This window comes from Zea mays, chromosome 8, assembly GCF_902167145.1.
Source record: "Zea mays cultivar B73 chromosome 8, Zm-B73-REFERENCE-NAM-5.0, whole genome shotgun sequence".
In the NCBI taxonomy this organism is placed as follows: Eukaryota; Viridiplantae; Streptophyta; class Magnoliopsida; order Poales; family Poaceae; genus Zea; species Zea mays.
In genome coordinates, this window is record NC_050103.1 from 146,355,345 (window position 1) to 146,425,485 (window position 70,141).

General features: G+C 51.8%; 2 protein-coding genes across 5 annotated transcripts; both read right to left on the bottom strand.

Annotated features, from left to right (window-relative positions):
- Window positions 1-26,030: 26,030 nt before the first annotated feature.
- Window positions 26,031-31,259, bottom strand: LOC103637360 (GTP-binding nuclear protein Ran1B). The gene is made up of 8 exons (XM_008659573.2): window positions 31,071-31,259; window positions 30,709-30,808; window positions 29,885-29,941; window positions 29,622-29,739; window positions 26,712-26,801; window positions 26,447-26,626; window positions 26,286-26,363; window positions 26,031-26,213 (listed from the first exon to the last, which is right to left on the bottom strand). Exons 1-8 carry the CDS (start codon window positions 31,257-31,259, stop codon window positions 26,144-26,146), a joined length of 882 nt encoding a protein of 293 aa, XP_008657795.1. The 3' UTR covers window positions 26,031-26,143.
- Window positions 31,260-33,303: 2,044 nt separating this feature from the next.
- Window positions 33,304-38,289, bottom strand: LOC542067 (DNA methyl transferase 4). Of its 4 annotated transcripts, none has more exons than XM_008657200.4 (12): window positions 38,051-38,289; window positions 37,844-37,954; window positions 35,785-35,878; window positions 35,589-35,707; window positions 35,383-35,505; window positions 34,898-35,060; window positions 34,689-34,781; window positions 34,445-34,539; window positions 34,281-34,358; window positions 34,148-34,212; window positions 33,807-33,978; window positions 33,304-33,693 (listed from the first exon to the last, which is right to left on the bottom strand). In XM_008657200.4, the coding sequence occupies exons 1-11, from the start codon at window positions 38,105-38,107 to the stop codon at window positions 33,903-33,905; spliced, it is 1,074 nt and encodes a 357-aa protein (XP_008655422.1). In that variant the 5' UTR covers window positions 38,108-38,289; the 3' UTR covers window positions 33,304-33,693; window positions 33,807-33,902. The 4 variants fall into 4 exon arrangements, with proteins under 4 accessions (XP_008655422.1, XP_020397916.1, XP_035817464.1 ...); XM_020542327.3 differs by having other exon boundaries at window positions 34,045-34,212; XM_035961571.1 differs by having other exon boundaries at window positions 33,790-33,978; window positions 34,045-34,212.
- Window positions 38,290-70,141: the final 31,852 nt, after the last annotated feature.

A 70,141-nucleotide genomic window follows, 5' to 3' on the forward strand; every position in this document is an offset into this window, starting at 1 on the left:
CTGCCCACTTTGCAATCATACCCGAGGCCTCTCGGCACTGGATGATCTCCCCCAGGGGGAAGGATGATACCACAGTCACCGGATGAGACTCGAAGTAGTGTCGCAACTTCCGCCGCGTCAGGATCACCGCGTACAGTAGCTTCTGAATTTGTGGGTAGCGGATCTTGGTCTCGGACAGTACTTCACTGACGAAGTAGACTGGCCTCTGGACGGGCAATGCATGCCCCTCTTCTCGTCTCTCAACCACGATCGCGGCGCTGACCACCTGAGTGGTAGCGGCGATGTAGATCATGAGGGCTTCTCCGGCAGCGGGGGGCACCAAGATGGGCGCGTTCATGAGGAGCGCCTTCAGGTTCCCGAGGGCTTCCTCGGCCTCAGGGGTCCAAGTGAAGCACTCGGCCTTTCTTAAGAGGCGGTACAGAGGCAGGCCTCTTTCGCCGAGGCGCGAGATGAAACGGCTCAGAGCCGCAAGGCATCCCGTGACCCTCTATACGCCTTTCAAGTCCTTGATGGGCCCCATGTTGGTGATGGCCGCGATTTTCTCTGGGTTGGCCTCGATGCCCCGCTCGGAGACGATGAACCCCAAGAGCATGCCTTGGGGGACTCCGAAGACGCACTTCTCAGGATTGAGTTTTACGCCTTTCGCCTTGAGACACCGGAATGTCGCTTCAAGGTCGGAAAGGAGGTCGGAGGCTTTCCTCGTCTTGACTACGATGTCATCGATGTAAGCCTCGACCGTTCGACCAATGTGTTCGCCGAACACGTGGTTCATGCACCTTTGGTATGTTGCACCCGCATTCCTCAAACCAAACGGCATGGTAACATAGCAGTACATGCCGAAATGTGTGATGAAAGAAGTCGCGAGCTGGTCGGACTCTTTCATCCTGATTTGGTGATACCCTGAGTAGGCATCGAGGAAAGACAGGGTTTCGCACCCAGCAGTGGAATCCACGATTTGATCGATGCGAGGCAGAGGGTAGGGAACTTTTGGACATGCTTTGTTTAGACCAGTGTAGTCTACACACATCTGCCATTTCCCTCCTTTCTTTCTCACAAGCACAGGGTTGGCAAGCCATTCGGGATGGAATACCTCTTTGATGAACCCTGCCGCCATTAGCTTGTGGATTTCCTCGCCTATGGCTCTGCACTTTTCTTCGTCGAATCGGCGCAGAGGCTGCTTCACGGGTCGGGCTCCAGCTCGGATATCCAGCGAGTGCTCGGCGACATCCCTCGGTATGCCGGGCATGTCCGAGGGACTCCACGCGAAAACGTCGGCGTTTGCGCGGAGAAAGTCGACGAGCACTGCTTCCTATTTGGGATCGAGCTCGGAGCCGATCCGGATCTGCTTGGAGGCGTCGTTGCTGGGGTCGAGAGGGACGGACCTAACCGTCTCCGCTGGCTCAAAGTTGCCGGCATGGCGCTTCCCATCTGGCGCCTCCTTGGAGAGGCTCTCTAGGTCGGCGATGAGGGCCTCGGATTCGGTGAGGGCCTCGGCGTACTCCACGCACTCCACGTCGCATTCGTACGCGTGTCGGTACGTGGGGCCGATGGTGATGACCCCGTTGGGGCCCGGCATCTTGAGCTTGAGGTAGGTGTAGTTGGGGATGGCCATGAACTTGGTGTAGCATGGCCTCCCCAACACTGCGTGGTAGGTTCCTCGAAACCCGACCACCTCGAACGTGAGGGTTTCCCTTCGGAAGTTGGAGGGAGTCCCGAAGCAGATGGGTAGATCGAGTTGTCCGAGGGGCTAGACGCGTTTCCCGGGGATGATCCCGTGGAAAAGCGACGCGCCTGCCCGGACCGAGGACAGATCGATCCGCAGGAGCCCGAGGGTCTCGGCGTAGATGATGTTGAGGCTGCTGCCTCCGTCCATGAGGACCTTGGTGAGCCTGACGTTGCCGATGATGGGGTCGACAACGAGCGGGTATTTCCCCAGACTCGGCACGCGGTCGGGGTGGTCGCCCTGGTCGAAGGTGATGGGCTTGTCGGACTAGTCTAGGTAGACTGGTGCCGCCACCTTTACCGAGCAGACCTCCCGACGCTCTTGCTTGCGGTGCCGAGCCGAGGCATTCGCCACTTGCCCACCGTAGATCATGAAGCAGTCATAGACCTCGGGGAACTCTCCTGCCTTGCGATCCTCCTTCTTATCGTCGGTGTGGGCCCTGCCACCTTCCGCAGGTGGCCCGGCCTTGTGAAAGTGGCGCCAAAGCATGGCGCATTCCTCAAGGGTGTGCTTGACGGGCCCCTGATGATAGGGGCACGGCTCCTTGAGCATCTTGTCGAAGAGATTGGCGCCTCCGGGAGGTTTCCAAGGGTTCTTGTACTCAGCGGCGGCGACAAGGTCCGCGTCGGCGGCGTCGCGTTTCGCGTGCGACTTCTTCTTGCCTTTCTTCTTGGTGCCGCGCTGAGTGGACGCCTCGGGGACATCTTCCGGCTGGCGGCCCTGGGGCTGCTTATCCTTCCGAAAGATGGCCTCAACCGCCTCCTGGCCAGAGGCGAACTTGGTGGCGATGTCCATCAGCTCGCTCGCCCTGGTGGGGGTCTTGCGACCCAGCTTGCTCACCAGGTCGTGGTAGGTGGTGCCGGCGAGGAACGCGCCGATGACATCCGAGTCGGTGACGTTGGGCAGCTCGGTGCGCTGCTTCGAGAATCGCCAGATGTAGTCCTGGAGAGACTCTCCCGGCTGCTGGCGGCAGCTTCGGAGATCCCAGGAGTTCCCAGGGCGCACGTACGTGCCCTGGAAGTTGCCGGTGAAGGCTTGGACCAGGTCGGCCCAGTTGGAGATCTGCCCCGGAGGCAGATGCTCCAGCCAGGCTCGAGCGGTGTCGGAGAGGAACAGGGGGAGCTTGCGGATAATGAGGTTGTCATCATCCGTTCCACCCAGGTGGCAGGCCAGCCGATAGTCCGCGAGCCACAGTTCCAACCTCGTCTCCCCCGAGTACTTTGTGATAGTAGTCGGGGTTCAGAACCGGGTCGGGAACGACGCCCGTCGTATGGCCCGGCTGAAAGCCTGCGGACCGGGTGGTTCGGGCGAGGGACTCTGATCCTCCCCGTTGTCGTAGCGTCCCCCACGCTTGGGGTGGTAGCCTCGGTGCACCTTCTCGTCGAGGTGGGCTCGACGGTTGCGGTGATGGTGCTCGTTGCCGAGGCGACCCGGGGCCGCAGGCGCTGTGTTGCGCGTGCGCCCGGTGTGGACCGAGGCTTCCCGCATGAATCGGGAAGTCGTGGCGCAATGCTTCGAGGGGTAGCCCTGCCTTTGGGAGGCAGAGCTTTCGACCCGTTGGACCGCGGCATCCTCCAAGAGATTCTTGAGCTCTCCCTGGATACGCCGCCCCTCGGTGGTTGATGGTTCCGGCATCGCGCGGAGAAGTATTGCCACTGCAGCCAGGTTCTGGCTGACCCCACTAGAAGCCGGTGGTGGCCTTGCCCTGACATCGTCGGCGATGCGGTGCTGGATGCCCTGGGGTAGATGACGCGCTTCTCCGGCCGGAGGTTGGCCTACCCATTCCTGCCCGATGTCCCGGCGAAACGGCTCAAGTGTTCCTGCTCCCTCGTCGAGCCTGGCCTGCATCTCGCGGATTTGCTCGAGCTGTGAGTCCTGACCCCCCGCAGGGACTGGGACCACATCTAGCTCCCGAAGGATGTCAACGCGAGGCGCAGGCCTAGGGGATCACCGTTTTCCGATATACCAAGATGGTTGCCTTCGCCGGGACCCCCTAGATCGACGTGGAAACATTCACGACTTGGGCCACAGTCCTCGTCGCCGAAGCTGCGGCTACCGTCGGAACAATCGGAGAGGCAGTAGTCGCATGGGGTCATAAAGTCCCGCATGGCACTGGGGTTACCAAGTCCGGAGAAATCCCAACAAAAGTCGGGCTCGTCATCTTCCTCCGAACCCGAGGGCCCGTAGGTCGAGACGGCTGTCAGCCGGTCCCAGGGTGATCGCATACCATATCCCGGAGGGTTCGGACTCGTCTCTATGAAAGCGTCCACCGAAGCGAAGTCGCTTGGTGGGTCGAGGCTGAATCCAAAAGGCACGAGATGGGAATCGGTGGGTACCTCTTGGTCGACGGGCGGTGACGAAGTTACGTCAGGGGCAGACTGCACCGTCGTCTCAGGTACGAGGGTGACGCCCAGCAAGTCCTTTGCGAGCGTGCTGGCGTCGTTCGTCTGCTTGGAGTTGGCGTGTTGCGGGGAAACGGCGCTCGTCTTCATCTCAGACGCGAGGTCGATGCCCGACGTGTCCCCCGTTGGGGCGCCGGCGCCGTCGACTCGCTTGACAGCCGACGAGGTGCCGCCTCCTGCTTGGCCTTGGTTGCCCTGCCTCCTCCTCCGTCGGCGGGGGAGGCGACGGGACAAACCCGAATGTTGTTCTTCCGCCACATGGGGAAGACGTTGTCGATTCTGCCACCGACGGGGGAAGGAGTATCATGTCGTAGCTGCCGTCAAGGGACATGAACTCAAGACTCCCGAAACGGAGCACCGTCCCGGGCTGGAAAGGTTGCTGGAGACTACCCATCTGGAGCTTGACGGGAAGCTGTTTGTCAACACGCAGCAGGACCCTACCTGGCGCGCCAACTATCGGCGTTTCGACCCCGGGGGGGTCCCCGGACCGACGAGTAAATTGTCGCTGCGTGCCCCAGCCCAGATGGGTCGGCGCGAGACGGAGCGCGAAGGGGGGAAACCGGAGGGAGACATGCGTAAAAAGGGGAAACCCGCGGCCTTCGTGTTTGTCCCGCGCCCAGGTCGGGTGCGCTTGCAGTAGGGGGTTACAAGCGTCCGCGTGGGAGGGAGCGAGAGGCTTATGCGCGCGCCGTCCCGTCCTCCCCGCGCGGCCAACCCTCCGTAAGAGGGCCCTGGACCTTCCTTTAATAGGCATAAGGAGAGGGTCCAGGTGTACAATGGGAGATGTAGCAGTGTGCTAACGTGTCTAGCAGAGAGGAGCTAGTGCCCTAAGTACATGCCGTCGTGGCAGCCGGAGAGGTTTTGGCACCCTGTTCGTGTGATGTCGTGGTCGTCGGAGGAGCGCTGGAGCCTTGCGGAAGGACAGCTGTCGGGGCTGTCGAGTCCTTGCTGACGTCTCCTTGCTTCCGTAAGGGGGCTGAGAGTCGCCGTCGTCATGGAGCACGCGGGGCGCCATCATTATTTGTTTTACCGGGGCAAGCCAGATGGGACACCGGTCTTGTTCCCCGTAGCCAGAGCTAGCTAGGGGTAGGGTAATGATGGCCCCTCCTGTGACGTGGTCGGTCCGAGCCCTAGGTAGGGCGAGGCGGAGGCTCCTCCGAGGTCGAGGTCGAGGTCGAGTCTGTCTTCCGAGGTCGAGGTCGGGCCCGAGCCCTTGGGTCGGGCGAGGCGGAGACCGTCGGCTGAGGCCAGGGCCGAGTCCGAGCCCTGGGGTCGGGCGAGGCGGAGTTCGTCGTCTTCCGGGGCCGAGGCCGAGTCCGAGCCCTAGGGTCGGGCGAGGCGGAGTTCATCGTCTTCCGGGGCCGAGGTCGAGTCCGAGCCCTGGGGTCGGACGAGGCGAAGTTCGTCATCTTCCGGGGCCGAGGCCGAGTCCGAGCCCTGGGGTCGGGCGAGGCGGAGTTCGTCGTCTTTCGGGGCCGAGGCCGAGTCCGAGCCCTGGGGTCGGGCGAGGCGGAGCTTCCTATGGCGCCCGAGGCCGGACTTGGCTGCTGTCAGCCTCACTCTGTCGAGTGGCACAACAGTCGGAGCAGCGCAGGCGGCGCTGTCCTCTTGTCAGGCCGGTCAGTGGAGCGGCGAAGTGACTGCGGTCACTTCGGCTCTATCGACTGAAGGGCGCGCGTCAGGATAAGGTGTCAGGCCATCCTTGCATTAAATGCTCCTACGATACGGTCGGTCGTGAAGCTGGTTCTCCAAGACATCAATAGTGTTGTCTCGGATCTCCACCTGCTGCTCCAAGGTGGTGATGCGCTGGCTCAGCCTCTCCACCTGCAGATCCTTCTCTACCAACTCGGTGGATAGATCGACCACAAAATCTTCTCGACTGTCGAGAGTGAGATTGGCAGTTTGAGCGGTGTTAGCAAGGAGTGTCATGGCATCGCTCTGAAGGGCCTGAAGGCGGTATAGCGCACTCATGCACTGAACAGTGACCCTCCCAACCAAGTCAGGATACATCGCCCACACATCCTTCACATGGCTCACGCGGTTACACCACATGGGATCATCCTTCTTCTCAGCAGGGAAGAGTCCTAAGGGGTGCATCACCATCTCCAGGGGATGGTAGCCACAGAAAGTCGTCAGAGTCTTCATGGCTGCTGCTTCAACGGTGTCGTCCGTCCTGAGTCCAATCGTCTCAGAATCAAGAGAACGCCAACCCGGCTGAAGGGGATGAGCCTCCAAAGTCAGCCAGACCCGACAACGAGGTACCCGATGCTCCTCATACAACTGCACCGTGTACAAAGGGGGCGTAGGGTAACCGGCGGAGTTAAGCACTTCCCACAAGATGGAAGGAAAGCCATCGCGAGAAAGGAAGTCAGAACTGAAACGAGAGTCTCCTCCACTGGCGGGGGTGGGTGAATTCATCTGCGGAAGGGAATCAAGGGTAAAGATTATGGTGGAAGGAAAAAGAAAAAAAAGAGCCCGGATGGTTTTAAAGAAAGTGGGTTAGCTCAAAATTTTAATTCCTCTTTGTGTTTTATAACGCATGCATGCTGGAAGTAACGTTGCCTCTCAAAAGGAAATAGGGTGCTTTTTAGGGCATCCTTAAAAATATAAGTACTGGCCCACGGGGCCTAATTAAATAGCCACCTATTTCTCCCTCTATGCCTAAGGCCTTTCGTCCTAGGTCTAGCGGTCTAGTCCTGACGATCTATAGCAGTTTCTAGGCAAGTTTTAGATTTTGAAAATTGGTATTCATGGTTTATTGTCCTTCTCTGTGGTGGAATTTGCTCTGATACCAGCTGTGGCGGAACCACCCGAATTATTCCAGCTTAAGTGCCTAAGTCACGCCTCAGGGGCCGTAACACACTTAAATCGGAATAACCCGTCAGTCCCTCAGATCTAGTCTGATAGAGCCACTTAACCAGGATCAAATTCCACAATCTCACTCGAAGGCGAGTCACAGAAGAAATACAATAATACAGGAAACCTCAAATTAAGTACTGAGTTATTACATAAATCGGAGTTTTTGAGTAGCAAATAAGAGTTCACAAAATAAAATGCAGCGGATAATCGATGTCGTCGGTATCGAGGAAATGGGCAAGGCCTAGCCCACTACTCCTCGTGCTCCTCTCCTGCCGGAGCAACATCCCACTCGACCGTCCAACCCGGTGGCAGGGTGGTAGGCCAAGTCACACCATCAACCATTTCCGGAATGGTACCTGCAAAAATTATGCCACAAGCAAGGCTGAGTATACTAATACTCAGCTAGACTTAACCGGTGTGAGGAGTCTACTCCTCTACCTCTAGACTATGCAGCTGTTTGGCTGAGGGGTTTGGTTTGCCAAAAGCACTAGCTGTTGCTAAATTCAATTTTTAGCTTTTCAAATTCTATCATCATTAACTTAGCTAGATTTGCTCCTTCTAAACATACATGGTAACAAGCATTTAGTTCAATCAACAAGTTATCTCATGTAACCTCATTTCACTTCTTACTCGATGTAGTACAAGGGGTCAAGCAGTCTCATTAGCTGCGAGAAGCAGACGATTCGAATCGAGTTTTAACCTTGCAAGGTAAACCTAAACACACGGCATGTCAGGGTACTCCGACCCCACACATGACAACCGTCCCCATCGATTCCCCATTCGCGTCCAGGCCTCACCGCCTTGGCATACAATGCTCCACTGACCCCGGCTGCCGCCGAGCAGTGACCGCACTTGTACCCACCATAGCTAGCATGGGAGACCCAGTCTCAGGTCGCATGAGGGATAAAGTCCACGCCCGGCTTCACTTAGGTACTAGGTTTACCGGTTACCATTTTTCTCGGCATGTGCTTAGTACGTTCAAAAGCTTGACTCAGGTATCCACACATTAATCCTTAATTCCTTTTTCCTGTCTCATGGGCAAGGCATCCTCCCTGGATCCAAGTCCATAGACTAACATATATCCCATTATCAAGATGAATACAATCAATTCCTGACCTCGCGCGAGTGCTAGAAAAATCACTCGACTTCTACCGAGATCCTGATTAGCAAGCAGCTACTCGACCTAGCATACTAGTATTCATCTCAAAAAGGAATCCTAAGTTCATGCAACTAGAGGTTTCAAGCAACTCCTACACTTAAGTGCACATTACAATCCTACAAGCATTAAGTGTAGTAAAGTAGCATATAATAATACGGTTATGCATAAAACCGGGGCTTGCCTTCAATTGCTGGGGCTGCGGGGAGATCCTCAATAGCAGCCTCTGAAGCCTGCTCCTGGTCCTCCTCTTGGACAGGTCCTTGCTCAGGGATGAGCACGTACTCTCAGTCGGCAAGATTACAATCTAATGAATGCAATGCGTAAGATATATGCATGATATGATATGTGCTTTTAGAAATTACAACTTTGGAGGTGTATGATCTACTTGAGTTAAACAAGGTTAACTTTACTTATGTAAGACCCTTGGGTGGTATACTTGGTAAATTGGGTTAAACTTAGCTAAGGTAAGTGGTAGGTTTATTTTTGGGGTTTCACTGAATTCCTTTTAAGTCTTAGTGAGAGTTGATAAGTACTCAAGTTAGACTTATTGGGGTGGGGTTTATTTCTTCTTCCCTTTTCTTTTACTCTCTTAAATGTTTTGGAGTGGGTTTGAACTATAAGTTGCTTTTATAAAATTCTAAAAATTCTGCAAAAAATACAGTGGCTTGGTACTGGTGTATGTTTCTCTGTCTCAAAATTTGGGGATCAAAAAGTGAATGGTTTTCTCTGGACAAAATTATTAAATTCTAGGGCAGAAGGGGTGCTTTAAACTACAAATATTATTTAACAGTGTGTAATTCTCTAAAACTTATTTTTGCTGGCTTTTAGGTGTTATAACATGACTTGATACAAATTTCTAGTCATTAATACCTTTTAATTATTTTTCTATGGTTTTCTCAAGTTTCTAGCCAAATAGGTGCTTTCCACTACCACTATATTTGAAAAATATCAAACAACAGAGTTCTTATTTTTCTTAGTTACTGTTTTGCGCAAGAGCAATCATTCTGAAGTTTGGCATCTTTTTGCTTAAGGGAAAGGGGTGGTATGCATTATTTGAATTAAGTGGCCTTTCTCATAAAACATTAGCAATAGGTAAGAGTTTTCTCCTTTTTCATGGGTTTGTATTTTTCACTGGTGGTTCATCTCATTATGGACTTAGCAAATTTTTTGTTGCCCATTATTACATTATTAGGGGTTGTTCATGATTTATTTGGAAAATACCTCATTATCATATTATATTTATTTTCCCTACTTAAAATGTTGGGCTGAGGTGTTCTTTATTTTTGTAGTGGGGCTCTGGGGGTTGTAAGTCCACTGGATTTTTATTATTCATTTTGGATATAGTTTTGTAATTCCAATAATTGATTTTCAGTTTAAATAAGGCTAAATAAAGCATTCTAATTTAAAACTGATCTGGACTAATGGTTTCTTTATTTTTCCTAGGTTCTCTGTTACTTAAGCAAACTAGGAAAAATAATTCTAATCATTGTTCATCAATTTCTAATGCCTTTCTGATTTTTCCTAAGTTTTGGGCAAAATAGCTTTAATTGAATATCTACATCATATTTTCCAATGCTGGGGTTCCTACTATTTTTAAACAGTGTCTAAATGAGGTTTGAATACCCACAAATTTTCTTAAGTTCAGTACAGAAGAAAAACTAATTTTCCTTAATTAAACTAGGTTTGGTAAGTTTCTGTTATTAATTTTAAACTCTAAAATTTAGAACAGAAAGCATAGGGTTTATCATTCTTAAATGATAGTTCATAATATTTAGGATTTAGCAAAATTAGTTTGACAACTTTTTATTAAGAATTCATCAAGTTATGGGTTTTCTAAGTTCTCTGGTTATTTTAAAAAGATTAACAGAATTGATTTAATGGAAAACCACTTTGCACGGGGGTCCCTGGCGGGTATTTTAAGTTTTCTTCGCGAATCAGTCCCTAGGCTACTATTCACATGGGTCACTGACGTTACAGAAAACCCCTTGGGTTCTTCAAATCCTAACCTGAGGTCCTTCTCCTAACTTAAACAGTAACCGCGACGGAAGAAAGGGCGGAGGGGCTTACCGGCGGCGAGATGGCTCCGGTGAAGTGGTCGAGGACGTAGGGGAGGTCTCGGGGATCACAACGGTGTGCGGGTCGCCGTCGGGGATGGCCGGAGTCGGTCGGTCCACGTGCGCAGGCGGGGATGCTCGTCGGCGGCGAGGAGTCTGGCCTGCTCACGGCGAGATAGTTCAATTGGACGGGTCAGAGAGGTTCACGGGATGCCAGAGAAGATATGGGTGCAAGGAATTGGACGGAGACTCACCAGTTAGCTCTGTCCACGCGCGGCGGCGAAAGACCGAAGTCCAGTGAGGTCGATCTCGGGCCTCCGGTGAAGTCCGGCCTGGTCCGAGGGCTTGGAAAGCTTCACGGGGCACTGGTGGAGCTAGCCGAAGCACTGGCTTGACTTGGGGTGGCTGGAGTGGGCTGGCCACGGTGGCCGAAGCTCTGGCTGTAATGGCGGGCGGAATTGAGCTCGCCGGAGCTAAGGAGAAGGGGGCTGGCCGGTGAAGGTGAGCGCGGGGTGAAGTGGGGCGCGCCTGGGGAGGCTTTATAGGCACGGCGTGGTGCACGGGCGGCCGTGGACCGCGAGCGCGCGCGGACGTGCACTGGGAGGTGCGGTGCGCGAACGGGCGTGAACCGGAGGTGTCAGCCACGGTCGAACACGTGTGCCCGTTGCCTCTGCCCATGTTCAAGCGCTGGTTGGGTGCAAATCTTCGCGAATTTAGGCAAGATCGCTGTGAAGGATTTGTTCACCTGACCTTGCTTTGTCTTTTGTGTATGGACGTCGCGCGGTTTTAGGCTAGGGACAGGGAGCTGTAACGTCACCAAGGTGCCAGTGTCAGAATGTCTGGTCCCGAGGTCAAACTACGCCAAAACCGTGTCAAATGAATTGGTTTGAGTTCAAACTTTTCCAGGACGTGTTCAAGGGAATTTGGCACAACTTTGATATTTGGATCTTCTAGTTTTGAGTTTCGAAAAATAGAGACCGTAGTTGATCTTTGGAAAGAGGTCTGAATTTCAGAAATTCAGAAATCTGAATTTCTCCAAGGGTTCATGGTTCAAGGGCTGATTTGGGAATTTTAAAAAGATCAAAAGGCCAAACTCTCTTACTATGTTTTGTTAGTTACTTGGTGAACTAAAGTTTTGTAATTTGATCATATCTAAATTTTTGCATTTTCCCTCATGACTTCTCCCAATTCCCTTATATGCTTAACTTGGCTTACTTAGGGTTTATTAGGGTTGCAACATTATTACCTTTTGGAAAGACCCATTTGCTTTGATCATGATACTTTTAAGTATATGCTTGGTGAATTCTTTATTCTTAAGTTAATTTGATGCTCATGCTTACTTTGGTTCACATAAGATGATGGTTCTTGATTTGGCATTTTTAAGAGAAACCCTAGGTGACACTGGGGTGTCACAACCTTCCCCCCTTAAAGGAATCTCGTCCCGAGATTCGGGCCAGAGTCCTCCCAGGGTGAAGCGAAGGGTGAGACTTATAGGAATTGAGTGATTATTGTCATTATTAGGGTAAAACTGCTCTTCGAATGTCATTCTCTTTGCAACTTCAGAAGGAAGCCCTTTTAAGTTTTACTTCATAGTTACTTCATCTTGAATTCAGATCATATTTTTGAAAATTAGATTCGAAGGGCAGGAGGAGGGGTTGGGTGTGATTACGTACCAGCTTCCTTAGGTAGGCAATCGGGGAAGTTGGATCTCAAGAATTCCTTGGTTTCCCAAGTAGCTTCCTCCTCTGAGTGATTACTCCACTGGACCTTGTACATCTTGATCGATTTAGCCCGAGTTGATCTTTCTTTGCAATCCAGAATCTTGGAGGGGTACTCTTGGTACGATAGATCTGGCTCTATCTCCAATTCTGGCTCTGCTATGATCTCAGTCAGCAATCGAACACACTTCTTCAGCTGAGATACATGGAAAACACTGTGAATGGCAGACATCTTTGAAGGTAACTTCAGCTTGTATGCCACGGGTCCACATGCTTCTATGATCTCATAAGGTCCAATGTAACAAGGGGCTAGCTTGCCTTTGATCCCAAACCTCTGCACTCCCTTGGTGGGTGATACCTTGAGGTATACAAAACTTCCCACCTCGAACCGGAGAGGTTTCCTTCTTCTATCATGGTAACTCTTCTGTCTGGCCTGAGCAGCTTCTAGATTCTTCCTGATTAGTTTGACCTTCCTTTCAGCTTCAATCACTAAGTCAGGTCCAAAAACTTCTCTTTCTCCAGGTTGAGACCAATTGAGTGGTGTCCTACACCTTCTTCCATAGAGAGCTTCAAAGGGTGCCATCCTTAGGCTGGATTGATAACTATTGTTATAAGCAAACTCTGCCAAGGAGATGTGCTTATCCCAGTTCTTGCCACTATCGATTGCACAAGCTCTCAGCATATCCTCCAGGATTTGGTTTACCCTTTCCGTCTGACCATCAGTCTGTGGGTGGTAAGCTGAACTACTGATTAGCTTGGTTCCCAAAGACTCTTGCAATTGTTCCCAAAATCTGGCAACAAATTGGGCTCCTCGGTCAGAAACAATGGTCCGAGGTAATCCGTTCAAACACACGATCCGGTCAATATACAATTCTACATACTTCTGAGCCTTATCAGTGGTGTGCACAGGAAGAAAATGTGCCACTTTTGTCAGTCGGTCCACAATAACCCAAATCGAATCATGATGACGAGAGGTGTTGGGCAGACCCACAATGAAATCCATGCTGATGTCATCCCATTTCCACGAAGGTATGGACAGGGGTTGCAAGGCTCCAGCTGATTTCAAGTGGCTTGCCTTTATCCTCTGACAGGTGTCACATTCTGATACATACTGGGCTATCTCCCTCTTCATTCTGGTCCACCAGTACAAAGGCTTCAGGTCATGGTACATCTTGGTGCTTCTCGGATGCATAGAGAATTTGGAGAGATGAGCCTCATCCAAGATTTTCCTCTTGAGGTCCTGATCTTTAGGAATTACCAATCTGCTTTTGAACCATAACACACCCTTTTCATCCTGGCGGAAACAATTATACTTCTCAACCTTCTAATGGAGATTCTTCTTGATAATTTGCACTCCCTTGTCACTGAGTTGGGCCATGATAATCTGGTCTTGCAAGCTGGCTCAACAGAAATGTGAGACAAAGAACCAGAAGGAATCACTTCAATTTGCATCTTGCTCAACTCATCACACAAGGTGTTAATGCGAGAATCCATCAGAATACAATTGCATTGCATCTTCCGACTCAAGGCATCTGCTACCACATTAGCTTTTCCTGGGTGATAATGTACCTCCAGGTCATAATCCTTGATCAGCTCTAGCCATCTTCTCTGCCTCATGTTGAGATCAGACTGAGTAAAAATGTACTTAAGGCTCTTATGATCAGTGAAGATGTTGCAGTGGGTTCCCATTAAATAATGCCTCCACATCTTTAATGCATGAACCACTGCTGCCAACTCGTGGTCATGAGTGGGATAGTTTTGCTCATGAGGCCTGAGTGCTCTTGAGGCATAAGCAATGACTCGGTTGTCTTGCATCAAGACACAACCTAGCCCGGTGCCAGAGGCATCGCAATATACATCAAAAGGCTTGCTGTTGTCGGGTTGTGCCAATATTGGTGCTGTGGTCAGGTGCTGCCTTAATGCATGGAAGGCATCTTCGCACTTCTGACTCCAAACAAATTTGACTTCTTTCTTCAGCAACTCAGTTATAGGCTTCGCAATTCGAGAGAAGTCCGGAATAAATCTTCGGTAATAACCAGCTAATCCCAGAAAACTCCGAATCTGACGGACAGTTGTTGGTGGCTTCCAGTTCATCACCTCTTGCACTTTATCAGGATCAACAGCTATTCCAGCCTGAGAGATAGTGTGACCCAAGAATTTGATTTCCTTTAGCCAAAAATCACACTTGGATAACTTGGCATAAAGGTGGTGCTCTCGCAGACGTTGAAGCACTACATGCAAATGCCCGGCATTTTCTTCTTCGTTCTTTGAGTACACCAAAATATCATCAATGAAAACCACTACGAACTTGTCCAATTCCGGCATGAAAACAGAATTCATCAGATACATGAAATATGTTGCTGCATTTGTCAGCCCGAATGACATCACCAAGAATTCATATAGCCCATATCTGGTTGAGAATGTCGTCTTCGAAATATCACTTGCTCGTATCTTGATCTGATGGTAGCCAGAGCGAAGGTCTATCTTGGAAAATACCTTGGCCCCGACCAACTGGTCAAAAAGAACATCAATACGAGGCAAAGAATACTTGTTCTTGATAGTTACCGCATTAAGAGGGCGGTAATCTATACACAGCCTCAAGCTTTCATCCTTCTTCTTCACAAACAGTGCTGGACATCCCCAAGGCGAAGTGCTTGGGCGAATAAATCCCTTATCCAGTAGCTCTTGCAATTGCTTCTTCAATTCTGCCAACTCAGCGGGTGGCATTCCGTAGGGCCTCTTGGAAATTGGGGCCGTTCCCGGTTGCAATTTGATGGCGAATTCAATATCCCGGTCTGGTGGCATTCCTGGAAATTCATCAGGAAAGACATCTGCATACTCACAGACCACTGGGATCTTCTTCAGAGGTAACTCCGTCATAGAGAAAGCACATGACTGAGTAGAACCTTGACTATGCAGAATTAAGGTGAAGTTCCCGCAGAACAGAGAATTAACTTCCGCGGTACGGCTGGCTACATCAAGCACAACTTGGTGCAAGGTCATCCAATTAGCTCCCAGAATAATGTCCACATTTTCCAATCCCAACACAAGAAGAGTGGTTTTGACAATGTGGCTTCCCAGTTGAATAGGCACACTTTGGTTTAATTGATTAGTTGCAATTTTACCCCTAGGTGTGACTATCATAAATGACCCTTTTGAGTGAGAGAATGGCAGTTTACATTTAGCACTGAACTTTTGGCTAATGAAACTATGAGATGCACCAGAATCAAATAGAATTAAAGCAGGTTGATTATAAACTGAAAAGATATCGGTCATGATAGGAGCTCCTTCTAGTACTTTCTCCAGAGTAGTGAAGTTGAGCTTCCCTTGCCTGACTTGCACCTTCTGCTTTCTTCCCTTGTCTTGATTTGGTGCTGGCATCTGCCTCTGCTGGTTCCTGGGACAATTCTTGGCATAGTGGCCCACATTGCCACAAGTGAAACACTTGTTCCCATTGCCCTGGCGGAACTGCTGTTGCTGCGGAGGCTGATTGTTCCTTGGGGCGGGAGCTGGATAGCGGTTGGGTGCCGGCTGCTGCTGCTGAGGTGGCCTGATCACCCATCTGCCTGCCTGCTACTGAAAACCCCTGCTCTGATTGTGAGAAACAATCTGGAACCTCTGAGCCTGAGCGGATGGTGCTGCCATTGGTGCCTTTCTCTTCTTCTCTGCCCGGTGAGCAACAATGCAATCCTCCTGGGAGATGGCCATGTTGACCAACTCATTGAAGCTATCAGCCCGAACAGTGTTGAGTCGTTCCCGCGGCTTGGTATTGAGACCCCTGCGGAAGCGATCTCTCTTCTTTTCATCAGAATCAGCATGATACCCTGCATACTGGCATAAGTCGTTGAAGGCTTGCGCATACTGCAGTACCGTGCGGGTTCCTTGATTAAGGGCCAGAAATTCATTCAACTTCCGATCAAGAATGCCAGCTGGGATGTGGTGTCCTCTAAAGGCAGTCTTGAATTCCTCCCAAGATACTTCCCGATCAGCGGGGAGCATAGCACGAAAGTGGTCCCACCAAGTCCGAGCAGGGTCGTGAAGCTGCTGTGCGGCGAAGCGAGCCTTGGCCTCATCAGGGTAGTCTCCCGTGAGGAGGGGAAACTTGGACTCAACGACGCGAAGCCATACGTCGGCGTCCAACGGATCCTCTGCCTTGGTGAACAAGGGTGGCTGCGTGCTCAGAAACTCCTGGTAAGTTGCCATAGCCGGAGGTCGCTGATGCTTGCCTCCACCATGCTGCTGAGGGTGGGGTTGGCGCTGCAAGAGCTGTCGCAGAATCTCATTCTGCTAGGCCATCAGCTCATGCACTGTGGGAGTTGGAGGAGGTGTCGGGGGAACCTGCTCATTATGCCCGCGACGCTGCCTAGCTGCCATATGAAAACAGAGATTGTCGCCATTGTTATCCCAACTCATAGTTCGAACGACAAGATATCATCTCATTATGGAAGGGAAAATGCCATAATCATAATATTAGGTTCGAAATGAAGATAACATGGTGACAAATATCCCACAGATTTCAAAAGTTCACAGGGTTACATCAATCAGGGGAAAGTACCCATAAGCCTAGTCCAAAATCTGACATTAACTAAGCTCGCATAGGTTTCTATCCGCCTAAAAGTGTCGAAGCGACTGCTTAACCCTGAGCGGTGGAAGCGACACTGGATACGGGTGAAGGAGGCATCGCGGAGGTAGTCCCATTGGCACCAGGGGCTGGTCCTAGCTCCTCGGGAGCCTCTTCTCCCTCGCTTCCTGCTTCATTGGCCTCCATCTCCAGGTGGTGCATGTCCAAGTGGTCGTTTGCTTCTTTGAGTTCCCTCTGCACATCGTGAAGCTGGTTCTCCAAGACATCAATAGTGTTGTCTCGGATATCCACCTGCTGCTCCAAGGTGGTGATGCGCTGGCTCAGCCTCTCCACCTGCAGATCCTTCTCTACCAACTCGGTGGATAGATCGACCACAAAATCTTCTCGACTGTCGAGAGTGAGCTTGGCAGTTTGAGCGGTGTTAGCAAGGAGTGCCATGGCATCGCTCTGAAGGGCCTGAAGGCGGTATAGCGCACTCATGCACTGAACAGTGACCCTCCCAACCAAGTCAGGATACATCGCCCACACATCCTTCACATGGCTCACGCGGTTACACCACATGGGATCATCCTTCTTCTCAGCAGGGAAGAGTCCCAAGGGGTGCATCACCATCTCCAGGGGATGGTAGCCACAGAAAGTCGTCAGAGTCTTCATGGCTGCTGCTTCAACGGTGTCGTCCGTCCTGAGTCCAATCGTCTCAGAATCAAGAGAACGCCAACCCGGCTGAAGGGGATGAGCCTCCAAAGTCAGCCAGACCCGACAACGAGGTACCCGATGCTCCTCATACAACTGCACCGTGTACAAAGGGGGCGTAGGGTAACCGGCGGAGTTAAGCACTTCCCACAAGATGGAAGGAAAGCCATCGCGAGAAAGGAAGTCAGAACTGAAACGAGAGTCTCCTCCACTGGCGGGGGTGGGTGAATTCATCTGCGGAAGGGAATCAAGGGTAAAGATTATGGTGGAAGGAAAAAGAAAAAAAGAGCCCGGATGGTTTTAAAGAAAGTGGGTTAGCTCAAAATTTTAATTCCTCTTTGTGTTTTATAATGCATGCATGCTGGAAGTAACGTTGCCTCTCAAAAGGAAATAGGGTGCTTTTTAGGGCATCCTTAAAAATATAAGTACTGGCCCACGGGGCCTAATTAAATAGCCACCTATTTCTCCCTCTATGCCTAAGGCCTTTCGTCCTAGGTCTAGCGGTCTAGTCCTGACGATCTGTAGCGGTTTCTAGGCAAGTTTTAGATTTTGAAAATTGGTATTCATGGTTTATTGTCCTTCTCTGTGGTGGAATTTGCTCCGATACTAGCTGTGGCGGAACCACCCGAATTATTCCAGCTTAAGTGCCTAAGTCACGCCTCAGGGGCCATAACACACTTAAATCGGAATAACCCGTGAGTCCCTCAGATCTAGTCTGATAGAGCCACTTAACCAGGATCAAATTCCACAATCTCACTCGAAGGCGAGTCACAGAAGAAATACAATAATACAGGAAACCTCAAATTAAGTACTGAGTTATTACATAAATCAGAGTTTTTGAGTAGCAAATAAGAGTTCACAAAATAAAATGCAGCGGATAATCGATGTCGTCGGTATCGAGGAAATGGGCAAGGCCTAGCCCACTACTCCTCGTGCTCCTCTCCTGCCGGAGCAACATCCCACTCGACCGTCCAACCCGGTGGCAGGGTGGTAGGCCAAGTCACACCATCAACCATTTCCTGAATGGTACCTGCAAAAATTATGCCACAAGCAAGGCTGAGTATACTAATACTCAGCTAGACTTAACCGGTGTGAGGAGTCTACTCCTCTATCTCTAGACTATGTAGTTGTTTGGCTGAGGGGTTTGGTTTGCCAAAAGCACTAGCTGTTGCTAAATTCAATTTTTAGCTTTTCAAATTCTATCATCATTAACTTAGCTAGATTTGCTCCTTCTAAACATACATGGTAACAAGCATTTAGTTCAATCAACAAGTTATCTCATGTAACCTCATTTCACTTCTTACTCGATGTAGTACAAGGGGTCAAGCAGTCTCATTAGCTGCGAGAAGCAGACGATTCGAATCGAGTTTTAACCTTGCAAGGTAAACCTAAACACACGACATGTCAGGGTACTCCGACCCCACACATGACAACCGTCCCCATCGATTCCCTGTTCGCGTCCAGACCTCACCGCCTTGGCATACAATGCTCCACTGACCCCGGCTGCCGCCGTGCAGTGACCGCACTTGTACCCACCATAGCTAGCATGGGAGACCCAGTCTCAGGTCGCATGAGGGATAAAGTCCGCGCCCAGCTTCACTCAGGTACTAGGTTTACCGGTTACCATTTTTCCCGGCATGTGCTTAGTACGTTCAAAAGCTTGACTCAGGTATCCATACATTAATCCTTAATTCCTTTTTCCCGTCTCATGGGCAAGGCATCCTCCCTGGATCCAAGTCCATAGACTAACATATATCCCATTATCAAGATGAATACAATCAATTCCTGACCTCGCGCGAGTGCTAGAAAAATCACTCGACTTCTACCGAGATCCTGATTAGCAAGCAGCTACTCGACCTAGCATACTAGTATTCATCTCAAAAAGGAATCCTAAGTTCATGCAACTAGAGGTTTCAAGCAACTCCTACACTTAAGTGCACATTACAATCCTACAAGCATTAAGTGTAGTAAAGTAGCATATAATAATACGGTTATGCATAAAATCGGGGCTTGCCTTCAATTGCTGGGGCTGCGGGGAGATCCTCAATAGCAGCCTCTGAAGCCTGCTCCTGGTCCTCCTCTTGGACAGGTCCTTGCTCGGGGATGAGCACGTACTCTCCGTCGGCAAGATTACAATCTAATGAATGCAATGCGTAAGATATATGCATGATATGATATGTGCTTTTAGAAATTACAACTTTGGAGGTGTATGATCTACTTGAGTTAAACAAGGTTAACTTTACTTATGTAAGACCCTTGGGTGGTATACTTGGTAAATTGGATTAAACTTAGCTAAGGTAAGTGGTAGGTTTATTTTTGGGGTTCCACTGAATTCCTTTTAAGTCTTAGTAAGAGTTGATAAGTACTCAAGTTAGACTTATTGGGGTGGGGTTTATTTCTTCTTCCCTTTTCTTTTACTCTCTTAAATGTTTTGGAGTGGGTTTGAACTACAAGTTGCTTTTATAAAATTCTAAAAATTCTGCAAAAATTATAGTGGCTTGGTACTGGTGTATGTTTCTCTGTCTCAAAATTTGGGGATCAGAAAGTGAATGGTTTTCTCTGGACAAAATTATTAAATTCTAGGGCAGAAGAGGTGCTTTGAACTACAACTATTATTTAACTGTGGGTAATTCTCTAAAACTTATTTTTGCTGGCTTTTAGGTGTTATAACATGACTTGATACAAATTTCTAGTCATTAATACCTTTTAATTATTTTTCTATGGTTTTCTCAAGTTTCTAGCCAAATAGGTGCTTTCCACTACCACTATATTTGAAAAATATCAAACAACAGAGTTCTTAATTTTCTTAGTTATTGTTTTGCGCAAGAGCAATCATTCTGAAGTTTGGCATCTTTTTGCTTAAGGGAAAGGGGTGGTATGCATTATTTGAATTAAGTGGCCTTTCTCATAAAACATTAGCAATAGGTAAGAGTTTGCTCCTTTTTCATGGGTTTGTATTTTTCACTGGTGGTTCATCTCATTATGGACTTAGCAAATTTTTGGTTGCCCATTATTACATTATTAGGGGTTGTTCATGATTTATTGGAAAATGCCTCATTATCATATTATATTTATTTTTCCTACTTAAAATGTTGGGCTGAGGTGTTCTTTATTTTTGTAGTGGGGCTCTAAGGGTTGTAAGTCCACTGGATTTTTATTATTCATTTTGGGTATAGTTTTGTAATTCCAATAATTGATTTTCAGTTCAAATAAAGCTAAATAAAGCATTCTAATTTAAAACTGATCTGGACTAATGGTCTCCTTATTTTTCCTAGGTTCTCTGTTACTTAAGCAAACTAGGAAAAATAATTCTAATCATTGTTCATCAATTTCTAATGCCTTTCTGATTTTTCCTAAGTTTTGGGCAAAATAGCTTTAATTGAATATCTACATCATATTTTCCAATGCTGTTGTTCCTACTATTTTTAAACAGTGTCTAAATGAGGTTTGAATACCCACAAATTTTCTTAAGTTCAGTACGGAAGAAAAACTAATTTTCCTTAATTAAACTAGGTTTGGTAAGTTTCTGTTTTTAATTTTAAACTCTAAAATTTAGAACAGAAAGCATAGGGTTCATCATTTTTAAATAATAGTTCATAATATTTAGGATTTAGCAAAATTAGTTTGACAACTTTTTATTAAGAATTCATCAAGTTATGGGTTTTCTAAGTTCTCTGGTCATTTTAAAAAGATTAACAGAATTGATTTAATGGAAAACCACTTTGCACGGGGGTCCCTGGCGGGTATTTTAAGTTTTCTTCGCGGATCAGTCCCTAGGCTACTATTCACATGGGTCACTGACGTTACAGAAAACCCCTCGGGTTCTTTAAATCCTAACCCGAGGTCCTTCTCCTAACTTAAACAGTAACCGCGACGGAAGAAAGGGCGGAGGGGCTTACCGGCGGCGAGATGGCTCCGGTGAAGTGGTCGAGGACGTAGGGGAGGTCTCGGGGATCACAACGGTGTGCGGGTCGCCGTCGGGGATGGCCGGAGTCGGTCGGTCCACGTGCGCAAGCGGGGATGCTCATCGGCGGCGAGGAGTCCGGCCTGCTCACGGCGAGATAGTTCAATTGGACGGGTCAGAGGGGTTCACGGGATGCCAAAGAAGATATGGGTGCAAGGAATTGGACGGAGACTCACCGGTTAGCTCTGTCCACGCGCGGCGGCGAAAGACCGAAGTCTGGTGAGGTCGATCTCGGGCCTCCGGTGAAGTCCGGCCTGGTCCGAGGGCTTGGAAAGCTTCACGGGCCACTGGCGGAGCTAGCCGAAGCACTGGCTCGACTTGGGGTGGCTGGAGTGGGCTGGCCATGGTGGCCGAAGCTCTGGCGGCAATGGCGGGCGGAATTGAGATCGTCGGAGCTAAGGAGAAGGGGGCTGGCCGGTGAAGGTGAGCGCGGGGTGAAGTGGGGCGCGTCTGGGGAGGCTTTATAGGCACGACGCGGTGCACGGGCGGCCGTGGACCGGCGAGCGCGCGCGGGCGTGCACTGGGAGGCGCGGTGCGCGAACGGGCGTGAACCGGAGGTGTCAGCCACGGTCGAACACGTGTGCCCGTTGCCTCTACCCATGTTCAAGCGCTGGTTGGGTGCAAATCTTCGCGAATTTGGGCAAGATCGCTGTGAAGGATTTGTTCACCTGACCTTGCTTTGTCTTTTGTGTATGGACGTCGCGCGGTTTTAGGCTAGGGACAGGGAGTTGTAACGTCACCAAGGTGCCAGTGTCAGAATGTCTGGTCCCGAGGTCAAACTGCACCAAAACCGTGTCAAATGAATTTGGTTTGAGTTCAAACTTTTCCAGGACGTGTTCAAGGGAATTTGGCACAACTTTGATATTTGGATCTTCTAGTTTTGAGTTTCGAAAAACAGAGAACGCAGTTGATCTTTGGAAAGAGGTCTGAATTTCAGAAATTCAGAAATCTGAATTTCTCCAAGGGTTCATGGTTCAAGGGCTGATTTGGGAATTTTAAAAAGACCAAAAGGCCAAACTCTCTTACTATGTTTTGTTAGTTACTTGGTGAACTAAAGTTTTGTAATTTTATCATATCTAAATTTTTGCATTTTCCCTCATGACTTCTCCCAATTCCCTTATATGCTTAACTTGGCTTACTTAGGGTTTATTAGGGTTGCAACATTATTACCTTTCGGAAAGACCCATTTGCTTTGATCATGATACTTTTAAGTATATGCTTGGTGAATTCTTTATTCTTAAGTTAATTTGATGCTCATGCTTACTTTGGTTCACATAAGATGATGGTTCTTGATTTGGCATTTTTAAGAGAAACCCTACGTGACACTGGGGTGTCATATCTTTCAACCCTTTCTCTCTCTCAAACGGTCCCTCTGACCGAGTGAGCTTCTCTTCTCAATCAAACGGGAACAAAACTTCCCCGCAAGGACCACCACACAATTGGTGTCTCTTGCCTTGGTTACAATTGAGTTGTTCGCAAGAAAGAATGGAAGAAAGAAGCAATCTAAGCGCAAGAGCTCAAAAGAACACAACAAATCTCTCTCACTAATCACTAAAGCCTTGTGTGGAATTGGGAGAGGATTTGATCACTTTGGTGTGCCTTGTATTGAATGCTTAGCTCTTGTAAGTAGTTGGAAGGTGGAAAACTTGGATGTCTTGAATGTGGGGGTGGTTGGGGTATTTATAGCCCCAACCACCAAACTAGCCGTTTGGTGGAGGCTGCTGTCGCATGGCGCACCGGACAGTCCGGTGCGCCAGCCACGTCACCTGGCCGTTGGGTTCCGACCGTTGGAGCTCTGACTTGTGGGCCCGCCTGGCTGTCCGGTGGCGCACTGGACAAGTCCTGTAGACTGTCCGGTGTGTCACCCGCGCGTGCTCTGTCCTCTGCGCGCGCAGGCGCGCATTTAATGCGTTGCAGTCGACCGTTGCGCGCGAAGTAGTCGTTGCTCCGATGGCTCACCGGACAGTCCGGTGTGCACCGGACATGTCCGGTGAATTATAGCGGAGCAGATTCCCGAAGCTGGCGAGTTCAGAGCCGCTCACCCCTGGGGCACCGGACACTGTCCAGTGGTACACCGGACAGTCCGATGAATTATAGCGGAGCGCCTCTGAGAATTCCCGAAGGTGTTGAGTTTAGCTTGGAGTTCCCTGGTGCACCGGACATTGTCCGGTGGCACACCGGACAGTCCGGTGCGCCAGACCAGGGCACACTTCGGTTGCCCCTTGCTCTCTTGTTTGAACCCTTTTCTTGGTCTTTTTATTGGCTTATTGTGAACCTTTGGCACCTGTAGAACTTATAGACTAGAGCAAACTAGTTAGTCCAAATATTTGTGTTGGGCAATTCAACCACCAAACTCATTTAGGAAATAGGTGTAAGCCTAATTCCCTTTCAGCAAACCCTTAGGGACTATGGTTACAAATTAACCAAAGTTCCTCTTCTATGTGATAATGAGAGTGCAATCCGCATGGCGGATAATCCCGATGAGCATAGTCGCACTAAACACATAGCCATTCAGTATCATTTTCTAAGGGATCACCAACAAAAGGGGGATATCGAGATTGCATATATTAACACCAAGGAACAATTAGCCGATATCTTTACCAAGCCACTAGATGAACAAACCTTTAACAGACTTAGGCATGAGCTAAATATTCTTGATTCTAGGAATTTCTTTTGATATTTTTGCACATAGCTCATGAATATACCTTTGATCATATCTCTTTTATATACTATGACTAATGTGTTTTCAAGTATATTTCAAACCAAGTCATAGGTGTATTGAAAGGGAATTAGAGTCTTCGGCGAAGACAAAGGCTTCCACTTCACTCCATAACTCATCCTTCGCCGTCGCTTCGAGCCTCTCTCCAACTTTGGTATAATCTTCACTCATATTATGTTCGCCAAAGGGGGAGAAATTAGTTAAAAAGGGCTTATATTTCACACAAGTATCCATTTTTGGCGATTCATGCCAAAGGGGGAGAAAGTATTAGCCCAAAGCAAAAGGACCGCACCACCACCAATTTTCAAAATTTAAAAGGTCTTGAAATGATGAATTTTTCAATTGGTATCTTATTTTTGATAGAATTTCAAATTGGTTCACCCTCTTCAAAAACTAACATCTAAAACCCTCTTGAACACTAAGAGGAGGATTTTATTGAGGGGGAGTTTTGTTTTAGTCAAAGGAAAAGCATTTGAAACAGGGGGAGAAAATTTCAAATCTTGAAAATGCTTCTCAAAATTTTATTTATTTACCTTTGACTATTTGCAAAAGGACTTTGAAAAGAATTTACAAAAGAATTTGCAAAAACAAAACATGTGGTGCAAGCATGGTCCAAAATGTCAAAAATATAAAGAAACAATCCATGCATATCTTATGAGAATTTATATTGGTTCAATTCAAAGTAACCTTTGCACGTACAATTATGCAAACTAGTTCAATTATGCATTTCTATATTTGCTTTGGTTTGTGTTGGCATCAATCACCAAAAAGGGGGAGATTGAAAGGGAATTAGGCTTACACCTTTTTTCTAATTGATTTTGGTGGTTGAATTGCCCAACACAAATAATTGGACTAACTAGTTTGCTCTAGTCTATAAGTTTTACAGGTGCCAAAGGTTCACAAAAAGCCAATAAAAAGACCAAGAAAGGGTTCAAACAAAGAGAGCAAAAGACAACCCAAAGGCACCCTAGTCTGGCGCACCGGACAGTGTCCGGTGCACCAGGGCACTCAACGCTGAACTCGCTACCTTCGAGAAAATGGGAGGCCGCTCCGCTATAATTCACCGGACTGTCCGATGAAGCACCGGACAGTGTCCGGTGTCACACCGGACTGTCCGGTGTGCCAGCGGAGCAATGGCTACTTCGCGTGCAACGGTTGACTGCAACGCATTTAATGCGCGCCTGCGCGCGCAGAGGACAGAGCACGCGCAGTTGGTGCATCGGACAGTCTACAGGACATGTCCGGTGCACCACCGGACAGCCCAGAGGCCCCACCGGTCAGAGCTCCAACGGTTGAACCCCAACGACTTGCTGATGTGGCTGGCGCACCGGACTGCCCGGTGCGCCATGCGACAGCAGCCTTCCAACGGCCATATTTTGGTGGTTGGGGCTATAAATACCCCCAACCACCCCATATTCAATGGCATCCAAGCATTCCAACCTTCAACATTCAATACAAGAGCTAGCAATCCATTCCAAGACACAATCAAAGCCTCCAATCTCTCCAAGTTCCATAATTGAGACAAGTGATCATTAGTGATTAGTGACTTGAGAGAGAGAGTGTTCCGTGTGTTATTTGTCGCTCTTGTCGCTTGGCTTTTGCAATCGTGCTTTCTTCCTTCCCATTCTTATTCTCAAGGCACTTGTAATCAAAGCAAGAGACACTAAGTTTGTAGTGGTCCTTGTGGGGTCTAAGTGACCCATTTGATTAAGGAGAAAGCTCACTCGGTCTAAGTGACCGTTTGAGAGAGGGAAAGGGTTGAAAGAGACCCGGTCTTTGTGACCACCTCAACGGGGAGTAGGTTTGCAAGAACCGAACCTCTGTAAAACAAATCATCGTGTCACTCTCACTATTTGCTTGTGATTTGTTTTTCACCCTCTCTTTCGGACTCGATTATATTTCTATCGCTAACCCCAGCTTGTAGTTGTGCTTAAGTTTATAAATTTCAGATTCGCCCTATTCACCCCCCCCTCTAGGCGACTTTCACCAAGCGTGAATCGTGATTCTATGAAGTTTAGTTTGGTTGACTCACCCAGAAGGCAAACTAAATTCCAGAGCCAAAACAATGTACAAAAATGGGCGGGGAAGCAGGCATTTTATTTGGCAATCAGAGCAAATAAGCATGCATTGCAATGAAGCAAGTTCATCACTTCTCCTGGAACCCAAGTTACCCAACTAATCGAGATGGTTAGCTACAAAAAAACTTCATCACCCTAGAGTTTGGGACACGAGAACTCAAAACAAGGCTCATTGGGAGCATAATGCAGCATCTACTCTATCATGCCGTCATCATCATCTAGCAACGGTTGCGCTGCAGCAGCTGCCAGCTCGGCTTCATGCCTGAAAAGGCCAAGCAGTATGAAGATTCAGCAACAACAGGTGGGCGAGAAATTATGGTTTCCAAGCACTTACTGCTGCTGGGCAGCCATGTCAATTGTGACATCAGGAGGAGCGAGAGCAGGGGTTTCAACAAAGTGAAGATTGGAATCACTGACACAACAAAATACGATGGTTTGGACCTGGTCCAGAAAAATATATTGCAGAAAAACAAACAAGGCTAATAACTGACTCACCCAGCAAGCTTCCTGGCAAGGTACAAGAAAGGCTTCTCAAAGTTGTAGTTGCTCTTAGCTGAGACCTCATAGTACTGCAGGCTTTTTTTCCTGTAGAATGTCACCTGTTTTGCTTTCACCTGCATATTCTTCACGTCAACCTTGTTCCCACAAAGCACAATTGGGATGTTTTCACAGACCCTGCATCAAGAATGATTGTTTTTTAGTATGTAACCATTTGGTTATATGTCCAAACCATTTGTTTAGCTCGGTTCTTTATATATACCTGCATAGATCACGGTGCCAAGTTGGAACATTCTTGTATGTCAGTCGTGAAGTAACATCAAACATAATGATTCCACACTGGCCATGGATGCTGCACAAGATAAAATTACAGTAATTACAATCAAATTTCCAAGTTACCTAAAGCAAAACATAATACAACAATATATAACTACTAGTTATATACCCGTGCGTTGCAACGGGGACACTTGTGCACGCATAGGTCACTATTTACTGATGCTATCAATAATCAACTCAACAATCATAACAAACATCGAAATCTGCCATTTCGAACAACCAAAATTAGCTCAATGCCACTATTAATTGAAATAGACAAATCCTAAGTTGATAATACATGATGTGATGATATACCATGGCCTCCATATAACAAATTTGCATTGTAGGGTGAAAAATATAAAAAGGAGATCCTAAGCCTATTGAAAGAGGATGGTGAGTTGTGATTATCAAAATGATTTTAGCACACAAATATGGACCTCTTATCTTTTATGTTGTGGGAAAATGTGTTGTGGCATAATTTCTACATTACTACATAAAGACAAGTAATATAACAATATTCAACCCATCTAAAGATGAATTATCTAAAAGCAGTCACAACAACTGAAGTTGTACGCATTCAAATTCAAGGTTTCCTTACATAGACCATGAGGCAACCATGTAATTTTTATTGGAGAGCATCTCGCAACATTTAGATCAAACAATCAGTGACATCTTTTGCATAGATCAAACGAATGTGTTAGTTTGTTCAAGCAAACTGTTAACTAATATGAATCTACATGTGAGGTTCTCAACTACATAGTTTTCTGGACCGGGAACATGCTCAGTTGGGCGAACCATCGTGCTAACGTTGATGTCGATAGAATTCACCATAGCTCAGTTGACAGAAGAGACAAAGTACAGTCCCAACCGAGCACGCGAGTCAACTCGTTAGAGAACATTTTGCTGTCAGTGAGTCCATTTTGAGGAGCGACTGGTACACTAAGGCTACTGGCACCTTCGGTACGACGCTGCTGGTAAAACTTATTTCACCCTCCTATAGGAAAGGGAAGAGACAACATTTTTTCGTATAAGCAGACGTAGAGCCAACATTATTTCGTATAAAGTTCTGAACCGATGGCTATGAACTATTCTAAAAATTGACTTGCTAATTTGCATGCGGATATATATTTCATTAAGATGTGAAAACAATTTGCAAGTATGTGTGATATGTTGCTTTACTAAACGGCTTGACCAATCTATATTTTTCGGTCTAAAACGACTAAAAAATAGTTGCAATAGTTATATCTGATATTAAATGCAAAGAAAATTATACAGATCATCAAGGTAGCAAATTCACGTAAAAAGTATCATGGTTGGCCTGAGCATGACCCGGTTTTATTTTTCCCCCCTATTTTTCATAAAAGTCTCTATATTATATTTGAGTATAGAGTTTAAAATAAAAAATGTGTGTGTTCTCGTGGCTAGGTGGATGTGAACGTGAGTTTAAAGCAAATAACCATGGTTTGTATCCTATTTACATATATTTTATCTTATTTTTACCGTTTAGTTCCTTGGTGGATGTGAACGTGAGTTTAAAGCAAATAACCATGGTTCGAATCCTATTTACATATATTTTATCTTATTTTTATCGTTTAGTTCCTTGAAACTGTCCAAACACATGTGCTAATTAGCGCATTTATTTTTAACATATAATTCCTACCAGATATCAAACATGTGCTATGTCACTCGCATGCGCAGCTTTACATGTGCATGCACGGTTGTGCACATGCAGCTTTTGCATGTAGTGGTGGCATTTGCATGCACGGTTGCATGCGCAGCTTTAGTTGCATTCGTTGCATGCGCGGCTGGGAGAGCTTGCATGTATGCAGAGGCTTGCATGTACGCAGAGGGCGGGGGCACGAATCTGGTCTACATTAGCCTCTTAATAAATAGTATAGATATAGAAGTCAGACTAATGTTAACAAAAGGATATCAAGTAACAAGATATGTCAAAAATTACAGATGTGTATGGTGGTTGTTGGTAGAGTGAAGGATTTATGCAGAGAACATGTCAAAATCCACAAAAGCATTTCTACTCAGACCCATGATTTCAGAAACACAGGTATCAGGCACAGGTTCGAGTGTTGTGTACAACAATTCGGAAGTTATATGGCAATGCTCCAAATTAAATATCTCCAACCAATAAGTATCATATATCATTGAAACATAACCATGAGTAAAAGGAATTAGACAAAACAAAGACCTATAGTGGAAGTAACTAATAAAAGCACATAAAGCTGAATTGAACAAAAGTTTTAAAAAAAAGGTACCACAGCTTGTCAAAAGTAAACTAAAAAACATGACTACTAAATCACTCTCAATACAATGCCATGATTTGAGTATGAAATTTGGAGGCATCAATAAGCAATATATAATATAATTAAAATTTTAAAATCAAGCCTTGGTATATAAAAAAATCTATCAGGTTTTATATGTCATTTATTTAGCATGTAACCATGAGAACACACTTGATCCAGATTAGACATTTTTGCTGATATGTGACAGCACATAGAACTACAGGTAAGGCTATCTTCAGTAGTCTCCCTAGTCTCTATCCCACCTTCTATCTTACTCTATTTCAAACTACACTGTAAACAGTGTAAAAACAGTGTTTTGGAAGCCATTATACACAGTTTGCTAAAGATAGCCTAAGACTATCTTCAGCAGCTTACGTAACCTCATACCCATATTCAGACTCCATTCTGCGAAAAGTACATTTTACAGTGCAAAACAGTATTGAGTGACCATATGGGTAAACTGCTGAAGATGGTCTAATGTAAAGATAAATCAACAACAATCATTTAATATATTTGTGTCAATAAGTTCCGAATCGACAGTACTACTCTTAAATACTTACTAATATCCATCCCTGAGCCCACCAAACTTCTCCTGGCCTGCAGTGTCCCAGCAGTAGAAGCGGATCTTCCCACAGTTGGTGTGGAAATCCAAGGGATGAACCTCAACACCAATGGTGGCTGCAGAGACAATCGAATTAGTTACGGCACCACAACAACTACCGTAAAATCAAATAAGTAACTACATATATAATCCACTCTGCAAGAAGTAGAATCAAACAAATAACTACATATATAATCCACTCTAAAAAAAATAGATACTCACGTTCATACTTCTTCTCGAACTCTCCGGTCAGATGCCTCTTCACAAAGGTTGTCTTGCCTACAAGACACGAAGAGGGATGTTTTCAGAATGAAATCAACAAACGTGAAGGGAAAATATAACAAAAAATCTAACTAATTAAAGGCAATTTGAATCCAAGCAGATTATACGAATGTGATAAAAAATCTATCTATATTCATACAAACAGACCAGATACCAGAACAGATTTTAAAAATATCAAGACACAGATCTCTCTAGATAATAGAGGATACTGGATTCTCATATTCCCGATCAGATTCAAAGGTGGCCTAAATGTATTGGTCTGTCCTCACCACTAGGACTAAAATGGCTGTGCAAAACACTGTTTAGACAATGAAGTTCGAAATAGAGATGGTGGGATCTCTCTTGTGTGAGGAGGGTTCTCTAGTGAGGAGAGCTTTAGATCCAAACGTGGGCTAAATGTATTGGGCAAAACACAATAATCTCAATCATTTATGTTCATTGATTGCGCTGAGTCGCTGACTCCAAAGCTACAACGCAGAAACAGTCGGGTTGTCCCCGTGCATTGGCAGTAAAAAAAACCTCGATTGTAAGCTAGTAGACTCAAAATTACCAAAAACACACTAAGGACTTGTTCGGTTAGCTCTTAATCCATATAAATTGAGTGGAATTAGATGGATTTAAATTCCAAGCAAGTTAAAATTCTTCTAAATTTTTTTTAATCCCATTCAATTCATATATAATGGGAATAACCGAACAAAACCTAATCGGGAAGGAATCTCGCAATTAACAGAAAGCGAGATCGTGCAACTCTATCACCTAATTACTGGTGCCGCCGTCGCCTACGATGACGAGTTTGAAATTGGGGTAGATTGGGAGAAATTTAACATTATGAAACACACGGGGACGGCTTCGACGAAATGGAGGCTAAGGGGAGGGATTCGCCGTTATAAAAAGGCTGGTCAAAGCCAACACTCTAAAATGGACATGAATACTCCATTACAAGGTTTAGAGCAGTATTAATCTAGTTGACACCGGGTTCCGTCCCCAAGCGCCGTCGCCGTGAGTTCTCCATCGCGAGATCTCCTCCATCGCCGTCGCATTCTCCTTCGCGCGGAAGCCGGGCGCCGCTGCCTCAGACCAAGAGCCGCCGATTGAAGCTGGCCCCCTACGCGCAGGCCAACCTGACGTGGGCGCAGCACGCCTTCAACGAGAAGGTGGCGGAGGTCTGGCGCGTCGCCGTGGACGCCTTCGAACGCCTCAAGGGCCGGTGGGCGTGCCTGCAGAAGCGCACGGAGGTGAAGCTGCAGGACCTCCCGGTGGTGCTGGGCGCCTGCTGCGTGCTGCACAACATCTGCGAGTCGCGCGGGGAGGGCATGGACCCCGCGCTCCGATGCGACATCGACGACGACGAGACGGTGCCGGAGAACCCCGTGCGGTCGGACGGCGCCACCAAGGCTAGGGACGACATCGCGCACAACCTGCTCCACAGCGGACGAGCCGGCACCAAATTCTTCTGAATTCTCTCAGTCGGTTCGTTCGTTCCATCAGATTCTTCTACTATGCTGCTGCTGCTACTCTGTCTCCTCTCCTTTCATTGGATTGGAACCGTCCATGGAATTGATCATTCGTTGGGTTGTGGTTAGGGTTTGGTTGCGCGTGGAAGGCAGCAAGAGCGAGCAGCGGCCTCTCGAATATTCCTGGTAACGGAAAAATAACGGCGTGAGTATGAGTGAATATCTATCGTTATTACCTATTCATATCCATTTTAAAGTGTTGGCTTTGCAAAGCCTTTTTATAACGACAAATTTTTTTCGTTAACCTCCATCTTGTCGAAGCCACCCCGTGGTGTTTCATAATGACAAATTTCTCCTGATTGGGGAGAGCCTGAAAAAATACAACAGCGTATAATATGAGTGAGGAGATCGGAAATCGCAACAATCGAGAGGTGGAGCGTAAGATCACCATTCGCAGCGGCTTCCTTGCGTGGAATGCGGAGACGAACCTAGGTCGGTTTCGAATTCCGTGTATATTGAATGAAGGGAGAAAAGATTGGATGGAGGGTTTTATGGGCGGCAGTAAACCCTGCTTCCAGAGAGAGAGTTGGAGGTCGGGATCGGGTCAGGAATTCGGGATGCCACTATCCTGCTTCATGTCATGTACCCGTGTCGTGCGTTATTTTTTTACAATACGTTTATTCTAAATTAACTCAGCGTAAAATTATTAAAAAGTGATGCAAGAGCATAATAGAAGAAGGGTAGGAGATATAGACAAAGGTATCTAACCAGTATAACATCATGCTCATGTGTTTATAATATTGAATATAAATTGTACATATCTATATATGATTTTTTATAAAAAAAATAATCGTGTCGAACTAGAACAACACTACGGTCGTAGCCCAACCTGCTGCCCCCGCCTACGATCGTAACCGCGAGCCGACCGACACGGGTACGGCGCGAGTCGGTCATGCTCCTGACCTTTCTCCGTGCGTGCCGTAGTGACGCCTGCCACACTTAGGTTATTTTGGTGATGACGATTCAATAGCACAATTTCGGACGATTTTGAATATCCGTCGGATATAATTGAGGCTATCATTTTCTAACAATTCAATAGCACAATTAATCAAATTTCTTCTCAGTCCACTATCATACACAGTTAAAAACTTAATAAAAATTATACAAATACACGTCTTTTAATAAGTAATATTCTCAACATATCAACATGAAAAAATGTGTCGAAGGGGAGGGGAGTCAGGGACCATTAGGAAAGCGGCAGCACATGCTCACCAGCGCCAGGATAGAAGCATGAAGGGGCAACAACAATGTGGATTGAGGAGCTAGGAGCGGCTGACAGATGCAGAAAGAGGTGACCATGCACGCAGAAAGGGGCAGCCTATAAGGCTATAATGCATGGGCTGCGGCCAATCGCACTAGAGCCTAGAAGGGGTAGCTATCGACCTCACCAGCGATGGTGCGGCTTATGAGACTTAGAAAAGGACACGAGGTACAGCATAGAAAGCCAACAAAGGTGAAAAGGGTGGCTAGCGATAGGGAATTTGGAGCGTTAAGACATGGGGCTTAAGGAGTTAGAATTTGCTCTTTGCTATATAATAGACAAAAAAATTATTGGCAATTTTCAGATATCCAATTGGTAACCCGCCAATAGGTGACAATATTTGAATCCATGCGCTCCCAACTTCGGGTTGGATACGGGTCTAACCCATAGGTCAAAAAATGTATCCATGTCTGGTTCCGTCGGATCAAATATCCAACGAATATCTAAATCCACAGATCAAACTCCCATCCCATCCCATCCCTAAATTAGAAGTAAACACATTTGCTCCATTAACCATCGGTTGCAGGTACTCCATCTCCCCGAAAACAAAATACAATTCAAACATAATACCAAGTCAAAGAATCTTGAGTTTCACGATGTTTATATAAAAAAAGTGTCAATATTTATGATATAGATTCTTCATTGAGTATATTTTATACTTGCTATACATATTTTACATCATAAATATTGTCAAACTTTAAATGGGTTAGCTAAGAATAGAATTGGAATTGCTCGGAGTAAGTAGGTTCCAAGTTACTTAAAGCTCAGATCAACAATCGTTACGACAGCCTCATCCATGCACACATCAACGGATCACAATTCCAAAATTCATTCACCATGACAGCATAGGCATGAGGGGGAGGAAGTATGCGCAGAAACAGCTTCTCTACTGTATGGTACACTTTTGTTGATACATTGTGAGGTTGTGCCTACACGGTGTGCTCATCAAATGGCCAAACTGTAGTCCCCAAAACCTGTGAAGTGCGTCGCAACGTGAGAATCGTCTTTCGAATTTAAAAAGTGAACTGGAGACCAACACATGTAAACCCACCGAGAAGTGCAGAACATACCATACTTAAATACCAACCTTGCTTAAATCACGTATGAAGAAATTTTGGCAGATCGCAGCCACAGTGTTTGTGCCATGCTAATGTCACCAGGGCTGACTGGACTTCTCTATGACTCAGGCCTCAGCAAAGAGATAATGCAGCAAAGGACCCACAACTGCTATACTCAGACTGTTACCCAGCATAGCATACCTGCAACAAGAGGGTTTCAAAAGATATATGGTAACCTATAACTATAAACACTATTCAGATAGTTACCCAGCATAGCCTCATCTCTCATGTTTCTTATATGTACTGCAATTCAAATGCCCTTGTCGCTTACTAAAGATAACCAGAAGTGTATAATGGAACTTAAACTCACTGTTGCCTAAGGCTTATGTGATCCGGGAAGCAGAAATTTGAAGGGAAGGAATGGAAATTGGCAACCTGAAAAATTATGAACAACATCAAGAGCCTGGGGAAGGATTTAAACATAAGTGTAAAAGGGCAGCCACCTCACGAGGGGTGAAAAATCGTAGGCCCAACTCCTTCAGGGAAGAAATTTGGAGCTTCTCTTCAGGAACATTGAGGTTCTAGTATTTGAAGTTATCATTAGGCAAAATCAGACAACATATAAATGACTGAATTTAGATAAAATGAAAAGAGTGATGAGTCTTACTTTAGATGTAGCCAACAAAGAGCCTGTCCCCTTCACATAACGATAGTAGCTTTTAGTGAAACAGCAGCACCGCTTAAATTCAGGGTATACAATATCTTGCAAATAGTCAAGTAGTCACCACAATACCAAATCAAAGATTACAAGTTAAAAAAATAATAAATGTAACATACCAAACAAACCCCATCAAGAAACAATAAAAAAACAATAAAGAAGGTAACGCAATACAAGAAAGAATCAAGGATACCCATAGCATTGCCCCACCGCTCAATCAAGTTTACTGGGACCATATAATCCTGCAAAACTGTCTCATCTGGAGTGCCTCCATCAGCCTCCTTGACTACATACGATAGTGTCGTTCGTTACAATTCCGGATCAGCTTCTTCAAATAAAATCATGTGAACTTAACAACTATAGACCTTACAGTAAGCGTTGCAGGTGAGCCTTCCTACTTACCAAGGAAATCTTTTATTGGCTTACAAACTGGCTCTAGCTCTTCTTCAGTCTGGTGGTCGCTACCCTGTGATGTACTGCTCAGTGTCAGGCTCAGGCACATAGGTGTCTGGAGCAACTTATTGTTGACGAATGCATGTCGAAACCGCACAGGTTCACGTTTCGCCTGTTGATAAAAATTCAGCTGTAGTTACATAATTGATCCACACAATCCGGTGGGTTTATCACTTATATACCAGAAAAAAGCCCCACAAGAACACAGTTTCTCATTTCTGAATGTGGCTCGGACAAATTTCCAGTCATTAGTTATGCCTTTTCAACACACTAAGAAAAGCATCATATATTTTATCATAAGCAACAGATTCCCTAGAGACCTGGACATCCCTCAGGTAATAGGAAACTGAGAAGTGATGAGCAAATAAAAATGAAAATAAGAGCTGTGAAATGTCATGACACTATAACATGTCAAGACACTAAAATGTTCTTACCAAACAGAAGTAGCGAGGTCTAGAATATGGGACACCAAACTGTAAGGGGCTTAGGATGAATTCTTGCGTGTTAAAATTGAGACTTGAAAGGACCTCCAGCAACTGGTCATGTGTATCAGACACCTGGCATAAATGAACAAGACATGTCCACTGTTGAGAAGTTCAAGTATTGAAACAAAAAAATATCAAGTAAAGTTTATATCCACCTCAAATCCAACTACGTTTTCCACAAATAACATTTGTGGAGGATAGCTCATGTCTTGCATGAGGTTAAGAATCTTGATGAACGAAAATGCACGAGCATCAGCTGAATGCTTCTGAAGTCCTACAAGGTGGTTGATCCATGAATCAAAAATGAAAAAGAGAATACAGTTCTAGAATAGATATTATTGAGAGGGAGACCTTGTCGTGTGTATGGCTGGCATGGAGGAGAAAGAAGCCATGCATGTGCCTTGTATTTGTCTAAGTCACTAGCAGTGAGCGTTTGAATGTTCCCCTATAGTACAAGAATGATGCATGTACAGTTAATAAAACTATAACAGCATAGCAGTTCACCATTCACAAGTCAAACTAAAACAAAAAAATCAATTGGTACGTAGAATGATAATATCCTTCTGGATGTGAGGTATATTGTACATGATCCAGGTGCATAACGCTTAAAAAAATGAGAAATACAAGTGGCCATTGCCCCCTTCATTCCCTTGTGCCTGTGAAGTTAATGAAACTCACCCTAATTTATCAAGCTATATGGGCAAGCAAAGAAGGGGTCCTCGATTGAAGTCGAATTAGCAATAGTTACTTACTAAAATTGGAAAAAGCAAATACACGAGCAAAGTTATGGTTGCAGTACCAAGAAAACAGGGCTAGGAAGTGTAGCTTTATCTGAACATCAGGTAGCAGAGCTGAGAGCCAAGGTTCCAGACTGAATCTTCAGATGATCATCACAAATGCAACTTTTTGCCTTGCACCTAGGCGCACCCATAATCGCTTGCACTAGTTTTTTTAAAAGTAAACAGCAAGACATCTGCCTTTCAATTAAGATGAAAAGAGTCATATGTACAGGAAGGGGGCAACAACCCTACACTGGGCTGCACGTCTTGTTGCTTGCGAGCCCACTGGAGAATTCATGCTAAGAGAAATTCCACAACTAAGAACCCCAAGCACCCTAAGGAGGGTGTATACGTTGTGCTCTTTTGTGAAGGTCCAGATTTTCCTTCATCAGCCTGGCAACTCGGAAGGCAGTTGAATGACTGTTATCAAAGATCCTGCTGCTATGATCTTTACAAAGATTCCACATGGTGTAGATGGCTAAACCATTTAAGGCTCGCTTGAAATCTTTAGGGACCAAACTCAGGGTGATATCCCATCATTCCGCTATGATGCTGAAGTTTAGGTGTTGGGTGGCGTTGAACCCATTAAAGTGCTCCCAAGACGGAGAAATTTGGAATTGTGCCATTATAAAAAGTAGGCTTCGCTGGATTGCCATTAAATTTGTGGGTTTCGTTCAAGTGCCATTATCAATCAAGACGCATACGCTGAAATGCCTTTTGGATATTTATTAAAAATAAAAAACAATTTAATTGAGTTGGAGGGTGCAAGCTGACTCATTTACCCCGGTACAGAATCCATCTTGCTCTTTCGCTTGTTCTTTCTCTTCTCGCGTTCCTAGCGTTGATGGGCACGTAGGAGATATTCCACGTGAAGTAGCGGTAGGGGTCGTCGGCGCTGGCAAGTGACGCTGCTGCCACGGCGAGCAGCAAGAGGAATCAATGTCCACTGCAGCGACGTCACGAACGGCCACCAAGGTCCGCCAGCGACGAGTTCTCGAGTGCAACGATCTGATGTCTGCTGATGCCGTGACCCGTGAGCATGGTGGCCTTCTCCCATAGCACGGACGCCGACGCCATGAGCAGCTGCACCATTATGGAGACGCCAACGTGGACAAGTGCCATGAGCATGCTTCACTCATCTCTGCATAGCGCATCCAGCAGCTCACCCACGGCGGCGCCCACTGCTGCAGCGAAGCTAGCGGCGCCCACGACGACGCTGGTACGGAAGATGGCCTCAGGTCTGGTGCCCATCGCGCTGGAGTGCGACCGCACGAAGTGTCAAAGTGGTCGTAGTGGAGCGGAGCAGCGAAACGGAGAAGAGAAGGGCAAATGAGTCGCCCTCTCTAACCCGATTAAATTGGTTTTTCTTTTTGTTAAATAGCCAAAAGGCATTTCAGCGTATGTGTCTTGGTTGATAATGACATTTAGACGAAACCCACCAATTTGGTGGCAATCCAGCGAAGTTGGCAAAATTCCAAATTTCTCCCCATGAGGTGATTTTGTTCTAAACCGCTTGTGAAAAGGGAAGCAAGGCGGAGGTGGTAACCGGTCTCTCATACAGTAAGTAACACGTTTCTATCTCGGTTTGAGGACTGCTAAAGAGCAGATTTCGGGGTCAAAGTGGAGCGCACCTGGCAGGGGCGGTGGCCGAAGTTGTGCTCATAGACGTCATTGGCGACGTCGTTGATGTCGAAGGCTTCCACCACCTCCGCCCGCACGCCCGACGCCATCAGCGAGTACCTCTGCAAGCAAAAGGGGAAGGCGCCGAACCCTAGCCGCCGTTAGATTAGATGGATGACGGGACGAATCGGAGGAGAAAACAGGGTATCCCACAGTACCAGGCCTCCGATGCCGCTGTAGAACTCGAGCACTCTCCAAGGTGCCGGCGCCTCCATCGCCTCCGGCAGTCGCGCGGCCCGTGCTAGGCTGCAGCAACTGTTTGGAACCCCGGTTCCCTTATGTTGGCTGAGCCTGTGACTGTGACTCTGTGAGTCGGAGAGTTCTGAGAGTCAAATTACGGTCGCGGACTCACTGTCCGGTCCGCCTCCCGTGGAGACGGCAACGAATAAAATTTTCCTGCGGGGCATAAACATTTGCTCGACATGTTTTATTTATACAGTCAAGTCAACACAAGTTTGATAAAACAGTATAAATACAAAAAGGTAAATTTATGTTTTAGGATGAACTAGCACACTTAGAAGTTTGTGATTCTCTAAATATTATTTATCTCCATAGATTACATAATTTAATCCACTTATTTTAATGAGACACAAAAATTATACCAGGAATAGTGTCGGCGTTTCGAACCCGGGGTCCCTGGACCGACGAGTAAATTGTCGCCGCGTGCCCCAGCCCAGATGGGTCGGCGCGAGATGGAGCGCGAAGGGGGAAGAAGTCGGAGGGAGACAGGCGTGCAAAGGGAAAACCCGCGGCCTTCGTGTTTGTCCCGCGCCCAGGTCGGGTACGCTTGCAGTAGGGGGTTACAAGCGTCGACGCGGGAGGGAGCGAGCGGCCTTACGCGAGCGTCGTCCCGTCCTTCTCCGCGCGGCCAACCCTCTGTAAGAGGGCCCTGGACCTTCCTTTTATAGGCGTAAGGAGAGGGTCCAGGTGTACAATGGGGGGTGTAGCAGTGTGCTAACATGTCTAGCGGAGGAGAGCTAGTGCCCTAAGTACATGCCATCGTGGCAGCCGGAGAGGTTTTGGCACCCGATTCGTGTGGTGTCGTGGCCGTCGGAGGAGCGCTGGAGCCTGGCGGAAGGACAACTGTTGGGGTTGTCGAGTCCTTGCTGACGTCCTCTTGCTTCCGTAAGGGGGCTGAGAGCCGCCGTCGTCATAGAGCGTGTGGGGCGCCATCATTACTTGTTTAGCGGAGCGAGCCAGATGGGACGTCGGTCTTGTTCCCCGTAGCCTGAGTCAGCTTGGGGTAGGGTAATGATGGCGCCTCCTGTGATGTGGTCGGTCCGAGCCCTGGGTTGGGCGAGGTGGAGGCTCCTCCGAGGTCGAGGTTGAGTCTGTCTTCCAAGGCCGAGGTCGAGTCCGAGCCCCTAGGTCGGGCGAGGCGGAGACCGTCGGCTGAGGCCAGGGCTGAGTCCGAGCCCTGGGATCGGGCGAAGCGGAGTGCGTCGTCTTCCGGGGCTGAGCCCGAGTCCGAGCCCCTGGGTCGGGCGAGGCGGAGACCGTCGGCTGAGGCTAGGGCTGAGTCCGAGCCCTGGGGTCGGGCGAAGTGGAGTTCGTCGTCTTCCGGGGCCGAGCCCGAGTCCGAGCCCTGGGGTCGGGCGAAGCGGAGTTCGTCGTCTTCCGGGGCTGAGCCCGAGTCAGAGCTCTGGGGTCGGGCGAAGCGGAGTTCGTCATCTTTCGGGGCTGAGCCCGAGTCCGAGCCCTGGGGTCGGGCGAGGCGGAGTTCGTCGTCTTCCAGGACTGAGCCCGAGTCTGAGCCCTGGGGTCGGGCGAAGCGGAGTTCGTCGTCTTCTGGGGCTGAGCCCGAGTCCGAGCCCTGGGGTCGGGCGAAGCGGAGTTCGTCGTCTTCCGGGGCTGAGCCTGAGTCCGAGCCCTGGGGTCGGGTGAAGCGGAGTTCGTCGTCTTCCGGGGCTGAGCCCGAGTCCGAGCCCTGGGGTCGGGCGAAGCGGAGTTCGTCGTCTTCCGGGGCTGAGCCCGAGTCCGAGCCCTGGGGTCGGGCGAAGCGGAGTTCGTCGTCTTCCGGGGCTGAGCCCGAGTCCGAGCCCTGGGGTCGGGCGAAGCGGAGTTCGTCGTCTTCCGGGGTTGAGCCCGAGTCCGAGCCCTGGGGTCGGGTGATGCGGAGTTTCCTATGGCGCCTGAAGCCGGACTTGGCTGCTGTCAGCCTCACTCTGTCGAGTGGCACAGCAGTCGGAGCGGCGCAGGCGGCGCTGTCCTCTTGTTAGGCCGGTCAGTGGAGCAGCGAAGTGACTACGGTCACTTCGGCTCTGTCGACTGGAGGGCGCGCGTCAAGATAAAGGTGTCAGGCCACCTTTGCATTAAATGCCCCTGCTATTCGGTCGGTTGGCGTAGCGACTTGGCCAAGGTTGCTTCTTGGCGAAGACTGGGCCTCGGGCGAGCCGAAGGTGGGTCCGTTGCTTGAGGGGGTCCTCGGGCGAGACGTAGATCCTCCGGGGTCGGCTGCCCTTGCCCGAGGCTGGGCTCGGGCGAGGCGAAATCGCGTCCCTCAAATGGACCGATCCTTGACTTAATCGCACCCATCAGGCCTTTGCAGCTTTGTGCTGATGGGGGTTACCAGCTGAGATTTAGGAGTCTTGAGGGTACCCCTAATTATGGTCCCCGACAAATAGATTCATACATTACATATTATTAATCTCACAATGTTAAACATCTAATTATCATTAGGGTTTTTCTTTTATTTTTCTTATTAATAAATAAACCGTTACCTAAACTAACCTATAGTCTAGGTATAAAATTAATATGTGGAGATAGTGAATGATTATAATTTACATAGACAGAGAATAATCTTATGAACATTTTGCAATTTGAATCACTCAATTTGGAGTTCATATGCAAAATATATGAAATAAACAAGTTTTGAAATTTAAAACCCTAAGTTAGGTCAAAATTTGTGATTAATTAAAAGGTTAGGGGTCTGTATGCAAGACTACAGGGGCCTGCGCGCGAAACTGAGGGACGACGGGTTGATTCCTACAAAACCGAGGGCTTCTTTATTAAACCAAACAGGGTTTCCTCAGCCGTCAGATCCACGATCGGTGGCCGAGATTATATCAGCAGGCGAGCGCGCGGGCGCGGGTGAGCGAGCGCGGCTGACAAGTGTGGCGGGGGTGTCAGCGACCTGAGGTCAGCAGGGCTGACAGGCCGGGTCCAACTGCAGAGCACGAGCGAGGGCACAGATCCGAGCAGTCAGATCCAAAACAAACGTTTGGGATTAGCACTGATCTAATTAAACATAAATCGCCCGATATCGGATGAACGCCCGAGATCCAATCGGCAAGCACGGGTCGGGTGGCTGGTCTACTCGCGACTGTGTCGCCCGTCTCCGCGGTGAGGTTTCACCAGAGGCGAGGGCACGGCCACGACGAGGGTCTAGGGCACTAGGGAAGGGCTCGAGCGCACTCAGGGTGACACGACGGACTCAAACATAGGCACGACACTGGCGCGGGGGCACCAGAGGGCGTAGTCCACGGCGGAGCGGCCCAACGGTGGCGCAGACCCGCTCCGGTGAGCAATTGCACGAATGACAGGACAACACACGGCCACACGGGGAATTAAGGGCGTGGGGGAGTTGCTCACCTCGGGTGGAGACTCTAGAGTGCTTGAGCAACGGCGGGGACGCAGTGAGACCTCGGGCTGACGGCGGCGGAGCTCCGGCTGCAAGGTGAGGAAGCCGATGAGCGCGGACCGGACGAACCAGAGATGTTGGGGGCGAACCAGGAGGTGTCCCATGTTGCTGGCGAAGGGGCGGAGCTCACCGAGGCAACGAGCGCGGTAGAAACTCGACGGCGGCCACAGAACAGGCGACAGACTAAGGAGAGCTACACGTGCGCGCGCGCAAAGTGAGAGAGAGGGCGAGGGTGCTCAGCTGAGGGCGCAACTGAGCGGGAGAGGGCGAGTGAGTGTGTGCGTGCTCCAGAAAAGACTCGGGCGCGTGGGGGCGTGGCCGAAAAACGTTCGGTCGTGGGCGCGTCCACGGTGGAGAGTGCGGGCGGTTCAAGAGGGACGGCTCTGACAGGCGGGGCCCATGGAACAGAGAGAGCAGGCGAGCGAACGGGCAGCAGAGCTGACGAGCGGGGCCCGTGGGACAGAGAGAGAAGGCTCGCGTGCACGGAGAAAACTAGCGCCGATAAGTCGGCCCCACCGAGAAGCGAGAGGGAGAGAGAGCGCGTGTGAGATGGCGCTGACACACGGAGTCCACCTGTCAGGGAGGGGCGCGGGGGGGGGGGGGGGACATGGGTCGAGCTGGGCCGACTGGGCTAAATTTGTTTTCCTTTTTCCCTTGAATATCTAATGCCTTTTCTTTTTTTTTCTCTATGGATTTCAAACCAAATTCAAATTCAAACCATTTCAAACATGTGCATCAAACAAAAAGATAATTTGGGCTCAGCATGATGCAACATTTCATGACTCACATAAGTTTTAACAAAATAAATAATTAAACCTTCGCCTAATTAACTTAATTCTATTCAAAAGGAAAAGAGAGAGATTCTAGAGAGAGACAAGAGGTAACACCTGAATTTTGTTGGCATTTAGAGAAGAAATTTTGTACCCCCAAATTATAGGGTGTTAAAGACTCCATGGCTCAGACATCACCCACTGTTATCAATAAGATTTTCAGAGTGGTCATACTGCCAAAGAGTGGCGACAAGAACAAGATCAGGGATAAGTTTTGGAACATTATCCACCATATCACGAATGATGAGGTGATGGATGTAGTCTTGTTCATGATGAGGCAACCCAATAATCTCAATATGGATAAGAACTAGAACTTGGCCTATACTCCATATATTATGGCTCTGATCCATGCCAAGACAAGATTTGAGGGTAGGTGTGAGATAACACACACTCCTTTCAGGCCCTTTAAAAATGAAACTGGATTTCTCACCAGACCTCTCACTCCCTTCCTTGATGATGAGGAAGTAGCTGGGGATGATGAAGCAACTAATCCTGAGGTAGATTCGACTCAGAAGATGCCTCCTCCTCAGCATGAGCAGTTTTGACAGCCTGGCCAAGGCTATTTTGATCCGTATTTCCAATAGATGCAGCATGGGATTCAGACCCATATGGATGGCAGATTCTAGGGTATGATGACACACATGGGTGGCAGATTTGATGCTTTGTAGACCCACTTTGATGGCTAGTACTCTGTAGCGCAATCAAGGCTCTGCAGTATTGGTGATCAGATGGATGAGATGAACTCTGAGTTTGTTGATCTTTGCACTCACATCCAAGACACCATTCATGATCCAATCATGTCCAGAATGAACAACATGCAACAGAGTTTTCAAGATAATATAGGTGTCATGTCTAATCAATTTGAGACTCTACTAGTGACAGCATTCACACACTTGATCAATGGCAACAACAGCTCCAGAATGATTTCAGTTAGTTCACCTCCATTTTTGACAGCTTCAGCTCTCACTACTACAACATGTATCCGCGTCCTCCACCGGGTATCCAGTGAGGCCCCTCTTTTCTGGCAATTGATGCCAAAGGGGGAGAGATGAAGATGAAGATGGGGATTTCAGTCAGGGGGAGCTCATGTGTGGAAACTTAGACTTTACGTGTTTATTATCTGCACTTTATGTCTTATGCATGTCTTATGTAGTTTGTGGACAAATGTCTGGGGTCTCGAACTATGTTTGCCAAAGTCTTATGTTTCTATTAGTTCGAAGTATTCTGTGAATGGTTGATCGAGGGGTGACTAAATTTACTACGTTTATTTCATATCATATTACACTTGTATGCCTCGATAACCATGTTGAAGATCTCCGCCAAAAACCTGATCTATTATGTGTGTGAAATGTTCAACTAGATATATCATGCACACATGTAGGGGGAGCTATTCCTACACCTTGAGTTTTGTCCTGACTTATCTATCCTTCAGATGGAACTTCAAATCAAAATAAATCACTCAAAACTCACCTCAAATCGTTCTTATACCTAGTGTGTGAGGAAGATTTGAGAAACTGAAACTACCTCTGTATGAAATGTGTAGCGTTTTCATCAATTACCAAAGAGGTGGAGATTGTGAATCATCTAGGCCCCTCAGTGATGTTTTGGTAATTAATAACAACCATTTGTGGAATAACAAATCTTAGAGAAATAAGAATGCAGGTTAGACCTGAAAGTCACCTAGAGGAGGGTGAATATGCAAATCTGAAATTTATAAACTTTAAGCACAACTACAAGCCAGAGTTAGCGTTAGAAAATAAAGTCGAGTCCGAAAGAGAGGGCGAAAACAAATCACAAGCAAATGAAGGCGGATGACACAGTGATTTGTTTTACTGAGGTTCAGTTCTTGCAAACCTACTCCTCGTTGAGGTGGTCACAAAGACCGGGTCTCTTTTAACCCTTTCCCTCTCTCAAACGGTCACCTAGACCAAGTGAGCTTTTCTCCTCAATCAATTGGGTCACTTAGACTCCGCAAGGACCACCACACAATTTGGTGTCTCTTGCTTGATTACAAGTTGCTTGAGAAAAAGAATGGAGGAAGAAGAAAAGCGATCCAAGCGACAAGAACTCAAATGAACATGAATATCTCTCTCTCACTAGCCACTAAGTGTTTGGAGTGAATTTGAACTTGGAGAGGATTTGATCTCTTGATTTGTGTCTTGGAGTCAAGTCTAGAGCTCTTGTATTGAATGCAATGGCTGAAAACTTGGATGCATTGAAGTGTGCTGGTTGGGGGGTATTTATAGCCCCACCCACCAAAACGGTCGTTGGGGAGGCTATCTGTCGATGGGCGCACCGGACAGTCCGGTGCGCCAGCCACGTCACCCATCTGTTAGGGTTCGACCGTTGGAGCTCTGACAGATTGGGGCACCAGACAGTCTGGTGCGCCTTCTGGCGCTGCTCTGACTCTGTGCGCGCTGTCCGCGCACTGTTCACGTTCACTGTTCACTTTTGCAGACGACCGTTGGCGCAGTAGTCGTTGCTCTGCATGGCACACCGGATAGTCCGGTGGCCCACCGGACAGTCCGGTGAATTATAGCGGAGTGGCTTTTCCAGAAACCCGAAGCTGAGCAGTTCAGAGTTGATCTCCCTGGTGCACCGAATAGTCCGGTGCGCCAGACTTGGGTAGCCTTCGGTTGGTTTTGCTCCTTTATTTTTGAACCCTATCTTAGACTTTTTATTGGTTTGTGTTGAACCTTTGGCACCTGTAGAACTTATAATCTAGACCAAACTAGTTAGTCTAATTATTTGTGTTGGGCAATTCAACCACCAAAATCATTTAGGAAAAGGTTTGAGCCTATTTCCCTTTCAATCTCCCCCTTTTTGGTGATTGATGCCAACACAAACCAAAGCAAATATATAAGTGCATAATTGAACTAGTTTGCATAAGGTAAGTGCAAAGGTTGCTTGGAATTAAACCAATTTAAACTTTTATAAGATATGCATGGATTGCTTTCTTCCTTTTAACATTTTGGACCACGCTTGCACCACTTGTTTTGTTTTTGCAAATGTTTTTGGAAATTCTTTTTGCAAATGGTCAAAGGTATATGAATAAGATTTCGAGAATCATTTCAAGATTTGAAATTTTCTCCCCTGTTTCAAATGCTTTTCCTTTGACTAAACAAAACTCCCCCTTAATGAAATTCTCCTCTTAGTGTTCAAGAGGGTTTTTACCATTTGAAAGAAGATCAAATATTTTAGATACTAATTTTGAAAAAACTCCTCCTTAAAATATAGATACTGTCGGGTACCGTAATTAGGGGTACCCCCAATACTCCTAAGCATGGCTGGAAAACATCCTCAAAACAAACTGTAAAGACCGGTAAGCGCGGTTCAAAGTTGAAGCCTCGTCTGCCAAGGGACGCGATCTCGTCTCGCCCGAGCCCAGCCTCAGGCAAGAACAGTAGTCCTGGACGGATTCACGCCTCACCCGAGGACCTCCTCAGGCAGTGGGCGCACCCCCGGCTCGCCCGAGGCTAAGCTCGGGCAAACTTTATCGTACAACAACCTTGACCAAATCGCCTTACCACCGACCGTATTGCATGCGCATTCAATGCGGGGATCACCTGACACCTTATCCTGACACACGCGCCTCAGTCGGCAAGGTCGAAATGACCGCAGTCACTTCGCCCCTTTACTGATCGTTCTGACAGGAAAACAACACTATTCACCCAGTTCCGACTACTGTGCCAACCACCAGGGTAAAACTAACGACAGTAAGTCACGACCTCCCTCGAGTTTAGCCTCGGGCGCAACAGGGAGCTCCGCCTCGCCCGACCTCAGGTCTCGGCCTCGGCCTCGGGAGAAGGTCTCCGCCTTGCCCGACCCCAGGCCTCGGCCTCAGCCTTGGCCTCGGGAGAAAGTCTCTGCCTCACCCGACCTTAGGCCTCGGCCTCAGCCTCGGCCTCGGGAGAAGGTCTCCGCGTCGCCCGACCCCAGGCCTCGGCCTTAGCCTCGACCTCGGGAGGAGTCACAACCTCGCCCGACCTCAGCCTCGGCCTCAGGAGAAGTCTCCGCCTCGCTCGACCTCGGCCTCGGACCGACTACGCCACAGGGGATACATCATTACCCTACCCCTAGCTAGCTGCCTCAGGCTAGAAGGAACAAGACCGGTGTCCCATCTAGATTACTCCGGCAATAGGTAATGACGGTTCCCTGCATGCGTCCATGACGTCGATTGTTCTCAACTCTCTACGAAGGCAAAGAAACGTCAGCAGGACCCCGGGCCGCAACGCTAGCTACGCTTCTACAGGGCTCAAGCACTTCTCCGCCTGCCACGTTAGCGCATAGCTACACCCCCATATGTACAGCTGGATCATCTCCTTGTATCTATAAAAGGGGATGTCCAGGGCCTTCCCAAAGAGAGAGGCGAGGGCGGACACGCGGAGGAGGCTAACTCAGACGGCTCACCTCAAGGCCGAACCCTCTCTCTCGTGAAGCTTGTAACCCCTACTACGAGCACCCCGGTGCAAGATAATATAAGCCTCATCCCCCTCTTGTGTTTCATCTTGCATCAACCCATCTGGGCAGGGACACGCAGCGTCAAATTCTCTAGTCGGTTGAGGGTCCTCGCGGGTCCAAAACGCCCACAGTTGGCGCGCCAGGTAGGGGTCTACTGCGTGTTGGCAATACTTTCTCGTTGAGTTCCCGATGGACAATCTTCAACAACCTCTTCAGCCCGGGACGGTGCTCCGCTTCGGGAGTCTCGAGTTCATGTCCCGCAACGGCAGCTACGACATGGTACTCCTCCCCCCGCAGCAAGACAACAACGACGGTCGTCGGCTCGCCCGGCGGAGGCGAACTCGACGACGGCATCTCCCCGCGACAGAAGAGGAACATCCGGGTCTGCCCCGCCACCCTCCTCGCTGAAGAAGGAGGAGACGGAGCAACCATGGCCAGGCAAGAGGCAACACCTCGTCGGTTGTCGAACCAGAGCGAGTCGACGACGCCGGCACCCCTGCGGGAGACATGTCGGGTGGTATCCTCGCACCTGAGACAACGACGGGTGTCGCTTCCCAGCAACGTGCCAACCCCAGGCAGACTAATGACGCCAGCACCCTTACGAAGGACTTGTCGGGCATTAGTCTCGCACCTGAGATAACGGCGCATTCCATCCCCGATGCGACTTCACCACCGTCCATCAACCAGGAGGTACCATCCGTTTCTCATCCTGTTCCTTTTAGATTCAGCTTCGATCCACCAAGCGACCCCACTTCGGCGGGCGCTTTCGCAAGGGCATATCCTGACCTTCCGGGGTACCATATGTGGTCAACTTGGGACCTGTTGACGGCCGCCTCAACGTCCAGACTCGCGGGTTCCGAGGGAGAGGACGACCCCGACTTCAGTTGGGATTTCTTCGGACTCCGTGATCCCAGTGCCATGCGAGACTTCATGTCCGCATGTGACTACTGCCTCTCCGGCTACTCTGACGATAGCCACAGCCTTGACGACGAGGGTTACGACCCAAGTCGCGAGTGTTTTCACATCGATCAGGGGGATCACGACAAAGACAACCACCTCGGCATGCCAGGAAATGACGACGCCCCTGTGCCTGCGTCTCGCGTTGACATCCCGCGGGAGCTAGTTGTGGTCTGAGTCCCTGCGGGAGGTCAGGGCACACAGCTCGAGCAACTCCGCGAGATGCAGGCCAAGCTCAACAAAGAAACGGGGCGACTTGTGCAGCTCCGACAAAACATCGAGCAGGAGTGGGCAGGCCGAGCACTCGACGGAGGAGCTCGTCATCGGACCCAGGACGTCCAGCGTCGTATCATTGACGATGCCAGGGCAGGGCTACCCCGACCTTCAGCGAGGCCGGCCAGAACCTAGTTGCAGCGGCGATGCTACTTCGAACAATGCCGAAGCCATCCACCACCGAGGGGCAACGTATCCAGGGCGAACTCAAGGACCTCCTGGAAATTGCCGCTGTCCGACGAGCCGAGAGCTCTGCCTCCCAAGGGCGAGGAGGCCCCTCGGAGAATCATGCAGCATTCTCTCGACGCATGTGCGAGGCCTCGGTCCACGCCGAGCACACAGGAGACAGGACACCTGCAGCCTGGGATCGCCTTGGCGACGAGCAACACCGTCGCAACCGTCGAGCCTACCTTGAGGAGAAGGTGAGCCGAGGCTACAACCCTAGGCACGGAGGACGCTACGACAGTGAGGAGGATTGGAGCCCCTCACCCGAACCACCAGGTCCGCGGGTATTCAGCCGGGCCATACGACGGGCGCCGTTCCCGGCCCGGTTCCGAGCCCCGACTACCATTACCAAGTACTCAGGGGAGACGAGGCCGGAGTTGTGGCTCGTGGATTACCGGCTGGCGTGCCAGTTGGGAGGGCCGGACGACGACAACCTCATCATCCGCAACCTCCCCCTTTTCCTCTCCGACGCCGCCCGGGCCTGGCTGGAGCATCTGCCTCTTGTGCAGATCTTCGGCTGGGACGACTTAGTCAAGGCCTTTGCTGGAAATTTCTAAGGTACGTACGTGCGCCCTGGGAACTCGTGGGATCTCAGGAGCTACCGCTAGCAGCCAGGGAAATCCCTGCGAGAGTACATCCGACGGTTTTCAAAGTAGTGCACCGAGTTACCTAACATCACAGACTCGGACGTCATCGAAGCATTCCTCGCCGGCACCACTTGTCGGGACCTGGTAAGCAAACTGGGACGCAAGACTCCCACCAAGGCGAGCGAATTGATGGACATATCCACCAAGTTCGCCTCTGGTCAGGAGGCGGTCGAAGCCATCTTTCGGAAGGACAAGCATCCTCAGGGAAGACAGAAGGAAGACGTCCCCGAGGCGTCCGTCCAGCGTGGCACGAAGAAGAAGACCAGGAAGAAGGCGCAAGCAAAACGCGACGCCGTTGACGCGGATCTCGTTGCTGCTGCCGAACATAGGAATCTTCGGAAGCCTCCCGGAGAGGCCAACATGTTCGACAAGATGCTCAAGGAGTCATGCCCCTATCACAGGGGTCCCGTCAAGCACACCCTTGAAGAGTGCGACATGCTCCGGCGTTACTTCAATAAGGCTGGACCCTCGACAGAAGGTGGCAAGGACCAAGGCAACAACAAGAAGGGGGCGACAAGGAAGAGGAGTTCCCGGAGGTCCACAACTGCTTCATGATCTACGGCGGACAAGTGGTGTCGGCGTCTCGAGACCGGGGGGTCCCAAAGCCGACGAGTGAGTGTGCCGCGTGCCCCAGCCCAGATGGGTCGAGCGCGTGGGCGAGCGCGAAGGGGGGAAGCGAGGTGGCCGGAGACGAGCGTGAGAGAGGTGGAAATCCCGCGGCCTTCGTGTTCGTCCCGCGCCCAGGTCGGGTGCGCTTGCAGTAGGGGGTTACAAGCGTCCACGTGGGTGAGGGAAGCGAGCGGCCCCAAGAGAGCGCCTGTCCCATCCTCGTCCCCGCGCGGCCAACCTTCTCTAAGAAGGCCCTGGTCCTTCCTTTTATAGGCGTAAGGAGAGGATCCAGGTGTACAATGGGGATGTAGCAGAGTGCTACGTGTCTAGCGGAGGGAGAGCTAGCGCCCTAAGTACATGCCAATGTGGCAGCCGGAGAGATCTTGGCACCCTGCTGGTGTGATGTCGTGGCTGTCGGAGGAGCAACGGAGCCTGGCGGAGGGACAGCTGTCGGAGCGGTTGAGTCCTTGCTGACGTCCTCTTGCTTCCGTAAGGGAGCTGAGAGTAGGGATGAAAACGGTCGAAAACGATCGAAAAAACACTAATATTGGTTTTGGTTTCGTTTTATAACAACGGTACGAAAACGAAAACGAAAAGTTTAGGGTCGGTATACGGTATCGAAATTACCGGTCATTCGAAAACGAAAAAAATCGAAACGAAGATACGTCGAAAACGATCGACATACGAAACTTGAGTCGGTAACTAACAAAAACAAACAATAAACTGAATGTCATGTAATTTTGTGCAGTAAACCATGTATACCTCTTCATTCGCAAGCTTTACATATGTTGCAAAGTCCTCTAAATTGGTCAGATAAGTGACAAGTGAAGGAATATCCTTAGATTCTAACAAATGAAAGTCACACAATTATTAGTTGCAGATTAGATAGCAGGAGGCAAATTGTAACTAAGACGGTCGGACGGAGACAAAGCTGGAGCCCGCGCGGTCGTCTGCAGTCTGCACCGTAGCCGCAGGAGCGAGGAGCTAGCCGGCACCCGCGACCCGCGTGGAGACAAAGCTAAGCTGCTTGCAACTTGCAAGCCAGCCAGCCAGGACCCGCGGCCTGCTTCTGCTTGCAACTTGAGCCCGCTGACGGCGCTGAGACAGTCGCTGAGCCACGACCCGCGACCGCGAGAGGGACCAGCCGCCGGCGTGGCGTGGCGTCGTCCACTCGTCCGTCACTCCGGCAGCGTCAGGAGTAGAGGGCGACTGGGCTGGGCGAGACTCGAGACTCCGGGCGGCGGCTGGCGGGCGGCGGCTGTGGCCTGCGGCTTAGGTTTCCGGTTTCACAGTGAGTTCAGCGTTCACGCCGTGCCAGCTTGGGCCTTGGGCAGCTTGGGCCTTGCTGCCTTGGGCTGTGCCTGTGACAAGTGTGAACTGAAAGGCCCAAAACCGAATAGCCTAAACGGTATGCAAAACGGTATTTTCCCGAACCAAAACGGTAACCGCACAAACGAACGAAAAAACAGTCTGCTCGTTTCCGATACCGTTACCGAAGACAATTTACCCGTTTTCGTCCCGAAACCGAAAAATACCCGAACTATACGAAAACGATCGGAAAAAACCGGTAATCGAAACGGGACGGTACGGTATTTTTTCGTACCGTTTTCATCCCTAGCTGAGAGCCGCCGTCGTCACAGGGCTAGCGGGGCGCCATCATTGCCTATCTGGCGGAGCTAGCTAGATGGGACACCGGTCTTGTTCTCTGCGGCCCGAGTCGGCTTGGGGTAGGGTGATGATGGCGCTTCCTGTTGACGTGGCTGGCCTGTGCCCTAGGTAGGGCGACGTGGAGGCTCCTCCGAAGCCGAGGTCGAGTCTGTCTTCCATGGCCGAGGACGAGCCCGAGCCCCTGGGTCGGGCGAGGCGGAGGTTGTTCGGCAGAGGCCAGGGTGGAGTCCGAGCCCTGGGGTCGGGCGAAGCGGAGTTCGTCGTCTTCTGGGGCTGAGCCCGAGTCCGAGCCCTGGGTCGGGCGGAGCGGAGTTCGCCGTCTTCCGGGGCTTAGCCCGAGTCCGAGCCCTGGGTCGGGTGGAGCGGAGTTCGCCGTCTTCTAGGGCTTAGCTCGAGTCCGAGCCCTGGGTCGGGCGGAGCGGAGTTCGCCGTCTTCCGGGGCCTAGCCCGAGTCCGAGCCCTGGGTCGGGCGGAGCGGAGTTTGCCGTCTTCCGGGGCTTAGCCCGAGTCCGAGCCCTGGGTCGGGCAGAGCGGAGTTCGCCGTCTTCCGGGGCTTAGCCCGAGTCCGAGCCCTGGGTCGGGCGGAGCGGAGTTCGCCGTCTTCCGGGGCCTAGCCCGAGTCCGAGCCCTGGGTCGGGCGGAGCGGAGTTTCCTATGGCGCCTTTGGCAAGGCCTGACTGCCTGTCAGTCTCACTCTGTCAAGTGGCACTGCAGTCGGAGTGGCGCAGGCGGCGCTGTCCTTCTGTCAGACCGGTCAGTGGAGCGGCGAAGTGACGGCGGTCACTTCGGCTCTGCCGGGGGGCGCGCGTCAGGATAAAGGTGTCAGGCTACCTTTGCGTTAAATGCTCCTGCGACTCGGTCGGTCGGTGCGGCGATTTAGTCAGGGTTGCTTCTTAGCGAAGGCAAGGCCTCGGGCGAGCCGGAGATGTGTCCGCCGTTAAAGGGGGGCCTCGGGCGAGACGGAAATCCCTCGGGGTCGGCTGCCCTTGCCCGAGACTAGGCTCGGGCGAGGCGTGATCGAGTCGCTCGTATGGACTGATCCCTGACTTAATCGCACCCATCAGGCCTCTGCAGCTTTATGCTGATGGGGGTTACCAGCTGAGAATTAGGCGTCTTGAGGGTACCCCTAATTATGGTCCCCGACAGTAGCCCCCGAGCCTCGAAGGGAGTGTTAGCACTCGCTTGGAGGCTTTCGTCACACTTTTTTGCAAGGGGACCAGCCTTTCTCGGTTGTATTTTGTTCCGGTGGGTGCGCGCGAGCGCACCCGCCGGGTGTAGCCCCCGAGGCCTCGGAGGAGTGGTTTCACTCCCCCGAGGTGTTAATGCCTTGCGTAATGCCTCGGCTGGTCTGGTTGTTCCCTCATGCGAACTGGCCGTAGCCCGGGTGCACGGTCGGGGCCCAAGTTCTCGGGCTGGTATGTTGACGCTGTCAACGGTTCGGCCGGAGCCGGGTTTGCGAGAGCAGCCCCCGAGCCTCCGCACAGGGCGAGAGGGCGATCAGGGACAGACTCGGCTTTTTTACATACGCCCCTACGTCGCCTTTCCGCAAGGAGGAGGGGGGAGAGCGCCATGTTACCCTCGATGGGCACCGAACATGGTGTCTCCGGTGAGCTGCAAGCGGGTAATCCGAGTGGACGTCTGTGCCCCGTTCGTTGGGGGTCGGCTAGGGGCCTAGAGGCACGCCCAAAAGTACCTGCGGGTGATCTGCCGGACCCGGTCCCCTGGCGACGGGGTCCGAGGGCTCGATGCCTCCCTCCGATGGGATTCCGTTACAAGATCGCTCCCGCTGGTCTCGGAAATGTCCTAGGGTACCTCGGGAGCGCAGCCCGAGCCTTGGTTATGTATCGAACGTACCCCTGGTCATCCCTCGCTCGGCGTCTGAGGCGACTGTGAACCCTTCGGGGGCCAGCCTTCGAACCCCTGATCAGTAATGGGCGCGGAGCCCGAGTAGCCTGAGGCGGCCGTGGAGCCCTTCGGGGGGCTGGCCTTCGAACCTCTAACCAGTAGTGGGTGTAGGGCCCACGCGATCTGAGGCGACTGTTGAACCCCTCGGGGGGCCAGCCTTCGAACCTCTGATCAGTAGGGGGGGCTCGGAGCCCGGTTCCTTCACAGGGAAGGATCCTTTTCGGGGTATCCCCCTTTCCCGGTCCCTGTTGCAAGAGATAGAGAAAGAGGAAAAAAGGAAAAGGATACGAAATCGAACGACGTGGCGTACCTTTTTTGGCGCGGTTATTACGGCGAAGGCGAAGCGTCGCCCGCTTCTCCTGCCAGAAGCGCCGCCTGTCCCGCCGCGGAGTTAATGCGACGGGGTGAGTTGTTGGCAAGGCGGCCGTTGCGCGTGCGCGAGCCGTTCGAGGAACGGATCACGGGCGCCCTGTCTTCACGCCGTGAGAGGGGGTTCTCTTGCTGCCCCCGGACGGGACGTGAGTCTGGCCGACGACGTGACCGCTGCTCCCGCCCGCCTGCCACCGTCATTACTGCCGGCCCACTTTCGGCCGCATTGACCGTCGCGCCAGGCTGGCGCTTGCTGGGTCGTGCGCTGGGCCGCCTCGAGTCGCGGTATTGGTTCCGCAACCAAAGAGGCGCGGTGGTGGCGCAAGTGGCGGTGCAGTTGCTTGCATGCAGCATCTGGCACGCCGGTTGCGTGACGCCTGGGCCTGGGCCTCCATGCTGGCATGTTGGGAGTCGGAGAAGCGCGTCCACTTGGCGCGATTGCATGCCGCCTGCATGGCTGCCCGCCCCTTCCGCCCGTTGGTCCGGGCAAAAGTGGGGGGTCGCTTGTAACTGCTGGGCGGTTGTGTGCACCACGCGCGGCGGTTTGGCTTCTTCTGCTCTGAGCCGGTTTGCATGACATGCGGGACCCAGCCCCCGCGCCGCAGGGGAGGGCCTTGGAGCGTGTTGGAGAAGACTCAGCCCGTGACGTTTGGGGGCGCATGTAGGGAGAGTTGCCTTTAAAAGGAGGGCGACCCCTTTCGGAAGGCAACCATGTCTTCTCGCTCCCTCATGCGTCGCGTCTTTCCACCTTCCAAGCCCTCGGATGGGGGGTACCCGCCGTCTTTTCGCCTCATCGTTGGAGGAACGCAACTCTGTGGGAGTTGGTACCTTTCAGCCATCGTTCGGCTTCAAGGATTTTCATCATGCAGCCCGGCTGTATCCCCCCGCTGGTGGTCACCCAAGACGGTGACCACCAGTTCCTGGGTGGGGAGAAGCAAGCCGGGCTGCGATCTTGGTCCCACCCTCAGCTTCAAGGATGTTCATCATCCTCGCTGGGGTGGGGGCCGGGCTGAGCCGGCGCTCTACCTCCCGAGCGGGTCCGTGGGTCTCCCTCTCCCGCGGCGTTCGGGGGAGAGGGTGCTCACTGGCCCTGCGGGCGGCCCGGACTTCGACAACGCGGGGCCGGTCGACGGCGGGCGTCGTCACCTCCAGCGTGTCGGGCTCGTCGGCTTGGCTCCCGGTGGCCCCTCTCGCCGGAGGGCGGCTGCCGCGCCGTGTGCACGGGAGGGCCACCCAAGACGTCGCGCGCCGCTAGGGCGGCGTTCGTGTTCTGGGGTGGTCCTGCCTTTGCACCGGGATGGCGCCCTCGCGCGGAGGCCGGTGCCCCACTCGCCCGGGAGGATTTGAGTGGGGATCTGCCGGGGGGCTGACGGCCCCTGCCATCGGTGTCGAGGCGGAGGCGGCTCGAGAAGTCCCCGTCACCGACGGGGTCACCGCCACCATTCGCGCTTCGGGCCTCCGGTTCTTCGTACTTGTCCTCGCCCCTCGAGCGTCGGTGTGGGCGAGGGCAAGATTGCAGCGGCGCCCACCCTGAGGCCTGCGCTGCTGCAGCTCGACCATCTGGAGCGGGGGTCATTGTCGTCGTAGTCAGAGCGGGCGGCGGCGAGCCGCTCGTCAGTCTTCTGTTGCTCCGCAGGCCCACCCCCATGGAGTGAGGTTGTTCGTACCTGCGGAGGGGGAACCGGAGTTCCGTTTGTAATGGCACTTTGAATGCCAGTGTTCTTTGTTCATTGTGGCTGTCGAGGCCTGAACATGTATGTAATTTTTGGCACGGAGCCGTGTTTTTTCCTCATTTTCGAGCACTAAGTCTCGCCTGTTGATTATCTGAACCGCTTCACCAAGCATGAGTCGCCCCGTGTCAAGGTGACGAGTGAGGTATCCGTATCCCGGAGGCGTAGGAGTCCCTCGGCTCGATCGGCCTTGTTGTCTGAGGCTCCTCTAGCTTAGTTAAAGAGACCCCTTGGCCGCTCTTCGACGAGCCGAGGCCAGGGGTAGCGATATCAACACGAACAGAGGCGGAGTTGGCTCGAAAAATGAAAACCTGGTTGGCCGGAGCCTAGCCGGGTTGTCCGTAGAGGGACCGATGCCGGAGTTGATCAGCCGAGGCCTCGGACCGGGCTGGCGCCCTTGGAAGATGGTTGGCCGAGGCCCCTGGGGAAACCGGCCGAGCCGCCTGCTCGGGCCGGATTCCCGGAGAAGTCCCTGGACCGCGTCGCCGTCCGAGGCTGGGTCGGACCTCGCTGAAGGTGTCGTCGATGCCGAGGGTGCTACAGCCCCCTCCCAGCGCGAAGATCCGAGCCTGCGGGATCAGATTGTCTTGTAGCGTGTGCCTTCTGGGACCGCTGAGGCCAGAAAACATACCCTCGCTGCGTTGTAAAGCTGCATCTCCTTTCCTCTTATTTCGAGCATCTGGACTTTTTTGTCGGTAACAGGGATGTTTGTGCGAGCGAGAGTTGCTTCTCGCGGAAGGTGATGAGTGAGGTATCCGTATCCCGGAGGCGTGGGAGTCATTCGGCTCGGTCGGCCTTGCCGCTTACGCGTACTTTCACCCGTCCATGAGGCCCTGTCACCGATTCAGTCGAGAAGGCTTGAAGGACCGCTTCGGTAGAAGAGCTTCCGAACGTAAAGACTTGTTCGGTCCGCGGAATCACTTTATCTGAACGCGAGTTACTTATCGCAGAAGGTGATGAGTGAGGTATCCGTATCCCGGAGGCGTAGGAGTCCCTCGGCTTGGTCAGCCTTGGCTGCTTACGTGTACTCCGTCGTTTTCAGGATCCGCTTTTCGAAGTAGTCAAAAAGCACGAAAGACATTCTGCTAAAAGAGATCTTTTTTCGAGGAAAATTTCGACGCAGAGGGGGTCCCCCCCTTTTAGCCCCCGAGGGAGGGTCGGGCCTTGCCGAGGCGAGGCCGACCCTTCCTTGATGACTAAACTTTGCGTGGGTGCGAGGTATATGAACAACTTGAAAACATCTTAAGGGTAGAAGCGACGTAGCTGTTGGATGTTCCAAGCGTTGCCGTAGATCTCGCCTTGATTGTTGGCCAGCTTGTACGTTCCGGGCTTCAGAACTTTGGCGATGACGAATGGCCCCTCCCAGGGGGGCGTGAGCTTGTACCTCCCTCGGGCGTCTTGCCGCAGCCGAAGCACCAGGTCGCCCACCTGGAGGTCTCGGGGCCGGACCCCTCGGGCGTGGTAGCGTCGCAGGGACTGCTGGTACCGCGCCGAGTGTAGTAAGGCCTTGTCCCGAGCCTCTTCCAGCTGGTCCAGCGATTCTTCTCGGCTAGCTTGGTTGCTTTGATCGTTGTAGGCCCTCATCCTCGGGGAGCCGTATTCCAGGTCAGTGGGCAAGATGGCCTCGGCCCCGTAGACCAGGAAGAATGGCGTGAAACCCGTAGCTCGGCTCGGCGTTGTCCTCAGGCTCCAGAACACCGAGGGGAGTTCCTTCATCCATCGCTTGCCGAACTTGTTGAGGTCGTTGTAAATCCGGGGCTTGAGCCCTTGTAGAATCATGCCGTTGGCACGCTCTACTTGCCCATTCGACATGGGATGAGCCACGGCGGCCCAGTCCACCCGGATGTGGTGATCCTCGCAAAAATCCAAGAATTTTCTGCCGGTGAACTGGGTACCGTTGTCGGTGATGATGGAGTTTGGGACCCCGAAACGATGGACGATGTTGGTGAAGAACGCCACCGCCTGCTCGGACCTGATGCTGTTCAGGGGTCGGACCTCGATCCACTTGGAGAATTTGTCGATGGCGACCAGCAGGTGCGTGTAGCCCCCGGGCGCCTTCTGCAAGGGACCGATGAGGTCCAGACCCCATACAGCAAAGGGCCAGGTGATGGGTATCGTCTGCAGAGCCTGAGCGGGCAGGTGGGTCTGCTTCGCATAGAATCGGCACCCTTCGGCGATGGAGATGCATCGCTGGAGGATGCCCGAGGGGCTGCGGTGGTAGAGCTCCTCCTCATCGCCCAGCAAGACGAACGACTTGGCGCGTCGCGCTACCCACCGAGCCTCGGCTTGGTCGAGGGGTAGCTCTCCTTGGCGGAGATATTGCAGGTACGGGGTCTGCCAATTTCGATCAGGCGTGGCCCCGTTCTGCTCCTCCTCGACGTGCAGTGCCTCGCCCTCGGGGGCCGAGGGTACCTCGGGCTGAACCGAGGATGCCTCGGGCTGAGCCGAGGGTACCTCGGGCTGGACCGAGGTTGCCTCGGGCTCGGGCGTGTCGTTGATCTTGACGGAGGGTTGATGCAGATCCTGGGAGAAGACATCCGGGGGAACCGTCGTTCTTCCCGAGGCTATTTTTGCCAGCTCGTCCGCAGTCTCGTTGCAGCGCCGAGCGATGTGGTTAAGCTCGAGCCCGTAGAACTTGTCTTCCAGGCGCCGAACCTCATCGCAGTAGGCCTCCATCTTTGGGTCGCGGCAGTGGGAGTTCTTCATGACTTGGTCGATGACGAGCTACGAGTCACCGCGGGCGTCGAGGCGTCTGACCCCTAGCTCGATGGCGATCCGCAACCCGTTGACCAGAGCCTCGTACTCAGCCACATTGTTGGACGCCGGGAAATGGAGGCGTAGCACGTAGCGTAGGTGTTTCCCGAGGGGCGAGATGAAGAGCAGGCCCGCGCCGGCTCCCGTCTTCATCAGCGACCCGTCGAAAAACATGGTCCAGAGCTCCGGTTGGATCGGAGCCGTCAGCAGCTGGGTGTCGACCCATTCGACTACGAAGTCCGCCAACACCTGGGACTTGATGGCCTTCCGAGGGGCGAACAAGATTGTCTCGCCCATGATTTCCACTGCCCACTTTGCGATCCTGCCCGAGGCCTCTCGGCACTGGATGATCTCCCCCAGGGGGAAGGATGACACCACAGTTACCGGATGAGACTCGAAGTAATGTCGCAACTTTCGCCTCGTCAGGATCACTGCATACAGCAGCTTCTGAACTTGTGGGTAGCGGATCTTGGTTTCGGACAGTACCTCGCTGACGAAGTAAACTGGCCTCTGAACGGGCAATGCATGCCCCTCTTCTTGCCTCTCGACCACAATCGCTGCGCTAACCACCTGAGTGGTCGCGGCGACGTAGACCAAGAGGGCTTCTCCATCAGCTGGGGGCACCAAGATAGGCGCCTTTGTAAGGAGCGCCTTCAGGTTCCCGAGAGCTTCCTCGGCCTCAGGGGTCCAAGCGAAACACTCGACCTTCCTTAAGAGGCGGTACAGAGGCAGACCTCTTTCGCCGAGGCGTGAGATGAAGCGGCTCAGGGCCGCGAGACATCCCATGACCCTCTGTACGCCTTTTAAGTCCTTGATGGGCCCCATGCTGGTGATAGCTGCGATCTTCTACGGGTTGGCTTCGATGCCTCGCTCGGAGACGATGAACCCCAAGAGCATGCCTCGGGGCACCCCGAAGACACACTTCTCGGGATTGAGCTTGACGCCTTTCGCTTTGAGACATCGGAATGTCACTTCAAGGTCGGAGAGGAGGTCGGAAGCCTTCCTTGTCTTGACTACGATGTCATCGACGTAGGCCTCGACTGTGCGACCGATGTGTTCGCCGAACACATGGTTCATGCACCGCTGGTACGTCGCGCCCGCATTCCTCAAACCGAACGGCATGGTGACATAGCAGTACATGCCGAAGGGCGTGATGAAAGAAGTCGCGAGCTGGTCGGACTCTTTCATCCGGATTTGGTGATACCCTGAGTAGGCATCAAGGAAGGACAGGGTTTCGCACCCAGCGGTGGAATCCACGATTTGATCGATGCGAGGTAGAGGGTAGGGAACCTTCGGACATGCTTTGTTGAGACCAGTGTAGTCTACACACATCCGCCATTTCCCCCCCTTTCTTCCTCACAAGCACAGGGTTGGCAAGCCATTCGGGATGGAATACCTCTTTGATGAACCCTGCTGCCATTAGCTTGTGGATCTCCTCGCCTATCACTCTGCGCTTCTCCTCGTCGAATCGGCGCAGAGGCTGCCTGACGGGTCGGGCTCCGGCCCGAATATCCATCGAGTGCTCGGCGACATCCCTCGGTATGCCGGGCATGTCCGAGGGACTCCACGCAAAGACGTCGGCGTTTGCGCGGAGAAAGTCGACGAGCACTGCTTCCTATTTGGGGTCGAGCCCGGAACCGATCCGGATCTGCTTGGAGGTGTCGCCACTGGGGTCGAGAGGGACGGCCTTAACTGTCTCCGCTGGCTCGAAGTTGCCGGCATGACGCTTCACGTCTGGCACCTCTTTGGAGAGGTTCTCCAGGTCGGCGATGAGGGCCTCGGACTCGGCGAGGGCCTCGGCGTACTCCACGCACTCCACGTCGCATTCGAACGCGTGTTTGTACGTGGGGCCGACGGTGATGACCCCGTTGGGGCCCGACATCTTGAGCTTCAGGTAGGTGTAGTTGGGGACGGCCATGAACTTCGCGTAGCATGGACTCCCCAGTACCGCGTGGTAGGTTCCTCGGAACCCGACCACCTCGAACGTCAAAGTCTCCCTTCGGAAGTTGGAGGGCGTTCCGAAGCAGATGGGAAGGTCGAGTCGTCCGAGGGGCTGGACGCACTTCCCAGGAATGATCCCGTGGAAGGGCGCAGCGCCTGCTCGGACGGAGGACAGATCGACGCGCAGGAGCCTGAGGGTCTCGGCGTAGATGATGTTGAGGCAGCTGCCCCCGTCCATCAGGACCTTGGTGAGCCTGACGTCGCCGACGATGGGGTCGACGACGAGCGGGTATTTCCCCGGGCTCGGCACGTGGTCGGGGTGGTCAGCTTGGTCGAAGGTGATGGGCTTGTCGGACCAGTCTAGGTAGACTGGCGCCGCCACCTTCACCGAGCAGACCTCCCGGCGCTCTTGCTTGCGATGCCGAGCCGAGGCATTCGCCGCATGCCCACCGTAGATCATGAAGCAGTCGCGGACCTCGGGGAACTCTCCTGCTTGGTGATCTTCCTTTTTGTCGCCGTCGTGGGCCCTGCCACCCTCCGCGGGTGGCCCGACCCTGTGGAAGTGGCGCCGAAGCATGACGCACTCCTCGAGGGTGTGCCTGACGGGCCCCTGATGATAGGGGCACGGCTCCTTGAGCATCTTGTCGAAGAGGTTAGCACCTCCGGGGGGCTTCCGAGGGTTCTTGTACTCGGCGGCGGCGACAAGGTCCGCGTCGGCGGCGTCGCGTTTCGCTTGCGACTTCTTCTTGCCTTTTGTTGCAACTCACTCTCAGCAGCAAGAAGGCCAACAAGGGTGAACGGTGGTGACAACAGGGTTACGTGCACGGGGGCAATAGCTCTGTTGATCTAGCCTCTCACGGGCACTGTGCGGGGGTATTTATAGGTATCTGAGTGCCCAGCGTCTTGTGTTAAGGACGCATGTGCCCTCAGACACCTATTTTATCCCCAGAATATTCCCATAAAGCAGGGTTACAGACCGTAATTACAAGTATTCCTTTACAAGTTAGGCCCGTAATACAGAGGCGGCCACGCGGGGCCCGTTACAATGGGCCAGATCGCACGTGGGCCTTGGGACTGAACGAGGACGCGCCGTGGTGGGACGTCGCCGCAGGCCTTCGTCAAAGTGCCGAGACCTGCGAAGGGTGTTCCTGCCCGCTTTGTCTCCGTCGGACCAGCGGCTGCAGCGAAGGCCTCGAGCGAAGGGTGGCGTCTTTGCCTTCGCCCCAACATTTGCCCTCCGAGGGACCAGTTCGACAAAGTCACCTGGTGCCGAAGACGTCGCTAGATGGCGGAGACGCTGCCCTCGCTCGAAGTGGTTCCGCGGGGGTTTTTGATGTGACCGTTGATGGACGGCGTACTGTTGGATTGCGGGTTTCCCGAAGCGTCGCGGCCTGTCGGATTGCGGGTTTCCCGAAGAGCCGCGCCCTGCCTATAAAAGGGGGCGGGGGCGGCGCTGTTTGAACTCTGCCTTCCGCGCTCCGTAAAAACCCTAGCCGCCCGCCGTCTTGCTGCTCCTTTTCCTCCGCTGCTCCCTTTGCTCGCCGGCGTTCTGGCTCGAGTGAAGCAGACCGCCCGCCGCCGACGACGGTACGTAGCAATGCCATCCTCTTCTTCCTCCGCCGACGCCGCGTCGCCGGCCGCCGCCTCGTCTGAGGAGACGTTGAGTAACGTGGAGGTGGAGGAGTTGCGCGCCGGCGACTCTGTTGAATTTGGTGTGTCACGGATGACGTCAGCCCGTATTGAAGATATGCAGCGGTTGGGCTACTTTGGCGGCGGGGTCGCCCGTGCTCCGGGGACGGAGGAAGTCCCCGAGCCGGAGGGCGAGTTGGTTGTTTTCGAGGCGTTCTTCGTCGCCGGACTCCGCTTGCCTGCGCACCGTTTTGTCAGCGAAGTCCTGCGTAGATTCAGCGTTCAAATACATCAGCTGACACCGAACGCCATAGTGGTGCTGGCGAAGTATGTTTGGGCGACGACTTCGTACGGCGGACAGCCGTCAGTTGAAGTTTTTGCGAAGAATTATTGTTTGCATTGGCAGAAAAGGATGGTTGAGGACGGAGTTGCCCAGTTCGGGTCATGCACATTCACGCCGAAGACCGGCAAGACCACAATGCCAGTAGTGGAGTTGGTCCCGTGCGCCCGCAACAAGTGGGGCAATTGGAATGAATTTTGGTTTTATGTTGCTGAGGCTACTGTCGAAGGCCATGAAGGGCTCCCCGTGTCCTTAATGTGCTCTCACTATTACTCTGCGTATCCGCCTTTTGAGGTAGCAGAAGATGACGCAGACGAAGGGGCCCTTCGGTGCGCCGCCGGTCAGAGCAGCGGTCGAGATTTAGTTGAAGAGTTCGTGGCGTACGGGGTCTGGCCCTTGGCGCACGGCTGGGCGCTGGGCGAAGTATGCCCTCGCCAGATGCCCTTTCACGGAGGAAGGGTGGTGCGAAGTCCTGCCTTCGCACTGAATTTGCGAAACCGTGACCCGGCCGTCTTTGTGCGTGATGCGGAGGGCTTGGCGGTGCGGCTCGTGGGGCGCTACGTGCCGAGGACGGAAGGCCAGCGCAGCTTTGACATCCGCGGGTCAAATGAACGTTTGAACAGGGTCTTCGAATTAAATCAGCTGCCGTACGACGGCTACCCTGGTCAAGACGAAGCGGACCGCCGTGGGAAGAAACCGGCGGTGGAGACTGGAGGCGACCCTGCGCTGGAGGCCGCCGCCTCCTCGAAAAAGAGAAAATTAGGTACTGCGATGGGAAGACTTGGGGTGTCTGATAGTTTCGCTAGAGAGTTAATGAGGACGTGTGCGGCCCCGGGGGAGAGGATGTCTTCGCCCGAGCTCCGGGAGTCTTCGGCTCGGATGCTGAGGGTTACCGGGGGTTGTTGGCCTAAAGACATTCCTATCCCCTGCGCGGCTGAGGAGGACTGTTTTACATCTCGTATGGTTCATCGGTGGAGAGTTTTTCCTTATGGGCGAAATATCGGTCATGTTGTGTGGGCAGTGATGGACAAGGATCGCCAAGGGGCGGCGTGAAAACGCCAGGCGACTGTGAGGGTTCACGAAGCTCGGCCGAAAAGGCTGCGGGGAACAGCGAAGGCGGAGGCCTCCGGCGGAGGCAAGCCGCCGCTGCCGGCGAAGGTGGGCGCCTCTGCGCCTGGCAAGGCGCCGGAGGTGACGGTGGGCGCCGGAGGCCCCAGGCTGACGAAGGTGGTGCCGTCAGCCAGCGGAGTGGCAGAGGCTGCGAAGGCGGCCCGAACGTTACCGCTGCCCGGTAAACGCGTTGCCGACTTCGGCACCGAGATTAATGTGGAGGATTGTCTTGGGGGTAAGTCTGTATAAATAAATATATGCACACATTTTTTTTTCTTTCTTTTTTTTCTTTGTTTTTTGTTTTTGTTTTTTTTTAATTTGTTGACGCGTTGCAGGGTCGGACGAGGGCCCGCTTGCTCTAGTTATGCCTGGCGCGGCGATCGCGACGGCTGCGCCAGCGCCGAAGGCGGGGGGAGAGGCCCTTGGCGCCGGAGGCGAGGTGTCTGCCCTCGCACTGGTCAGGGACGAGGCGGGCGTGGCGACCCGCCGGCTGAAGGGAGCGACGGAGGCGTTGAGTCGAGCGGCGGAGGCGCTGAGTCAGGTCCGCCGAGCTATTCCCTCTCCGCCCTCCGAGATATACACACACATTTTTTTTTACGTAACGGCCTTACGTGTGTTCTGCAGGTGGCTGACTTCACCAGCCGCACCGCGTCGGGGGCCCTTACGGCAGCTTTGTCTGCCGAGGTCGAGAGACTTCGGACGCAACATGCTGACGCTGTCCGTGAGAAGTCGGCCTCCGACAGCAAGTGCCGCAAACTGGCGGAGAAGGTGGCCGCCTTGGAGAAGGAGAAGGCTGACTTCCGGCGCCAGCTGGCGGGGGAGAGGAGGGAGGCCAACGAAGCCATCGCCAAAGAGCAGGCTGCTCAGGCGGAGGCCAGGCTGGCGCGGGCGGAAGGCAATATCGCCAAGGAGCTCGCCGGAGAGCTGCAGCGGCGGCTTACTGCCCTGGAGAGCCGCGCGGAGGGGGTCGAGGCCGCGATGCGGGCGGAGGCCGAACGGACGCGCACGCAGCTCATGACTACATATCGCGAGCTGGGTGTGCGGACGGGTGACTTCGAGGTGCCGGAGCGAGAGGCCGGACTTCGCTGTCTGGAATGGGTGCAGGAGGAACTGCAGGAGCTCCCCACTGTCTTGGCGGGGTTAATGTCGTTCACCTCCCTGGTCACCTGCGAGGCAGCGATGAACGCGCTCTCTCGCGAAGGCTGCCGGCACTTCGAGGCCCTCGACCAGGCGGATGAGGATTTTGGGCGAGATATCTTTGAGGTCGAAGACCCCGTGGTGAAGGAATCCGGCGGGGCCCTTTATGACCGGATGTGGGGTTCATACGGTCGTGAGGTGGTTCGGGCGCGGGCCGAGGCTGCGAGGGCTCAGGTAACGTTGTCGTTTGCTCGGCGTCTTCTGGATGCGGTCTGTGCGTGTGTTTGCTGAATTTTTGTGCGTTTTGTCTTAGGCGGAGCGCGGCGAGCGGGTGGACGACTTCGGGGCGCTGAACAGCGCGCCGCCTGACCCGGAGACGACCCCTGCGGAGGCCGCGACTGGAGTCGCCCCGGGACCGACCCCGGAGACCGTGGAAGATGCGCCAGGCGCCCCTGCACCTGCTGCGCCCGATGCCCCCGCAGCTGCTGTGCCGAGCGCTGAAGATCCAGCGGAGGTGGGGGCGGAGGCAGCGGCGGAGGCCTCGGCGGAGGCTCCCGCAGCGGCAGGGCCTTCGCAGGTGGCATAGGTGGTGTTTAGGGTTGAGGAATTTTTGGATGTTGTACTGAATTTTGGTTGCTGCGCAGGTTCAAGATTTTGGGCCTGCGCACGCAACTGCTACTACTGAGTTTTTGGCGGCTTCGACCGCGGAAGATGGGAATCAATATGGTGGGTCTGTTTCTGAGTTTTTTGATTTTACTGACTCTGGGAGCTCGGTTGAGTGGACTGAGGAGTCTTCGGAGGGGGACTTGGATTATTTTGCGGCCTTGGACGTGGCTGCGGCGGAGGCTGCGTTACATGCTGCGGACGCGCCAGACGTGCCCGGTCCTAGCATCGGGCACCGACGGCGAAGGGCGGTTGCAAAGCGTAGGATTAGTGCGGAGGAAGGGGCCCGGCTTCGCGTTAGCAGGGCTGGTCGGCAGGAGCTGCTGTCTTTGCCGGCCGACGCTGGTGTAGGGGAAGGGGAGCTGCGAAGCCTTTTTGCGGGTGAGGAGCTTAGGATAATGTTGTTTAATTATAGAGAGATGGGGATTATTCCTAAGGTTGAGCCGATGTAGGGCGCGGTGCCCTCGCTTGTGTATGTGTAAGGGCTTGTAAAATGGAGTTGTGTGCCCTCGCGTGCCTGTGCCTGCGAGGGCTGTGTACTTTGTCTGGTGTGACTGGTTATGCTGTGCCAGCATGATTGTAATTGGTCTTGGTGTCGTTTCCGCTTTTGTTGTACTGGGTCGGCTGCGCTTGTGCTTAGTCCGGCTGCACCCTTAGGCGACTTCTGCGTGGATAGTCTTCGCGATAGACTTCGGATTTTTGCGCACTTGTTGTGCTAAGTCCGGCTGCACCCTTAGGCGACTTCTGCGCGGATAGTCTTCGCGATAGACTTCGGATTTTTGCGCACTTGTTGTGCTAAGTCCGGCTGCACCCTTAGGCGACTTCTGCGCGGATAGTCTTCGCGATAGACTTCGGATTTTTGCGCACTTGTTGTGCTAAGTCCGGCTGCACCCTTAGGCGACTTCTGCGCGGATAGTCTTCGCGATAGACTTCGGATTTTTGCGCACTTGTTGTGCTAAGTCCGGCTGCACCCTTAGGCGACTTCTGCGCGGATAGTCTTCGCGATAGACTTCGGATTTTTGCGCACTTGTTGTGCTAAGTCCGGCTGCACCCTTAGGCGACTTCTGCGCGGATTGGTCGCACGCGAGGGTGGCTAGCGCTTAGCCTCGCGGTGACTTCGAATTGGTCGAATGCCGAAGACCGTTGTTGCGGTCTTTTTTCGACACATGCTTTTTTGCGGGGGATTTTTCTCACATATATTACATGGCTCCGTCTCGTTAAAAACCTCACCCCCCGGGAGGAAAAGAGTGCGGGCCGGTACAAGATTGTTTGCGGCGAATTACAAGGGTGAAATCAGCCCTAAATGGGTCAAACAAAAAATTTGCGAAGGTTGTCGACGTTCCAGGAGTGCTCTAGGTCCTCGCCGTTTGGCGTTGTGAGCCTGTAAGCACTGGGGGAAGCTTTTGACTTGACTATGAAGGGGCCCTCCCACTTGGGCTCTAATTTGCCCTTGGACTCCGTCCGAGCTGTTCGGATGAGTACGAGGTCCCCCTCGCTGAACTCCCTCGGGATGACTGCGCGGTCGCGCCATGCTTTGGTCTGGGCCTGATATTTGTTTAGGGCCTGTAGGGCGAAGACCCGGTCTCCGTCAATGAGATCTTTTGAAGTTGGCTCATCCACGTCGGGGACGGCTGACGGAACTGTACGCGGGGACCCATGCTTTATTTCTTGCGGGGTCATTGCCTCCGATCCGTATAGAAGGCGGAAAGGAGTGAACCCGGTCGCCCTGCACTCGGTTGTGTTTAGCGCCCAGACTGCCTCTGGTAATAAATCGGTCCATCTGCCTTTTCTTTCATCGAGGAGCATCTTTTTGACAGCTGTGAATATTTTCCCATTGGCGCGCTCCACGACCCCGTTGGACTGCGGATGATAGACTGAAGCGAAGGCAAGCTTGGTGCCGATGGAGAAACAAAAATCCTTGAAATCTTGGCTGTCGAACTGCTTGCCGTTGTCGACTGTTAGCTCGGACGGTACTCCGAAGCGGCAAACGATGTTCTGCCAGAAGAATTTTTGGGCAGTCTTTGATGTGATTGTGGAAACAGCCCTCGCTTCAATCCATTTGGTGAAGTATTCGACAGCTACGAAGGCGAACTTAAGGTTCCCCTGAGCGGTGGGCAGGGGCCCGACGATGTCCAGGCCCCAGCGCTGGAGAGGCCATGTATGGGCAATCAGCTTTGTATATTGCGAGGGGTTGCCTGACCGAGGGGAGAACTTCTGGCAGGCTTCGCAGGACCTCGTGACCCGATTTGCGGCGCAGATCATTGCGGGCCAGTAAAACCCTTGACGGATCACCTTGGCAGCCAGGGCCCTTGGCCCTGCGTGCGAGCCGCACGTGCCACTGTGGACTTCGCGTAGGATCTGCATGCCTTCGGTTTCGGTGACGCATTTGAGCATTGGCTGACTGACCCCTTTCTTGTACAGCTGGCCCTCGATCAGAGCGAAGTCCCGGCTTCGATGTCTGAGGCGCTTTGCCTCACTGACGTCGGCTGGAAGATAGTACCCCTGTAGGAACAGGGTTATTGGTGCCCTCCAGTCTTCTGTCATGATTAGGTTGACTATACGGTGGCCTTCGCTATCATTAGTTATCTGGAGCCCTTCGGGGCTCCGGACAGCTGGAGTGCCGATGGTGTGGAAAAACACGTCGGAGGGCAGGGGCTCGCCCCTGGCGGCGGCCTTGGCTAAGGCATCGGCCTCCTCGTTCTTGGCCCTATCCACATGCTGCAGGGTGAATCCCTTGAATTGTCTCTCGAGACTTCGGATAGCCGCGAGGTATTGCATGAGGGCGGGGTCTTTTGCTGCATAGTCTTTCTCGACCTGACCGGCAACTATCTTGGAGTCTGTTTTGATGATACATGTGGTGACTCCGAGGGCCCTTAGCTTGCGGAGGCCGAGGATGACTGCTTCATACTCTGCTATGTTGTTTGTACATTTGTCGGATTCCAGAGCGAAGCTGAGGCGTGCTGCATATCTGTGTTTGACTCCGGCTGGCGAGGTGACGACTGCAGCGACGCCTGCCCCCGCATGACACCATGCACCGTCGCAATGGATAGTCCAGACCTTTTCTGTGGATGGGTCCGGCTGCGTTACTGGCCCAGTCCAGTCCACGACGAAGTCTGCCAGGACTTGCGACTTGATAGCTGTTCTGGGCTCGAAGCTGATGTGGTAGCCGGAGAGTTCGGCTGCCCACTTGGCAATCCTCACTGATGCCTCCGGGTTCCTGAATAGTTCGCCGAGCCCCCTGTCTGAGGTGACTCGGACCTTGAATGCTTCAAAATAATGACGCAGCTTGCGCGAGGACATAACAACTGCGTAGGCTATCTTCTCCAGCTCTGTCATGTTGCATTTGGACGGTGTCAGGACTTCGGAGACATAGTAGACAGGGCACTGTCTGACTGCGCCCGCGACTGTCTGCTCCTGCACCAGTGCCGCGCTGACCGCGTGCGGCGAAGCCGCGACATAGAGCAATAAGGGGAGCGAGGAGTCGGGGCTCGTGAGGATGGCCAGCTCCGACAAGTACTGTTTTAGTGAGGCGAAGGCCGCTGCTTGCTCCGGTCCCCAAGCGAAGTCTTTCGCACCGCGAAGTGTTTTGAGGAAGGGGAGACTTCGCTCGGCGGACCTGGAGATGAATCTGTTGAGAGCTGCCATCCTGCCTGTCAGGCGCTGGACGTCCCTGGTGGACTGCGGAGGCGACATATCGACGATGGCCTGGATCTTGGTTGGGTTGGCCTCGATGCCGCGGCGGGACACCAGGTAGCCCAATATCTTGCCCTGGCGAACACCGAAAACGCACTTTTCCGGGTTTAGGCGGAGTCGTGCCTCTCGCATGTTCGCGAATGTCTCTGCTAGGTCGGCGAGATGGTCCTCCTTATTCTTGCTGGCGACGACGATGTCGTCCACATATGTGAATATGTTTCTGCCGACCTGCCCCTCGAGCACTGTTCTGGTGAGTCTGGAGAAGGTGGATCCGGCATTCTTGAGACCCTCCGGCATTCTGACAAAGCAATAAGTGCCGAAGGGTGTTATAAAGCTGGTGCTAGCCTTGTCTTCCTCCTTCATGTATATCTGGTGATAGCCGGAGAAGCAGTCGAGGAGGGACATGACCTCGCATCCGGCCGCGCTATCGACTATTTTGTCGATCCGCGGCAACGGGAAATTGTCCTTTGGGCAGGCCTTGTTGAGACTGGTGAAGTCTATGCACATGCGCCATTTTCCGCTTTTTTTCTGCACCATCACAACATTGGAGAGCCACGTGGGGTAAGCCACCGGCTCGATGAATTTAGCCTCCAGGAGGCGATGCACCTCCGCCTTGGCGGCCTCTGTCTTTTCGTCTGACATTTTGCGAAGCTTCTGCTTTTTGGGTCGCACCGAAGGGTCAATGCCCAAGCTGTGCTCAATTATGGCTCGGCTGACTCCGACCAGATCGAGGGCAGACCAGGCGAAGACATCTTTATTCTTGGCCAGGCAGCAGAGAAGTTTCTCTTCTTCAAGTGAAGTGAGGTCTTCGCTGATAGTTACTGTCTGCTTGGGTGTGGCCTGATCGAGGGGGACAGTCTTGGTTCCGTCTTGGCACTGCAACTGCGCCTTGTCGTGCTGCTTGTCGGTTGGGCTGGCCGGCGCAGGGACCTCGCGCTGGGTCGTGAGACAGTGTACGTTTCGCTGACCGGGCACGAAGTCCCGCTCAATGTTGCGCGCCGTCTGCTGGTTGCCGTAGACTGTGATGGCGCCTAGCGGGCCTGGTATCTTCATACATAGGTACAACCCGTGGATGGCAGCTTCGAACTTGTTGATGGAGCCCCGGCCCATGATGGCGTTGTATGGATATACCATGTCGACAATGTCGAAGGTTACTTGCTCACTTCGGGCATTGGGCGCTACACCGAAGGAGAGGGGCAACTCTATCTTGCCAACTGGAAAGGTGCCCTTGCCGCCGAAACCATACAACGGGTTGTCCGAAGGCTTCAGCAAGCTGTGGCTTATACCCATGCGGTCGAAGGCGTGGAGGAAGATGATGTCCGCCTGACTGCCGTTGTCGACTAGGACTTTGTGTAAGTCCCAGCCTGCCACGCTGCAATTGATGACCATAGCGTCGATGTGGGGGGCGCTGCGCAGGTCGACGTCTCGTGCGTCGAAGGTTAGCGGTATGTGGGACCACTTCGTCTGCACGACTGGGCCAGTGACGGCGACGTGGTTGATGCTGCGGTAGTGGTCCCGCTTCTGCCGCTTGGTGTCGAAGTCAGTGCTAGACCCCCCCGTTATCATGTGAATGACTCCGCGATATGGTTGATCGGCGAAGTCTTCCTGCTTTGGGGCGTGGGGGATGTTTTGGTGTTGCTGGTGTGGCGGTGGGGGTGGAGGAGGTAC

What these genes read in the sequence shown, in the direction of transcription:
- LOC542067 (XM_008657200.4), bottom strand. Translation starts at nt 38,107, where the DNA reads ATGGAGGCGCCGGCACCTTGGAGAGTGCTCGAGTTCTACAGCGGCATC. An exon ending in GACCTCGCTACTTCTGTTTG is followed by an intron (nt 35,061 to 35,382) that starts GTAAGAACATTT and finishes TTTTATCAACAG; the next exon opens with GCGAAACGTGAACCTGTGCG. An exon ending in GCGGTGGGGCAATGCTATGG is followed by an intron (nt 34,540 to 34,688) that starts GTATCCTTGATT and finishes ACTATTTGCAAG; the next exon opens with ATATTGTATACCCTGAATTT.
- LOC103637360 (XM_008659573.2), bottom strand. Translation starts at nt 31,259, where the DNA reads ATGCCCTCCCCGCGCGACTCGCAGATGTTGTGCAGCACGCAGCAGGCG. An exon ending in TGAAGGCGTGCTGCGCCCAC is followed by an intron (nt 30,809 to 31,070) that starts GTCAGGTTGGCC and finishes CCCTCCCCTTAG; the next exon opens with CCTCCATTTCGTCGAAGCCG. An exon ending in GACATGGCTGCCCAGCAGCA is followed by an intron (nt 26,214 to 26,285) that starts GTAAGTGCTTGG and finishes TGGCCTTTTCAG; the next exon opens with GCATGAAGCCGAGCTGGCAG.